At 27.0% G+C, this 72,089-nt stretch overlaps 2 protein-coding genes and 1 long non-coding RNA gene across 5 annotated transcripts; 1 reads left to right on the top strand and 2 right to left on the bottom strand.

Moving 5' to 3' along the window:
- Positions 1 to 7,400: 7,400 nt before the first annotated feature.
- LOC136088560 (uncharacterized) lies at positions 7,401 to 8,358 on the bottom strand. The gene is made up of 2 exons (XR_010642265.1): positions 8,046 to 8,358; positions 7,401 to 7,944 (listed from the first exon to the last, which is right to left on the bottom strand). It is a non-coding gene; the product is annotated as an uncharacterized LOC136088560 (long non-coding RNA).
- Positions 8,359 to 14,377: 6,019 nt separating this feature from the next.
- LOC100208519 (FRAS1-related extracellular matrix protein 2) lies at positions 14,378 to 51,392 on the top strand. 3 transcript variants are annotated; one of them, XR_010642264.1, is made up of 23 exons: positions 14,378 to 17,671; positions 20,491 to 20,676; positions 20,771 to 21,932; positions 23,525 to 25,026; positions 29,823 to 29,948; positions 30,027 to 30,124; positions 30,242 to 30,395; positions 30,570 to 30,719; positions 31,216 to 31,425; positions 31,536 to 31,756; positions 31,847 to 31,997; positions 32,572 to 32,753; positions 32,923 to 33,204; positions 37,807 to 37,976; positions 38,536 to 38,704; positions 38,791 to 39,080; positions 39,634 to 40,025; positions 40,132 to 40,313; positions 49,150 to 49,415; positions 50,044 to 50,239; positions 50,315 to 50,502; positions 50,660 to 50,794; positions 50,875 to 51,392. XR_010642264.1 is itself a non-coding variant. In XM_065812470.1 (22 exons), exons 1-22 carry the CDS (start codon positions 15,019 to 15,021, stop codon positions 51,256 to 51,258), a joined length of 9,183 nt encoding a protein of 3,060 aa, XP_065668542.1. In that variant the 5' UTR covers positions 14,378 to 15,018; the 3' UTR covers positions 51,259 to 51,392. The 3 variants fall into 3 exon arrangements, 2 of the variants coding, with proteins under 2 accessions (XP_065668542.1, XP_065668543.1); XM_065812470.1 differs by lacking the exon at positions 49,150 to 49,415; XM_065812471.1 differs by lacking the exon at positions 49,150 to 49,415 and having other exon boundaries at positions 14,394 to 16,861.
- LOC124807917 (uncharacterized) lies at positions 47,143 to 48,791 on the bottom strand. Its single transcript, XM_065812472.1, has one exon. The coding sequence runs from the start codon at positions 48,701 to 48,703 to the stop codon at positions 47,159 to 47,161; it is 1,545 nt and encodes a 514-aa protein (XP_065668544.1). The 5' UTR covers positions 48,704 to 48,791; the 3' UTR covers positions 47,143 to 47,158.
- Positions 51,393 to 72,089: the final 20,697 nt, after the last annotated feature.

The following is a 72,089-nucleotide window of genomic DNA, read 5'->3' as shown; positions in this document are numbered from 1 at the left end:
AAATGGAAGTTTTGCACATCTGCACCGATTCGAAAGCGGAGTTCCATTAATTACCGACACACTCGCGGAAAAATCTGGATTGAGGACAAACGCATCAAACGAAATGCTGTTAAGAAGAATACTCAAGAATATTGCAAATATAACGGAAGAAAAAAATGTGTGTCTTGATGTTTGATATTTTAAAAAAAAAACACAAAAAATTTGTGCAGAGAAAATTCGGCGTGAATTTGTGTATTTTCAGATCTAATCGTGGTTCAATCCCCATAGCCCATTTAACGTAAGAGATCTACTTGAGGATCTCGAATCAGGGCCTATAGATAAATTTAATCAGATAACTCGTGACTGTTCTGAAAACAATGGTACATCAATACAGACATGTGTACTGTTTATATTGTCATCCTTTTTTTTGTTGTGGTTTTTTGTGGTTGCTAATTATCTTTACTATTGTTGCACTTTGCATTTGTTGCTATTATTCAAGTGATTTCATTTTTTTTTTATCATAGCATTTAATTACATCTTTTTGTTTATATTTTATTTTCTATCACCCTTCTTAGAAGGAATAAATGAGATAGCACAACGTTTAATGATCAGAATCTGATCATTAAATGTTGTGTTATCTCAATTATTCATTACCTCTTATGTCAGCTCATTCACATTTTTTCTTTTTGTTATTAGTCAAGCTTTTTTTAATATTTAATATTCTCCTTTTTAATAAGATTATCTTTTGGTACATCAATAACAGTACACCAACTCAAAGTAGATATTAGGCTAGTCGCTTCGGAATTTAACCTGGCCAATGCCCTTACTAGAGTGTCTAATAGTTGGTTAAAATTGGTTGATAAACCTTCTGAAATGGCAGCAAGCGGTATTATTAGTACTTTACTATCCTCCAAAGAAATCGAGCACGTTCATAGATCTACAGGACATTATGGCATGAAGAAAACATTGTACTTCGTTCGTAAAATCGACCTGTCGGTGAGCAAGGAAGAAGTATTACTGAAAAGAATACATACTGAAAATTATAAAATTTTTATACCTACTTTATTATTCCTTAAAAAAAAAGTTTTGGCACTCCTATTGCGTAAATGTAAACCATATGCGCTGTCTTTTTGGCACCCCAAGTGGTAGAAACAACCTTTACAGCTTAACTTACTTGAAACTTACTACTGACCTCATTTCATTTTTTAATAATTTATATATTTGTCCCATTCAATAACTTTTTTGTCCATTTCAATGAGTAGTTCTAAATAAATGGGATAAATGACCAGGTCTACTAAATCGTTCTTTTTACCAAAAGTACATAATAGTGCAAGAGTTAATGGTCATCAAACTGTTTTCAATATATAAGTTAAGCAACTTTATGAAATTAAAAGAGCATTTCACGAGAACTGCCCTATTCATTAAGGTACTCCCCTTAATGAATAGGACAATTTTAATTAACTCCCCCTAAGGTCACACAAAAGCTTCATTTATTCAGTTTAAAAAAAGTGCAAACAACTTCGCCAATTACTGGCCACATTTTTATAAGAAATACCCATTGCATAAATTAACTGAAGTATATATCACATATATACTTTAGTTAATTTTAATATAAATTTTAGATCAATAAAAGCTCTTTCAATTTAAGTAAGGATTATTGTAACTATCGCAACATCAAATTACATATAATGCAAGTAATAAAGATTTCACCAAATACTGACTTGTATTTTATATCAAATACTAGCAAATGTCTTTATTGGCCAATGATCCGTAAATGGAAAACACATCGAACAGAATAATAGAGCACTGGAAATTTATTTATTTTAATGCAATTATTTAGATATAAAACAAAACTAAAAAATAAATCAATATAATTTATTCAGTTTAACTCATTGTATGCTAAGTGCAAGTAATGAACCCAGAAAAAAAAGTTTAAAAAACTTATTGCTAAATACCATCATTTTCTTCAATATCTTGATAATTTTCAATATCTTCAATATTTTAATTCTTCAATAGAGGTTGATTTTTGCAAATTTGATATCTCAGCTAACTTCTTTTTATAGTTCACAGTTTTCCTTTATTTTTCTTTTAATACTTTTTGTTATTCAACTTTTCTCTTTTCACTACTTTTGCAGCTATCTTCAAGCTTCATTATGTAAGACTGTCATGTGAAAAAAAACAACTGTAAAACAGAGTTTTTGAGTTAATCTTCTTTTGTTTAATTTGTAGTGAAGGATAAGTGAAAATATTGGAGTCTTTGTCTAATAGACTAGATGAACCATTAAATGGGAATGAAAACTTGAGTTCTATTGATGTGTTGTGAGAGGCTATTTTTTATTATTCAAAAGAATTCAAAAAAACACTTGCAATTTGAAACCATGAAGCACCAATGAACTATTAAAAGAAACTTTTTTAACTAATGTTGATTTATTAACCTTTACTTCTTCAAAACTTATATTTGTATTAATATCCACAGTATTGTCTCGAATAGAAAAATCAATTGAATCATCTTTTACTCCAGGTTGAGTTCTTGCATTATTGTGATGTCATATTGATACGCTTTAGAAAATAAACCAAATAACTTAGAATGTGAAACTGTATCCCCTGGGTAGTTTTATTCATCATTGTTTGATAGACATCAGAATACATATTTTTTAGTGGCTTAAAAACTGTGCTGACCAAAGGCTGCAACCAGTTGCAGATGTGAACTGGAAGTTTTACACCTCATGTCTTTCTAGAATTAAAATTAGTGGCCTTGCAGAACTAATATTTGAAAAAAAAAATTTTCAAACCGTACCTTAACAAAACCTTGTTTAGTCCAGCAAGAAACACTCAATGTTGCTCCTTCACTATTATGAGGTGGTATGACCAGCTGCATTTATAAAAGCTATATTAGTAATGGTTTCTTTGTTGCCACTTGTTTGACTCTAAATATATTTTGATCCTTTTACTTACAACAACACATTTTGGTGTATGATCTAGTTGTGACCCTGTTTCATCCATATTCCAAATACATTTTAGTTTATTAAATAAGTTCTCATTTTGTATCAGTCTCTCCAAAGATGTGAAGTATTTTGAAATTTTCCCCCTGTCTATACATATTTGTGGCAAAGAATATGTTGGTTCTGGGCAACGAAGACTTGCACAACCATGACTCTCTTTAAGTAGTTGCTACCAGTTTTCAAGGTTTTGAAAATTTAATCTTTTTTTTTTTTGCTAACTTAGCAGCATAATTAATAAATGTTATTTTCAAAAACCAATTCCTATTAGGGTACAATTGCCAGCATAATACTTTTTTCAAGATCACCTTTAATTGGCTTTTTTCCTGGTTATGCTCCTATTTTAGATTTTCTATAGATAGTGGCCTGCATAGTTAAACGTGGAACTTTTTTATATTCCTTTTTGCTGAGACATACCATTTATTACCAGTTTCATATTAGAATCTGAATTGTCTTCAGCATGCATTTTTTTAATTATACTTGAAGTTGGTTTAATGATAACATTTGACTTTGGATTTTTCAGTATGTTTTAACTTTTTTGTTTTTTCGTATTTAATACTATTTTCAACTAAAAAAAATAGTAATTATAGAAACAAGTCTACAAACATATGTAAATAAAATAAATCAAAAAATATGTATTGAGTACTTTTTTTTTACCTTTAATGCAACATTCAAATTTTCATTCAGTATGTATAATCAAGTTAATTTAAGTAAAATTTGGATGTTGCTTACCAGTTAACAACTTTAATTTAACTTTTTTCACACAAGTTATGTGTCAAATTTTATCACACTTAGTTATTTATTATGTCACATGAATTATAACTAAGTTGAGAAAATCTTGTTTTAGATCTTTTTAAAAAAATACTTTAGTTAAATACTTTTATGACAATTGTTGTCCAATCGATACTATTTATTAGCTATAGTCAGTAAGTGGATTATATAACCGTCCAGTAAATGGTATATCAGGAAAGGTTTAGTTTAGTTCAGTTAAAACATTCTGTGAGGCATAACTTTGGTTTCAAAACACGGCGAAGTTAAAATACACTTATTACGTTTACGACGGAAGAACTTTTGTAAACAGCTATTTTTTAAAAATCTAAAAATTTTTTAAAGTTTTTCGACATTCGCATAATTTAAAAATAAAACTTTCGCATGATTAGTATAAACTAAGTGCGGACTTAGATCGTATTCTGAGTGATACTTTCTCGCGCTGACCGGTTTTTATTAAGAATAAAAAGAGTTACGAAAGACGCGATATTTTGGCACCTAACTTTCACGGTAAGCAGAAGATAGTATGGCTCAAAATGAGGTTTTTTAGCTTTCAAAAAAGCAGATCAGATAATATATTGATATATTGAGAACATAAAAAGGAGAGCTGCTGTATCGACTGATTTAGGTAGAATATGCAAGGGGATGCAACTACAGCAACTGAGGGTTTGGCTTAAGGCAGGTATAAATCGGTAAATTTAGTAGCACTCTTACATTTCTCACGAAAACAATATGGTCTGCGTTTTTTTAAAAATTCAAAACCTTCTTTTGAGCCATACTATTTTCTGCTTACCAACTTTCACGTGAAATAGTAACCTGGACGAAGTCACCAAAAACACACGGATTGAAAAGTGAAAAAAACGTTGCGTGACTACTGGGAAAATTTAACGGTACGGGACTGATACGTAATGAGTAATATAAAAATCTAGAAAAAAATTGTTGCAAAATAAAAGTAGTTCACATGTTTGGAAAACCAAGTACTTGATTAACAAGATCAAAAATTCCCCAATTTCATAACGCTGTAATTAATTACTTCTTAGTGGTTAATTATAATAATAAAAATAAATTATTTTTATTATTATAATTGCATTGATGCTTTGACTATTTTTTTTTATTTAAATTAAACTTAAAATCAAAATTTGCTCCAATTAATATTAAACTAGTTTTAGAGTCGTTTTTATATAGTCCCACTTCTCCCCAAATGCCCCGCTTCTCCCGCTTACGTGTCCCTCTTCACCCACCTTTGTCCCACTTTACCCCAATAAAAGAGTTCCTCTAGAACCAAAAAAATTTATACTTAATTAAAACATGCTATCAATCTTAGAGAGCAAAATCAGTGCCTTAAATACTGCTTTATTTGTTAAGGCCTGTGTGGTTCAGTTCTTACATCAAATTAAAAAGATATTGCAACTACTCTAAAAAAAATTGTTTCGTGTCCTACTTCTCCCCATCTTCCCCTAGTGAAAGACTTTCTTTCTAAACAAAATAAAAAATAAACTTAATCATAGTTTTTCAAATAATTTTGTAAACAATTTTAGAAATAATTCTTCTAAGGGAAATTTAGACCTATTTTGTTAAAGGTTACAGTTGTAGCTTAGTGGCTAAGGATCTGGAAACCAAATCCAAATGGATTTGGTTTCCAGATCCTTATCCACTAAGTGGAATCGGAGTTCACATTGCGCTCTACATGAAATTACATTTTTTGTGAAGAAGAAAATAAGTTGTAGCCTTATTCGATGCTATTAAATAAGTGAACACAAAAAGTATTGATGTGGCTTGAATAATAATTATAACAAATGAAATGAATATCTTTTCTTTTTGATAATCTGAAATCGTTTGTTTGTTTTTTTTGTTTTTATGAAAAACTTAAGTACTTTATCCACTCATATAAAAAACACATATCGTAAATGCGTGTGTTTAGTAGTACGGTTTAGAGAAGCTAAACCCTTTTTTGATAAAGAGTTATCAGAAAAGGGCTTGGCTTTTTTGATACTTTCAATGGAAGACTGTTTTAATGTTGGGCTGCACATTTGTATATATTATTTGTATCATAAATATAACATAGGTATAGTAATAATATCTTTAAAACACCGCAAATAAGGCGACAAATAAAAAGTGACGCTGCAATAACAACATTAGTTTTTGTCACTATCGGCGCCCGAGAACTAACAAGTTTAAATAGATTAAAATACTTTTTAAAACAATGAGTAACAAATTAAACAATAAAAATACTTTAACTACTTGAGTTGCTCAACTCATTTTTTACGTTTTGTTATTTTTATAAATGTTTTAAATTTAAAGTATGTTTACATACTGATACAGATTTGATTTTCTTTTTTAAAGAATGAAACATATAAACAGTTATATATTTACTTTATCAAAGTCATTTACTCTAAAAAGGTCATTCCAACTTATATATTTGAAAAAATTCTTGAGAAATTATTCAAATAAAAGTCACTTATACTAAATTTAAAACACAAATATTTCTTTTAAAGGTTTTCATAACAAAATTCTCAATGCTTATTTAAATCTATTAGTAAACTGAGATATGAAAACAGTCTTTTTTTTAACGAGTTCAGTTTCTCACATCTGGGTCATATCTGTCATTTGGAACCGTAAAAATAAAATCAGTCCAAATAAGTACTTTATTATATACTTTATTATATATAGGTATTTATTTACTTTAAGCAAATATTTCTTTTAAATATGTGAATTTGTTAAGAATCTTTTTATTTAAGTTAAAGTTGTATGACTCGATTTTCGGAGTCTTTTTATATGCACGCGTAGTAAACCCTAATAAGTCCGTGGTAAACCCAATTAGAAACCGCAATTCCTATTTTTAAAAATAGACTTCATTCAAAAATAAAAATTTTTGTAATAATACTTTACTTTTTTTGATTTTTATTAAAACTTTTATTAAAAAAATAAAAATTTCATTCTATTAACATGAATTTTTATAATTTTAAATATAAATCAAATCAAAAGTATATAATGTATGAAATAAAGTATGAAATAGATTTTACATTTCATGGAATATTTACATATAATACAAGTACTAATTTTAGTAAACACCATCATGAAAAGCTAAAAAAATGTAAACAGTACAATGCTTTAACGAAAAACTTTATGTAGTTATAATAAAGTAAGAAGTAAAAATTTTAGTTGTTGAAATTTTATTATATATCGTATAATAAGAATAATAATAATAATAACAATAATAATAATAATAATAATAATAATAATATTAACAGTAACAATAAAAATTATATATACACTGCCGCTCATGAAAGTTAGGACACTTAAACAGTCTTCTCCGGTTAGCCAGTGCTAAAAAAGCGCTTGCCAAAAAACTAAAAGCGTTTTGTTTTAAATTGGAACAAAACTGTTCATTTGTGCGACTTTTATAAAAAATGGCTTTTTTTGACAGTTTTTTATCTAGTATTTATTCGAAAATTAATTATTTTATCTAGTATTTATTTGAAAACTTCTGTTCCCTATTTTTATTTTTATTTAAATAGCAGAAAATAACGAATTTTTTAAATCGCGCAGGCTAACTTAAAAAAGACCATCCTGCCAGCGCTTTATCGTGCGCTGGCATTAAATTTCAAACGGAGGACTGCTTAAAATACTTTTGTAAAATGAATAAAACTAACATCGTAGTTTATTTTTACATTTAAAATTCATTTATCACATATTTTAAGCATAACAAATACATTTCATAACATTAAATTAAAAAAAAAAAAATTAATAAATTAAATCTTCTTTTCGTCAAAAAAAAAAAAAAAAACACATTTTACTTTCATCACTGCCATTACTGCTCTTAGCATTTTTTTGTTTGTTTTTTTTTGTTTTGATTTTGAGCAGCCGTGGCGCTACCACTTTTCGGACAGCAACACAACCATACAAATTTGCTTCTTGTAGTCGTCATTTGACTGTACTAACAGACACTTTTTTTTTCAACCACGGAAGAAAATAGTTGATACTTCTGAAGCAGTCAACAAGCAATTGCTGGTCATCAGTATTTGTTGTTATGCGAGAAGAACCTGTTCGATTTCTATCTTCAAATCTTCCAGTTTCTTTGTGTCGACGAATTACGTAACTAAACGTCAGATTTAATTTTTCTGCAATTTTTCTAACAGCATTCCTTCTTGAAACAAAGTAAGTATTGCTGCTCGTTTTTCTATACTTATTGGCTTGCCTTAAGACATTTTTTGCTTTATAATTTCAAATTTACACTGAAAATATTTAAAAACTAACCTTTGAATTTAGAAATTAAACTAAAAATATTTAGTATATTACCTTTAAATCCTGCACTTAAAAATGTTCACCAACTCACACAAAAATATATAACTGGATATAACACAGTAAACTAAAGAGATACCTATTAAGTGTTAAAACAATTAGATTCTGGTTCGTACATGAATATCTATTTATTAGTTTAGACCGGTAAGATTCTAACATAAATGTATTAATCGCCTTAAAACAACATTATATAGGATTTTTCGACGTAAATTTTGTTTAATTTGATTTATTTTCATAAAAACATTAAGTCTTTTAATATGAATTTTACCATGTTATAACTTAATCTGTTGTCCTAACTTTTATAAATGATTAATATATACTTTTTCAAAACTTTATAAATGTGACTCGTTTTTTCCCGTGCACTCTTCGTATATATATATATATATGTATATATATATATATATATATATATATATATATATATATATATATATATATATATATATATATATATATATATATATATATATATATATTAGTGATAAATTGATGCCACTAGATATTAAGTAGTTAGATTTTTTTTTACAATTTTAGGTCTCTATCTTTTCCGCCTGAGGGCCGTAAATCACTATATTTATGCCTATCCTTAAGTATTCAAATACTTAATAATTTGATTAGTTTAACTTTGAATATTATTGGATATATCATGGATGATATAAAGTAGATGGAAAAAGAAGCTTTGAATTTTTTTTGTTTTTTATTTTTTATTTTGCTGCCAGAACATCTTACATTACCATAATTGTGCATTTAGACATTTTTACTTCGAATAGCCACAACTTGTTACCAGTGAATGATGAAGATTACTTTGATTTTAGGTGACCTTAAACTGTGTTGGCTTTTTTATTGTTATTTTACTATTAATTTGATCATTTTTTCTGAAAAATAATTTTAACCTTATTTAAAAACAACTTTTTAATTATCCATTCTGTAAACAAGTAATTTTTTACACCTACTGTGGCGCAGTGGTTAGAGTTCTGGTTCAGAACCCAGAGGTCCGAGGTTCAACGTCGGCTTTGCCCAATAAGCGCCATTGCTAAGGAAAGAGTCGTGAACTTTTTTTTTAAATGCTCTTTCGCGGTACCCTGTGATAAGACCGTAAGGACTTCTGGGAGCACAATAATAATTACAAAAAAAAAATTATTTTTTATAAATATTTTTTTGAAAACTAATATAAATAAATTTAGCACAAGAGCAACTGGAAACTATATAGTAATAGGGCCAACGACACCAGGAGGGTTGGGGCGCACTGACCACCATCGCCTCTTTTTTTCTGAAGGATCATTTTTTTAAAAGAAATTTCTACATATAGAGGTCTTTTTTAAGAAATTAACGATTGTACCCCTCCACTTCGAAACCTATGTCGGCCCCGAGTACTCTTGAAAAAAAGAAAATTATACTAATTCTTTATAGCACCTTGTGGTCCTTACTTAACAAATCTTCTAAAAATATGATCTCTTATGAAAAATATAAATTCCTTAAAATGTAATCTAAAAAAACTCATTATAGATAAAAAGAATAATATGGAAATTTTTAAATATCCAATAATTAATTAAAAAATCAAAAATATGTCAAACAAAAATATTTAAATTTTGATACTATTTTACTGTGTATATCACATATATCTTATTGTTATTTTAACTATATTAGAAGTATTTTGGAATATATTTATAATAAAAGCAGTATATATTGAAAAACTTGTAAAAACTAATTGATTTTGAGAAAATGACAAAAAACTGACTCATATCAACAAAAATTACAGTTTACTTTGTCTATTTTTAGGACAAAATTTTGGTCTAATATATATATATATATATATATATATATATATATATATATATATATATATATATGTATATATATATATATATATATATATATATATATATATATATATATATATATATATATATATATATATATACATATATATGACAGATAGGTCAAATTAGTCTAATATGTATATATATGATAGATTTCAGTATATAGAATTTAAAAATGGAATTATCTTAATACTTTTATTTTTGTGACGTTTTGCAGATGGGCTCTTCATAAAGATAGCAAAATTTAATGAAAAGTTCATCTCTTTATGGTTTATTGAATTTAAATTCATTTCTAGAACTTTGTTTAGCTGATTAAGTTTATAAAAACAACCTATATTGCAAAATATGGCAGTCAGAATGACGCAGCTAACTTGTCCCGTTCATGGCATAGAAAGTGAACTTCCAACTGTTAAAAAAATCATGCAGCACTATTTTTTTTTCCAATTACAACTTTCAACTAAAACTACCAAGTCGTGCACAATAGTTTCTTAAGTTTCTAAAAATGTTACATATGACTGAAATCTGGCATTTTAACTGTTACAATAAGAAGAAAAAATGAATGGTTTTGACAGTGTCATTTGCTAGGCTGGAAAGTATAATATTGTTTGATGTTGCAACATGTCATTGTATTAATTTAAGTAATTGCAGTTGCCCAAAAAAATCAAAGGTGCCAGTACTTGAGGATTAACTTTAATTGATTAAAGAAATGAAAGAAATATTGTTAACTATGGAAATGTGGGAGCTACTTTTATATTAACTAAACCATTTGAGAGACAAAATTATTATGATTTCTTTTGGAATTCTTTTTGCTTAGAAAAAGTAGACTTAAAAAATTTTAGTTTTTAAATAGACGCAGATACTAACTCTGGTGATGAGGAGTTAATTAACAACACTCAAAGAAAAAACTCAAGAAAAAGTGATAGTAAATGTCAGGGGCGGATCTAGCATTTTATGGTGTTTGAGATTACTAACTTCCAATCGTGGAGCAAACTCTAAACTTATATAAATAAGAATATCTATACTTATGGAGCCTGGGAACAAAAAAGCCACAAAATTTTTGCCCCCAGTTGTCTTATACGTGAGAGCAACAAGTTTATCAATATTTTTTTTTACTATTCTTAAGTAAATTTATATTCGTGGATAAGTTCAAATTTCACAGTATCTCTCAGTCTTCAAAAATTATGAGTATATAAAGTTTGAAACCCCCTCAATTTGAAGGGGCTGCAAAAATTATATGGTCGTAATTTTTAAATGACCTAAGATTATAGTATTAAAATTAAAATTTTATGGCATTTTTGTTCCCAGGCTCCAATCATCGCAATTATTTGCAAAGAAAACTTTTTTGACATAATTATAGACATTCTTATTTAACATAGGCTTTGAGTTTGCTTCACGTTCGAAAGTTAGTTATTTCAAACACCCAAAAAAGCTGGATCCGCCCCTGGATGTTGACAAAACAACTGTTTAGAGCTAAATTATAACAGGAAGCAAAGTTAGCAATGAATTCAGTAAATATATATATATATATATATATATATATATATATATATATATATATATATATATATATATATATATATATATATGTTTATATAGAACTTAAAGAACAGAGCAATAATAAATTAGTAAAAAACACTTAATCTATTTTTTTGGTTAACGGGAAGTTACAGAAAGTAATTATTAAATAAATTTCTTTGGAATGGGAATAGTTTAATTTGGTCATTTGTTTTTATAATTTTTTAAGAGGTACTTATTTTCGTGCCTACATTTAGAAATTAATTCAGATTAGAAATTATTTCAGATTTAGAAATTAATTCAAATTAATTTACAATGGTCTATTCTAAAATCTGCCCTTGCCTATAATAACATTTCCAAAAAATGTATGTTATGTTTGCAAGAAAAATTTGAAATAATTACTCATTTAAATCAGGAAAATTCATTAAATAAAAAATCTGAATCAATTTCTAAATGTAGGCACGAAAATAAATACCTCTTAAAAAATTATAAAAATTAAAAAAAATGTAGTAACTAAAATTTTTTTTATAATAATTTATAACTTCCTGTAAAATATTTTTTTCTATAATTGAATTTTTTTTGAGATTTAGTAACTCTTCCTGATGATCCAGCAATGGTGAAACTTCAAGTTGAAGAAAAAGTTAGATAAGTGTTTTGTACTAATTTATATATATATATATATATATATATATATATATATATATATATATATATATATATATATATATATATATATATATATATATATATATATATTTATATATATATATATGTACATATATACATTTATACTCCTAGTCGGCGCTTACAGGGACATGTTTTTTTGTTCCCGTTTTGTTGTTTTTTTCCCTTTTTCTATACTATTTTTATCATAAATTTAATTGATTTTTAACTTTTATCATTTTTTTATTTTTATTTATACATACTTAAATTTTTTTTTTTTTTTATAAAAATATTTCCTTTTTATTTTCATCTATTTACAAAAACGATTAATTACAGTAATATTCCAGAAATTAATCATTATTACAGTATTATTATCATTAATTATTTTAATTAATGATAATTAATTAATTGTAACAAATATTGTAATTAATTGTAATTAACTGTAATTAATCATTATTAGGGTAGATTAGGGTAATATGAGCACGTTGGTAATATGAGCGTACTAAAAGTTTTCTTTGATATAAGCAGTGAAGTTAAAGTTGCTATGTATTTTTTGAATCGACTTTATGTGGTGATTACAGGAATCAGTAAAATTAGTATAAATCTATATGCAGTAATTAGCAAATCGTCTAATTAAAACGCTGTTAAATTTTTTGCGTTTTTAAAATAATATCATCACGCATGAATAAATCCGTGGCGTGAAATTTTGGTGCTAAAATTATGAAATTAATTTTTTCATAAAGAAAAATATGTTAGCTAAAATTCCAATCCTTTTTGGCTTGAAAAACAATGCATAGAACCATTTAGTTTTGACTTTATTTAAAGATGCCATTTTTGTGTAATATAAGCATGCTCAAATTACCCAGTGATTTTTATTGAAATTACCTAGTTTAAAGTCCTAAAAAAGCAGTGGTTTAAATTGTTTTTTTGAATAAAAATAAAATATAGTAAAACTTTTTAAATATTTTAACAATACTAAATATTTTTCTGTAATTTAAATTCAAAAAAATGGAATTTTTATTGTTCAAAGGTTTGAGTTGATAAAATTGAAAAAATAACAAACTAATTTTTTTTTTTTTTTTCTTGCGGAAAACATAGTAGTATTGTTTCAACAAAAAGTGGCTTAAAGTTTGATCTTTTAATGATAAGTTTTGTTAATAACGAATCATTATTTTCCAAAAATTAGTTCTAATTCTCAGGTTGGTATTTTTTTTTACAAAATTAATGTTTTTTTGTGAGCTAATTCAAAGTGTTCATATTACCAAGTGGTCTGGGTAATATGAGCATTTTTGTGACTTTTTTAAAACCTCTGTGTTTTTAAGAAAAAAATTCGGGTGCCCAAATATCTAAGTGGATCATGAGAAGGGATCCCTAAATATTGTTTATTCGCAAAAATTTTGGATCTAGCTTAATTATTTTTGAAATTATTCCAATTTTTGCTTAAGGTGCTCATATTACCCTAATCTACCGTATAGTATTATTACAGATTAATTACAGTAATACTATATTTAAACCTTGCCGTATCCCTAAGCCTAAGCCTGACCTTAATGCTGACCCAAAACAAACCCTCAGTCGGTGTAGCAGCTCTCCGCTGCGAATCAGGCTATTTGATAGTCGATATATGTACTTTACGTTCTCTATAAAAGTTGTTTATGGGGATATTTTTTTTACAAAAAAAGCAATGTTTACGGAGACAAAAAATTAACGGACACACTAAAATGTCCCCGATAATGCTAATGTACCCGTAAGTGTTTTTTTGTAAAATCTGTCCCCGTAATTGATGCTATAGGTGTATACATACATACATACATACATACATACATACATACATACATACATACATACATACATACATACATACATACATACATACATACATACATATATATATATATATATATATATATATATATATATATATATATATATATATATATATATATATATATATATATATATATATATAAAAGTATCTACAAACAATACAAATAGCAATAAAGGCAATACATACACTTATAAGCATTACGTAGATACGTTTAGATGACTTTAGTTCAGTTGAGTTTATATAAACAAGTTGAATACTTTTTATCTTTTTCTTTTCATCAATCTCTATGTAAACTAATTAATTTTTTGAAAAATTGTTACGTAAATTGATAAACGAATCACTTCCGATACCAAATAAAAATTGATATGGTAAAATGAAGTGTTTTTTTTTTTTTGTAATATTTATTTGTATTAAAGATGTTTTTATTTATTTATCTAATCTATTAAGTTGTTATGATAACACAGATTAATTTAAGATCAAATACAAGTAAAAAAAACAAAAAAAGCATTCAACATAAGCTTCAACTTTAAAAAAATAGAAAGATAGCTGAAGTTTGAAACATTTGTTTTAAAATTTTAAGTTAAACAAAAATATTGACGAATGTTTAAATATTGACAAATCTCAAAATACGTGTTTAAATATTGACAAATCTCAAAATACTTACTTTAAATAGCCTTTAAGCAAACAAGTTTTTATTTTTGAGTTTTTCTCAACTTCAATAAGCTTAAAAATAATTACATGATTATACACAATGATTCTCCATTGTGTGCACAAAAGCTATTCAAGCTCTTATGTGGTTTTCATTATGCATTACACGATCATGCAATTTTGAGGAAGTACACAGCTTGTTTAACATTACCACAGATTGTTTAACACTGAAAAACACTTTTAACTTTTTTAATGATTATATTGAACATTTTGCGTTGGGTTAGCAGGAAAAAATGAGGAGTTTAATTAAAAATAAAGAAATCGTTTTTAAAATGTTAGCTTAAAGTTATTCTATATATATTTTTGTTTTTAGTTCAATGGTAAAACCTTTAGACAAATTGGCTAAACTAACTTTTTGGGTCTTCATGTCACAACTGCTTGATTTTAAAAATTAATGTTTATCAATAGATGCTAAATTGGAAAAGCTAACAATACAAAAATGATGAATTGCAAAATGTATTACATATTTTCATTGCTCGTAGTTTTAATTAAATTTTCTACAGCAGCCGATGAAAGCTCGTATGTAATTACAAACGTGGTTTCGCAAGTGTCAATAATATCACACAAAGATGTTAGTGTTAATTATGGAAGAGGGGTAGTATTAAAACGAGAGAATTTTTTTATTCTGTACAATAAAAGTCAAATTTGCGAAGTGTCAACGGTAAAAAATGACTATTCAGAAATTGGAACAATATTACCTTCTACATTTCCTTGCAATTTTAAAGAAGGAGATGTGTCATACCAACATTTGGGTAGTATGACTCGCACTACAGATGTAATAAAACTCCAAGTCCGTTTAGAAACCGATCAGAAGGTAATAATTAAGCCCTTTGTATTACGAATTCAAGTCGTTTTTAAAAATTCATTAGAAGTTGTTACAAAAATAGAAAATTTGAGGGTGAACGAGATAAGTAACTTTTCAGAGGCAATAACCAAAGATGTGGTAAGATTTGATTTTGACAAAGAAACATACACGTGTAATGTTCGGTTATGCCATAGTAGCAAAAGTCCTCCTTATTATGGATCAATAGTTAATGCAACTAACTTTCCTCTCCAATTCAGTTATTTAAATCGAAAATACATGTCGTGTGAAGAATTTTTAAGCGGTTCGTTGTACTACTACTATCGTCGCGAAACTTCTTCTACGAACCGAGACTATATTCCATTGATGGTTGAAACTAGAAATATAGCATCCTACGTAGTAAAAAAGCGGGAGTTTTTTCAATTACCCGTTCGAATATATGAAGCTCCTGAAAACGAACCCCCTATAATAAATTATAATGATGCGCAGTACAGTTTGAATGTTGATCGGCTTTCTTTGACGGTAATTACTTCAAATATAATAAAAGCAGAAGATAAACAAACGAACTTCGATTATATTCTTTTTAACGTTACAAGTAAATATGAACCCAATGCAGGCTTTTTAGTGCATATTGAAGATCCAGAAAGACCTTTATCAACTTTTTATCAAAGAGAGATCAAAGATTTTAAGATTGCTTATAGACCGCCAATAAATATTAGTAATTTGCAGCATTCACAACAAGTATGGTTTGAAGCAAGAGACAGATTTGATGCCGCTTCCGTGCCGTTTTATGTTATTTTTGTTTTAAAAGCAACTAACACAAGAGCTCCTCAAGTAATTAAAAATACGGGATTAACATTAACTGAAGGAAAGTCGAGATTGATCACGCGAGATGCTCTTGAGATTAGAGATATAGATAACGAAGAAGTTGTTACTGTATCAGTTATTGGTGGGCTATTGCACGGAAAACTATATAAAAAAGGTGTAATCATTTCGACTTTTACACTTCAAGATATTGATGATCAATGTATATTATATCAACACGATGACTCAGAAACTACTTATGACAATGTCATATTGCGAATTTCAGACGATGTAAACTTTATTGACGTCATGTTTCTTATAACAGTTTGGTCTGTAGATGATCAAGCGCCAGTACTTACGGTTAACACAGGTGCATTTTTAACGGAAGGCGGAGTTAAGAGAATTGACGAGTTTGAGCTTAGTGCAACGGATTTGGATTCTGATGTTGAACAAATTACTTTTTATATCCTTAAAGAGCCAGATGCTGGTTACCTATGCTTGCGTAAATCTGTATATAACTTCGTTCCTGAAGTTCTCACTAATGTTGTTAATAATACTGAGAAGCATAAGCACGCTAATAATAAATGGGAAATTGTGGACAATGCTTACGAGATAAAGATTTCAGAGTTTACTCAGGCTGATTTATTTTGGGGAAATGTTTATTACAAGCATTATGGTAATGAAATATTTAATGACATATTTATGTTTTGCGTATCAGATAATGCAAAAATACCTAATCAATCATGCAAAAATAAATTTGATTTTTACATAACTCCTATTGATGACGAGCCTCCTGTACCTCACCCTAACTCCACTTTTCTGATGAATGTGAATATATTTGATAATCTAGTATTAACGCAAAATGTTATGCGATATACAGACGTTGATTCAAATGATAACAATTTAGTTTATTCAATTACTAACCAAGTATGTTATCAACAAAACAAAATATTATCAGAATACAGTGTTGGTTATTTTTTTAATGAAGAAAATCCTAATGTTAAAGTTACAAATTTTTATCAAAGTGATATAAACTTTTTAAAAGTTGTGTATAAATTTAACATATCAAGTTCCAAGTGTAAGTCAGTATTTATATACTTTAATGTAACAGATAGTGCTGGAAATTCAATATCTAACCAAAAGATAACTTTTAATATTTTATCAGGCATTACAAAAGCACCAAAACTTATAATTAACACATTAACAGTAGCTAATAGTGCATCATTTACAATCTCTTCAAATAATATTGATGTCAATGATATAGATAACTCAGATGACCATGTTTGTTTTTCAATTCTTGAATTGCCAAAATATGGTGCTATTTTACTTAATAAAATTAGACTTTCAAAAGGTACTTGTGTCAGTTTAAAAGATATACATGAAAATAAAATTAAGTATGTACATGATGGGACCCAGTCCAAAAATGACAGCATCCAATTTATCTTTACTGATGGGATTTATAAAGCTCAGATAGAATTACCAATTGGTATTTTTCTTTTTCTAACGCTTGTTAACGCTGCACTACGCACACACACGCATGCATACACATGTGTATAAATGCATATTTTGATCAGCAGTTCGAGGCATACTGTAATAGGAAGCTGTTAGGGGCTTTAGTAAATACATCAACAGTTGATCTCCTGTAATTCACATCCTCAATGGGTGTTAAAATATGTTCAAATAACAATATTCTTTAAATTACAGGAGTTCAATCTTTTATATTAAACCCTGATAAAACTGAAGAACTTGCTTAACTCAAACTGTAATTCAAACTCCTATAATTTGAAAATTTTTTTAAATTGAACAAGTTCTTCATTCGTTCAACTCTAACTCTCATTTACTCCTGGCGAGGCCTATATATATATATATATATATATATATATATATATATATATATATATATATATATATATATATATATATATATATATATATATATATATATATATTATTTATATATATATATATATATTTATATATATATATATATATATATATATATATTTATATATATATATATATACATATATATATATATATATATATATATATATATATATATATATATATATATATATATATATATATATATATATATATATATATATATATATTTATATATATATATATAGATCTATAGTTTGTTGGCTTTGGGAAGAGCGGAAGGAAAAAAGTGATTCTTACGCCAACACATACGTCACTTTTAATTACTTTTGACTTTCGTCCAACATTTTCGTGTTGGACGAAAGTCAAAACCATTAATTTAATTACAAATTAATTGTTATATAAAAAAACCACAAAAACGCAAATTTAATTGACCAGAATGTTTTTAAAAACATTCTGAATGTTTGTAAAACATTCTGAATGTTTTTAACAATATAATCATTGTTTTTATTTTTATTTTTTTTAATAAAATGTTTTTATTTTTATTTTTTTTAATAAAATGTTTTTATTTTTATTTTTTTTACTGTAAATCATGCGCGGAGTGTTGCTACATCGACTATCTTATAGCCTGACTTGCAAGGGAGTGCTGCTACATCGACTGACAAATAGCCTGACCCGCAAGGGAGTGCTGCTACATCGACTGAGGGTTTGGTTGGGGCAGGCAGTCTATCATTATTAAAAAAAAAAAATTCCGGTCTTGCATTTTACTTTTTACTTTTTGTCAACAAAATATGGAAAAAACTTTCGGACAACATCTAAGGGTTCTATATATATACATATATATATATATATATATATATTTATATATATATATATATATATATATATATATTTATTTATATATATATATATATATATATGTATATATATATATTTATATATATATATACATATATATATACATATATATATATATATATACATATATATATATTTATATATATATATATACATATATATATACATATATATATATATATATATATATATATATATATATATATATATATATATATATATATATATACGTATTTTTTTTTTTTTTATAGTAAAAGTTTTACGGTTATGGTTTATGGTAAAAATGGCTCTTAACAGCTCAATGTTTTTAATGATGACAAAAAATCAAGTAAACTTTATATAAAAACCATTACATTTAATTGAGGAAACTAATTAAATTTTATAATTTTTTAAAAAACCACAAAAATGCAACTTAATAGACTGAAGTTTATTTAATTTTTTTAATAAAAATAAAAACATTCAGAATATTTTTATCATTATTACATTGGCTGACAAATTGATAAAATATACAGGGAGTGTGTACATACACCCACTGGCTAATAAGTAGAACAGGCGAAGTTTGCTGCTACATTAACTGATAAATAGACATTTGCATGTCAGCTTATGTCATTGCTAAAAGTAGAATACTGAAAATCATAGATTTATATTTTGCTTATAATTACATACATAGACATTTAGTCATTTTTCATTCATAATCCCTGGACTATTTCTTTAAAAATCAGTTTAAAGTTATGGTAACAGCAACTGATTGGCAAAAAAGTTTTTAGGCAAAAAATTATACTAATATCTAGTGATTTTTGTAGAACCCAACTATTAACAATCAGGTTAATAGTTGGGTTCTACAAAATTTTAATGTTCATAGCAGCACCTGAAAAAAAAGCTTCATTTTAAAGAAAAAATTAATACTTGTTTTCAATGTAATGAAATGATCAATTTTACATTATTACATAATATTCTATTTGTATATGTGCTTAAGCTTATGGAGCCATTGGAGTTTCTTATTGCAATAAGAAGAATTATTAATGGCTTATTAACATAGCAGTAACACTTTGAACAGCTTCACAACGATTATGAAATAGATCTTCCTTATTATATAATATCTAATCAGATTTTATGACCTCAGAAAAAATATTAAATTACTTTAACTTTAATAATCAGTTAAAAAATATTTGATTACTTTAACTTTAATTGTCTTATCCATCAAATGTAAGCAATTTTAAATTTTTTACATTTGATAGATAAGATGCACCATTTGAAGAATACGTCTAATGGAAGTAGTGAAATCTCATCAGATTTCACTACCACCCTTATGTGTCAGTGTAAGTTCTATTCTGATCCTTCAATATTTCCAAAACATGTTTAATGATGCTAAAATACTGATGGTTTGTTAGTAATTATACAAATAAATTTATATAAAAAAAAATCTCATTTTAGTTTTAGAGTATCATTTTTTGATACTTTAGAATTAAAATTATGTATATATATATATATATATATATATATATATATATATATATATATATATATATATATATATATATATATATATATATATATTCATAGTTATTAAACCATGGGATGTTGATGTGAAAGAAAAGGATTTTTATAAAGAATATTTTACAACTTCTGAAGGAGGGGTAGTAGAAATCAATAAAGCTTTTATTCAAATGTTTGACAATAATGATGATGAAGATTTGCTTGCCTTTAATATAATTGTACAGCCTAAATTTGGAGTAATCAAGAAAAATGGTACTTTTATATTTTATATTTATTTTTCTCTGTATATATGTTGGTATATATGTATATATGGTAATGTTGTATATTCATTTTATGTCTGTTCTAGGATTTTCTCTTGTTAATACTTTCCATCTGAATGATATTACTGATAGTAAAATTGTTTATCAGCATACAAGTGGGGAAATTGGCTATGAAAAACTATATGATCAATTTGTTATTGGAGTTTCTAACAACTTAACTGGCTTAATAATAGGTTTCAAGTTTTTCAATAAAGTACTTCTAAATGTTGAAATCAGTCCAGTTGATAACCAGCCTCCAATCATGCTAGGCAATTTTGTTATCAGAGTTGCTGAAGGAGGTACTTCCTTATTAGAGGAAACAATGATGAAAATTGTAGATAATGACACTGCTTTGAGACATATAAATTGCAGTGTAACACATCCTCCTGAATTTGGTTTTTTTCAAATTATTTTGCCAGAGGAAGGTTCAGAGATATCAAGAATGGGCATTCCAATATTACATTTTAGTGCTCTTGATGTGTTTAACAATGATATAAGTTATGTGCAAAGCATTCATAAAGGATTTGAACCTAGCAATGATGTATTTCAGCTTCAGTGCACTGATGGCACAAATATTTCGCCTCAAAGTATTTTTCACATTATAATTAGTCCAACTAATGACGAAGTTCCAGTTATTTTTGTCCAGCAGAAAATTTATTGTGTTGAAGATGATTTTATATTACTTGATCTTACAAAAATTAATCCATTTGACCTTGATCAACCAGAAGATTTCATAACTATATTTGTGTCTAGAAAGCCGCTTCATGGTGAGCTGTTAATACAATCTCAGTTTGAATCAAAAGTTGCTATAGAGTTCCATAAAACAGTGTTAATGTCAGACTTTGAAGAAGCACTTGTTTATCAACACAAAGGTACAGAGACACTAAGTGATTCATTTGAAATTATTGTTTGTGATGGACTTCATAATACAACTAAGGAGATTGAGGTAACAATAGTTTCAGTGGATGATGAAGCCCCAAGGTTGACTTCAAATAATGGTTTATGTTTAGAAAAAGGAGAAACTAAAGTAATCACAAAAGAAAGTTTAAATGCAGTAGACACAGATTCAGACGATGCCAGTCTTGTTTACATAATAAGAACAGAACCTAAATTTGGTAAGCTTCAAATGGCTATATCATCAGTTATAACACTTGATTTAAGAGAAGGAGATAACTTTACACAAAAACATATTAATGAAAGAAGGATTAGGTTTGTTTTATGCTAATAATAATTTTATTTATATAGCAGAAAATTAATGAAAAAAATAGTTAGTTTGAAAAAATGCTGTGAATTATTTTGATTTTTTCTGATGTTTTTTTGCCTTTGTGTTAAGTAAATAAACTAAAATATTTCATTTGTTTTGGTAAAAAAAGCTAATTTTTTAAAACTTTCAAAGAACAAGCAAACACAGGTATTTTTTACATAATTTAAAAATAAAATATTTTAGTAAATTAATAAAATAAAAACAATGCTTTAAATAATTGAGCAATAATAAAAGTAATTATTTATTACTGGTGATTAAAAAAAGTAATAGGCAAGTGGTTATTAAGAGTGGCGTCACTCAATGATTGTTAAGAATGGTGTCACTCAATGATTGTTTAGGATGGTATCACTAAATTATTGTTAATGATGGTGACACTCAAAAATTCTAATTACGGAGTGACATATTATAATAGGAATTTAAAAAATGATGACAGTAACTGCTAAAGCAACACTGTTAGAGAAAGAAGAAGACTATAGACAAACAAAGAAAAGGTTTAAATAAACACAAAAGCAAATCATATTTCACTTAAAATAGAATGTAAAAAAAAATAAATAAAAGTAACAATTTTTAAAAGCATTTTAAAGAAGACAGATTCAATAACAACAAATCTTAAGCAACAAAACATAACAGAACATAAAAAACAGAAGAGTGGGCAACAGAACTAATTAAGTAGAAGACATACAGAAAATGTTTATTACAAAAAATAGAATTTTCAATAACAAAAAACTTTTTATGAAAACTTCACAAAGGTTGATTAGTATCTTGAAATGCATTTATATTCAAGCTTTTTAATTAATTTATTTTTTCTTAATTTGTTCTTTTTGTCTACTTGTGAATCAAATGGCAATGAATATATTGAGGAAGGGCTTTTGTTAAAATGCCAAAATAGAAGAATAAGAGTAGGTCATTGCTATATAGAGCAACTCTATTTAAAACCATGGTTGTTGATAAAAATATATAACAGATTTGTCTTATGTCTACAGAAGAATAAGCAAATAATTTAAAGATTCTACTCGGAAAGTTCTTAGAGCAATCCACAATCACATTTGATGACTTTCACAAAGTTATTTAATGGTTACTTTTATATTAATAAAATAAAAAAAATAAAAAATTTACTATGGATTCTACTTTGCTTATATTTAATAATAATGATTTCATTTAATTTAATATTTGATTGTTTTGTCAACATAATCACTTTTATTGAAATTTAAGCAGAAGGCTAAATATTTATAATGAAATAAGTATTTAATTAAGTATGTAATTCAAAATTAGCATGAAAAATTGTACAATAAAAAGGTAGGCTAATCTGGAAAATTGGAATTTGCCCATATTAAAATTTTTTGTTTTGTTATAGTTATATTTATTATTGTTATATGTGTATACTATAATTAAATGTGTATTCATAGTAACAATATAGATACTTAATAATAATAATTACTGATCCAGTTAAATGTAACTATATCATTATATAGAAGCTTCTCTTGCAAGAGGAATTGTTCTAGTTTTTAATAGGTGTTGTAAAGTAAATATTTTTCAGGTATACACATGATGCACATAAGTTTGGTGAACACGATGCAATTGTATTTGATGTTACTGATGGGTTGAACAAATTGATAAATCAAAAGTTTAATATATTGCTCACTCCTGAAGATTTGATACACCCATCGGTTGTTTTTAAAGACTTAATACTTATAGAAAATAATCAAGCCATTCTGACAACGGACTTACTGAGTGCTTCTGATTCTAATAGCCCTGATGAAAATTTGTTATTTACAGTTACTAAAATACCTCTTAGGGGTCATCTTGCAAACATAAAATATCCTTTTATTCCAATAACGAGATTTACGCAATTGCAGTTAGCAGAAAATAAAATTATTTACAAGCACACAAGTGCAGATGAAGTGAAAATAGATAGCTTTGAATTTGAAGTCACTGATGGACGAAATAAATTATTTCGCACATTTCGTATAAAGCTATTGGAGGTTAATAACAAAATTCCTGTATTAAAAATAAAAACCATACAAGCAACTCAAAACCGTAAGTCAGTCATAACTCCTTTTGAATTATATGCTATTGACAATGATACATCTAGCACTAAGATTTTGTACAAAGTTGTTGAAGCACCAAAATATGGACGGTTGTTGTTAGATGGAATTAATATTATTTCGAATTTCACTCAAAACCAAATAGACAATAATCGCATCTTATACCATCAAGATGGATCAGAGATTACTAGTGATAGTTTTACTATAAAATTAATGAATGAACATAACAGCGAATATTATTTGCATCCAGATACAAGCTTGATATTAAACCGACCAATTCGTATTTCTATTTCAACAAAGCCTTTAGATATTCAACCTCCAACATTAAAAATTAATAATGGTGCTACAAGTTTAATTTTAAATGACAATAGAGCTATATATATATTTCTACCAGAAGCTTTGGAAGCCATCGATAATGTATTTGACCCTTCCAAACTTCAATTTATTATTAAAAGGCATCCAAAAAATGGAATTATTGCCAGTGTTTATGATAAAAGTAGCAAGCTTTTGAAGTTTACTCAGCAAGACATCAATGAAAGACGGGTTATTTATGTTCTTAAGCAAGAAAGTGAAGCCATTAGTGATTTTTTTATATTTGATGTAGCAGACACCATAGGAAATAGGCTGAAAGAACAAAAATTCACTTTAAATTGGTCTTGGGTAAAATTTATTAAAAATAAATACACTGTTAAAGAAACAGACGAGTATATTAAATTGCATTTGCAAAGAAATGGATATTTAGAAGATGTTTCCTTTGTATCAGTGCATGCAATTGACGGAACAGCAAAGTATAAAGAGAATTTTGATGTTATAGAAAATCAAGTCCACTTTAATAAAGGGCAAACAATAAGTGAGATCAAAATTAAAATCATTGATAACAATGAGTTTGAAAGGTTTAAATCTTTTACCATCATGCTAAACACAAATGCTGTACAAACATTGATTAACCATGGTCACATTAACACATCTGTAGAAATTTTTGATCCTGAAGATGGTAATATTTTATGCTTTAGTTATAATATAAGTAGTTTTCTTTTTTAATTTTTATTTTATTTCTTTAATTTTTTCTTTAATACAACAGTTAATATATATATATATATATATATATATATATATATATATATATATATATATATATATATATATATATATATATATATATATATATATATGTATATATATATATGTATATATATATATATATATATATATATATATATATATATATATATATATATATATATATATATATATATACTAGCTGGAGTTACCCGGCGTTGCCCGGGCCAATATTTAAACTGGCTTACCTGATATCTGTACACAAAAATGGGCCCAAAAAATGGTCCCTCCTGAACCCGGGGTCAGGGGGCCCATTTTTGGGCCCCCTTGACCTCGGGGTACAGGGGCAAAACCCAGCTAAGAACCTTCTCCCCCTCGAGGACTACCCCCATGCCAAATTTCATCGAGATCGGTCCGGCGGTTTGGATTTCTATAGAGAACAAACAAACACACACACAAACACACATTGCCCTTTATATATATTAAGATATATATATATTTAAATAAACCCCTCAACCAAGCTATTATAATACAATAATATGTTTTTGCAAATGTTTATGCTTAGCCATATTTGTGGGTAAGTCAATACTATCCTCATCTAAATATTCCCTGTCACATCTTCACCATCACAATCATCATCATCATCATCATCATCATCATCATCATCATCATCATCATCATCATCATCATCATCATCATCATCATCATCATCATCATCATCATCAAGTGATAAGCAGCTTTGAGTTATTTTTCTTCTTTATCAATTATTTTTGTTTTTAAACATGGAATTTTTTTTTAGAATTACATTTAACCAATCTATTCTGCATTTTCAAATTGTAAGCAATAAACAAAAGCTTTGATACTCTTGTATCAGTTATTTGTTTTTGTATTTTAGATTTTTTGCAATGAAAGTTCTTTGTTTGCATGCTCAGTTACAAGACAATAATATCAAAGCAACTTTCCACAATAATGTTGTTGGTGCATATGCTTTACACAATACAACTGGGTTAAAATCCACATTAAATTTCCAAATATAGCTGCGACTATTTTTGCTAAATATTGCACTTGGCTAGGTTTGATAAAATATAGCCAAGTGCGGGTTTGTGACTGGGGCTGCATAAACATTTATATATCCTAAAGTATTTTTTGATCAAAATTCATGCTATGTTTTGTGTATATGTGCATATATAAGCATCATTATGATCAACATGATCATTGTAATCACTATTACCATCATCATCATGATAATTATCATCATTATTGTCATTATTATTATTATCATCATCATCATCATCATCATCATCATCATCATCATCATCTGTTATGCTGTTTCTCTGATTATGGTCAATGCTCAAATGACCTATTATCTCTATTACGATAAACCAAAAGTCATTCTTGCTTGGCTTCTTATTCAGCAAGTTGCATCCTTTAACTGTATCTGTCCCTTCATGCTATATAAACTTTTATTAATCCAGTTTTTTTCCTTTTACATCAAAAAAACTGTATAACTCTTCCCATCTTCATGTTTTCCTTTTTTATACAACCTATAAATTTTTAAATCTTCAGTTAACCGTTTCCTAGCTTTTTAACCTATCCTCTATTTTAAAGTAATTCATAATTTAATAGTGGTTGCTTGCAACCTTGTTGGAAGTAAATAAGATTTTAAAATTAAATAAGATTTTAATAAATAGTAAATGTAAGTATTAAATTATAGTATATAAAGTATTATAAATTTTTTTCTAGCCCCAGCTATAAACTTTTGCTAAATCTTATAATTTTGCCAGGTCCTGGTTTGCAAAAAGTCTCATTTTTAGCTGGAGCCAGCTAGTATTTCATTTTCAGCTGTTCTAAATACTTGCTACTCAGCTAAAAGTATTTCTGAATGATTTAACTTTTGACCAATAAATCTTTTGATCAAGTAAATTTGCAGCAAACTTACAGCAAATTCTTCATGTTTTTAACACCAGTAATGATATTCTCTTTTTGTTGTCAAGTCAAAAGTGTTGAGTTTTGCAACATATCAGATATCTCAGCTCAGTGACATATAAAAGACATGTGGTGCAGTAGACATTGATACTGCATCACCCTCTGATTCTAAATTCTGTTATAGGCTTCAGATGTTTGAAATCTAAATCCGTCCAAATTCTAAAAGGTTTCATTCAATAGCGCAGTATCTATTCAAGATGTTGCGCTTTCTCTCAGTTCCAATGAGTCAGGGAGTTGAATTATAAATAAAATGTAAAAAAAACGCTGTAAAAAAAAACTGGGGTGATTATCTTGTTACCGCAAGTATCAAGATGGTCATCATGTTAGGCTATGCAATGCTCAACTTTTGAAAAACTTGACTAACTTTTTATTTTATTTTAGTGTTTCCAAAATTATGTTGTTCTTAAATCACAAGCTAATAAATTTAGGCCATGAAAAAAACAGCTATATGTTGAAATCCAATCATTCATTTGCTATTAATATCTAACCTGCCACCATGTTAGATGCTTTTTTTTCTCATTTTTGATGTAATATTTTCATCTTCAAGAATCTCAACAATTTGACTGAGTATGTATTGTCCAGTGTGGAAATTTTATTTTGGATGGATACTTTTGATGTATATTGGAGTTAGAATAGCTTACACAAGCTATTTATGAAACATTACTTACACAACACCAACCATCTGTCATCAGAACAAATGTTTCTGACTGGATGTTAAATCTTGTTTGAATTTGTTTACTTGGTTGTATACTGTGTCTAAAAGATAACTCAGGGCATAACACTTGGGAGGTGATCAACCAGGTTGAATCTTTTATAAAAAGTTAGTCCAGAATCCATTTTCTAACATGGTAAAAGAGCTGGCTGTTGCATAAATTGCTCTTGCATATTGTATGTTTGTTTCATCACACTCTTGTGCTGAAACTTTATCATAAAAATATCATTTTTTTGATTGCCAGTATAAATAGAAGTTGAACTGACAGCCTTTTTTTATGTTAAAGATTTAACTACACCTTTTTGTGTTTAAGTTGGTCAATTTTCAATTTATTTTGACATTTTTTCATTTCAATTTGGCACTTTTCACTATAATTTGACATTTTTTCATTTTAATTTTTAAATTGGCCAATTTTTATTTAAGTTTGGCACGCAAAAGTAACACCTTGCCAGTATTCTCCATTTGAAATTTAATGCCAACGCACAAAAAAACGCTGGCAGGATGGTCTTTTTTAAATAAGCCTGCGCGGTTTAAAAAAAATAATTATTTTCTAATATTTAAATAAAAATAGCGAACAGAATGTTTCGAATAAATACTAGATAAATAATTTTAAAAAAAATGTAAAAAAAAGTCATTTTTCATAAAAGTTGCACAAATAAACAGTTTTGTTCCAATTTAAAACAAAACCCTTTTAGTTTTTTGGTAAGCGGTTTTTTATGCGTCGCCAAAGTTTTTGCGGGTGTGTGGGCGAGCGTGAAAAGACTTGAGCACGAAAGCACTGGCTTAATGGAGAAGACAGCCTTGCAAAACTTACACCTCGCAAAACAAATAAAAATCAATTTATGAAGAAGTAATTATAAATAAAATAAAAATATGCAAAACAAATTTCAAATTATGAAAAACTACATGTAAAAACACTTTTTGGAAAACTTTTTCTTTTGAAAATTAATTATTTATTTCTTTAAGAAAATTAATTATTGTTTGTTGTAAAAAAATGCCATCCACACTCATTTTACCAATGACATAAATATTTTTTCCTTTTGGGGTGCATTTCGAGGTGCCACTGCACAGGTATTGCGCTTGAATTGACCATTGGAACATGCAGCGAAAAGATTATAGTTTGTTTATCTATCCAATTTGGAACTTTGCCATCATCAACAGTTCACCAACAGTTCACACATGAATGAAGCTCAAAAATAATACTTTGAATTTTTTTTGAGGTTCATTTGCAGCCTCTGTGTTTATTTGCTAAGGTTCAGAATGAACATCTTTATTCAGCTTAATAAATTTTTAAAATTTGTTTGGCTGATAAAATTTTCATGCCAAGTTAAAATGAAAATTGCCCTTATTAAAATGAACATTGCCAACTTAAAATGAAAAAATGCCAAATTAAAATGAAAATTGGTCACCTTTATTAATAAAATTCATGAATAATTATTGTATATATATTATAAGTTAATGTTAAATTGTTCGTCAATTTTATAATGTTAAATTATTTGTTGTTTCTCTTGTATCACCTGTTCTTAGGTTTAAGTTCATAAATTTAAATAAATTTGTGGTCTGTTACTAAATATATTAATAACTAATGTTTTATATTTCTTAAAAGAGTTTTTTTTTTTTTTATTCATTTTTTTTTACTTTTTTATTTTCTTTATTTTTATTTTTATGTGAAGTGTATATGCATAAACTAATATAGCCAAGGCACAACAGAGTGTACATACATCAACTAAGGGTTTTGGTTTGGGCAGACTTTTTATTAAAGAAAAGAAAAAAAAAGTTTATTCTGTTCCCGACTTGTTTTTCAGTATTAGATTTAGAACTATATAGTATCAAAAAACCATAATATAACTATGCAAGAATGCACATACTTACCTTGTTCAAAAATCCCCTTAAAATCAATTTTTCATAATTAGGTTGTTTTTTGAGCCTAACAGTTAAAATAGTATATTTTATTTATTGTAATATATATAGTCATTAAAATCATAAAAAAATCATATAAATTTAATTGTAGAAACAATATTAACTATATTTAGAGCCAAGGGTTGAAGTTGCAGAAAATTTTATCTCAGTTGAAGAATCTATTGGAGTTTTGCATATACCTTTAAAACGATTTGGTGATTTGAATGATTTGACAAGAATCATTTGTGAAACAGTTTCTGGTTTAAAATTAGTATATTTTTTGTAAATAAATACATTGAAATTTTCAAAAAAATAAAATAATGTTTCCATTTTTCTAGTTTCAGCACTTGGTACAAATGGCGTTTCTGTTTTATCAGGACAAGACTTTATTTCAAGAATGACTTCAGATCCACGAAACATCATTGACTTTAAAAAGGTTTTCTTTTTTAAAATTGAACTTTTGGTTTTGATTACAAAACCATATTTAATTTAACTTTATATATTAAAATTATATAATAAAGTAATAAATTAAAAATATATAAATGAATGTTAGAGTGAGTATCAGCAAGACTGCTTAGTTAAAATCATTGATGATAGTTTGTATGAAGATGAAGAGACTTTTATTGTTAAGCTTAATGCATATTATGGTGGAAAGATTGGTTTTGCTTCTGAAACTAAAGTTTTAATACTGAAAGATCCAATGGATGGTATAAATTTGCATTTTGACTTCAATATTAAAATTGTGTAATGTCAATATTATTATATTTAAATGTAAAATTTAGTTTACATTTAAAAACATTTTTTTTAATGTATTATTTGTTTTTATCTTTTATTTGCAACTATGAAATATTTTTATCTTTTTTCTTTATGTTTTTATCTAGAGCCTTATTTTTTTATGAGCTCACAATTTTATGTTGTTTCTGAAGAAGAAAACAATATCACATTTTCAATTCTAAGAAGTGGCACTGATTTATCTATGAAGTCTTATATTTCAATAGTCACTGTTGAAGATACGCCTCTTTCTGCTAAATGTAATTCCAACTTGATTAAATTAAAAATTTCTAACCTCATTTTTTTCTTAGTCATTATATTTGTTTATCATTATTATTTTTATTATTATTATTTTTATTATTGGTTATTATGTCAAATTATATATTAAAAATTGGCTTTATAAATAAATGAAAAAATTTGATAAAAGAATAGCACTAAAGAATTTTTTTTCATATATAAATACTGCTACATTAGCATGTGAATGTGTAGATGCTGGGATTACTTATTGGCTATTATTTTGGACTTATTGTTGCTTATGATGGTTGTTTAGGTGTAAGTAAGACAGTATAAGTTATTTTGACATTATAAGATTTAAACTTTTCTTAAGTTTTAATCCTAACTTTGGGAGGTATGGAACTTAAACTGTATTTAGATTTATTTTATAATTGTATTAAAGTATAATAATTGTGGAGCAGGTTTTTAAATATAAGTTTTAATAATATTTACTGCTATAGTAAATTGTTTTTTAATTTTTAGCCAATGTTGACTATTTACCTATTGCAACCACATATTTATTTGAGCCATATCAGAATCAAGTTTTTGTAACAGTTCAAATTTATGATGATGCTGATTACCCTTTATTAGAAGGAAAAGAAACATTTTTGGTGATCTTAAAAGAAGCTAAAGGTGGAAGAATTGCTCATCCTTCAAATGCTACTATTACCATAGATGATTCTGAATCTGATAGTAGGTTTCCATATTCTTTAAATTCAAATATAACTTGAAATATTTAATTATGTTAATCCATAAATGGCTATGATTATTTTTTTAAATTTATTACTGTTGTTTTAATATAGAGCCAATCATTTATTTTGAAAATTCTCAGCATAATGTTGATGAAAATTGCCGCAATGTTTCTCTCAGCATTTTAAAGTCTGGAGACTTGCAACATGAATCTCTTGTGCGTTGCTATACTAGAGAAGGTACTGCTAAAGCTGGCAAAGACTTCAAAGAACGTAGAAATGCTGACAGCTCATTAATATTGTTTAAGAAAGGAGATTTTATAAAAATATGTTTGGTATGCATGTTGCTGTAAATATTTTTTAAATAAATTGTGTGATTAAATATTATACTGTGTTAAATATTTTGTAACGTTTTTTTATTTTAGGTTGAAATTTTTGACGATACTGTTTATGAATCAAATAAAAATTTTGAAGTTTTTCTTAGTACGCATGGAGAAAATGTTGATGGCAACAAATCAGCTAGGTTTTTAATTGGGAGAAATCATAGAAGTATTGTTGAAATCAAAGACAATGATAGTCAGTTGAGAAACTTTGATGTTTCTTTTTATTTAATTTATTTCTTTATCATAGTTAACAAATATGCATAGTATATATGTATATACTAGTATGTTTGTACATATATTGTTTTAAAGAAAATTTCCTCCTTTCAATAAAAAAACAAATATTTACATGGCTGTAACAAAGAGAAGACAAAATCTTGTTACCAAACTAACTTTTCATTGTTGGTGGTGTGATTGTAATAACAAACAGTATTTTCATTATATCTTTATATTAAATTTATAACAATAGTAGTAATGCAATAATAATAATGGTAATGATAAAAATAATGATTATGATAATAAAAATATAATAACAATAATAATTGTAATAATAATAGCAACAACAATATCAATAAAAATCATGATAATATTTGAAAATTACAAAAAATATGATTATAAATAAATACTAGCAGTGTTTTGATAATATAAATAGATAAATACTAGCAGTGTTTTGATAAAATCTAAAGACATTGCAAACCCATATCATTTTTATTTAGAGTTTTTACTATTTTATTTATTTATTTTTTTTAATTTTTTTAATTTTAATTTAGAGTCTATTATTGAATTTAAACAAAATCGTTATCATGTTAAAGAACCATTTTCAAATGATGATAAAACTTCTGTAACCATCTCAATCCATCGCACAGGTGATGTTTCATTACCTGAGTTAGTGACTGTGTTTACAAAGGATGGTTCTGCAAAATCTGGTCAAAATTATGAGCCATTCACAAAAGTAAAATTATTTGTAAAAAAAATTTTTAATGATGGTTTTTTGTTATGAGAGTTGATTTTAAAATTAGTTTCACCTTTTGTCTTCAATACTATATTGAAGACAAAAGACTAACTTTTTTATTCAAATTTTTTTATTAGTGCTTTTTGATCATTAGCATTTACTCTTTAAGTTGTTAGAATTTTCACCAAACGTTACAAAAATGGAAGTGTCAGTTTTAATCCTCTATGATGACCAGTTCACCTTACGAACAGCATTTTCATTGCATCTGTATATTGAAAGTCAAAAACTATCTTCATTAGGTAATGCTAGAACTGTCATTTATATTGAAAAGCCAAGAGACCAAGTTGTTCTGTTTCCATCAAACCCTGTTGTAGTCTCGTTAAATGATTATGACAATGTTGCCAATGCAAAAATTCAGCCAATCAATGGTTATCCATTAATTTGTATAACGGTAACTATATTCTTTTGTTTGTGTAACCAGATATCAAACAACTTAACCATTATTAATTTGTCTGATATATATATATATATATATATATATATATATATATATATATATATATATACAGCGGTGGCCAAAAATTAAAGACCACTCATTTTTTAGTTGGTTTCTTAATCTTTAAATTAAAATTAAGAAGATTCTAGTTGACATATTAAATTTTTTTTTTAATATCTTGTTAATTAAAACATACGGATTAAAGTGGTATAATTTTTTTAATCTAATTCTAATTAAATAGCGTTTAACTTATTAAAAAACTAATGAGTACTTATAAATCTTCTTTAAATAAATTAGACAAAATTTAACGACCACTTTCAAATCTTTATTTTGCACTTATTAAAAATAATAATCCATTATTTATTTTAACTGTCTTAATTGCTTATTACGTTGGCTATAAAATAAAATGTCGAAACCTGAGTTTCGATATCAAATAAACATTTATTTTTTGAATTGCAATAAGGATATAAAAATATTGCAAAAATGCGTGCAAAGATCGAAGAAAAAGACAGATACGCGGCTCTTGTATTAAAAGAAAAAAGCTATAGCATCAGACAAATAGCAGAAAAGCTTGGAAGGTCTCACTCTTGCATTATTAACGTAATTTAACGATACAAAGAGACCCGGTCAATTAATGATTGTCATAGGACTGGACGCAATAAAATTTCAAATGACCGTGATGTTCGCTCGTTAGTGAGATTAATGAAAGAAAACAGACAAGCATCATCTACAGACTTGTCTACGAAATGGACACTGTCAAATGGTCTGAAAGCAAGCCCGAGAACTGTGTGAAGGGTCCTCCACAATTTAAATTATTTATGGCGTGCTGCTGCAAAAAAACCACGCTTAAATAAAAAACAAAAATTTGCCAGGAAAGAGTGGTGCAAACTACATAAAAATTGGTCAACAGATCAGTGGAGCCGTGTGGTCTTTAGTGGTGAAATGAACGTTGAGGTAGACAATAGAAAAGGTAGGGTAATGTTGCGTAGACTTCCAAGCGAATGGTTTGATGAATCATGCATTTTGAAACGAACAAAACAAGGCAGTGGTTCAATAGGCATTTGGGCCTGTATGAGTGCCTGTGGAGTTGGCGTTTTTCATTTATTCGATGGTAGACTCAACAAAGAAAGGTACAATGAAATTTTGGAAAACTCACTTATTCCTAGCATTGATTTATGGCAGTTGCAAGATGGATTTATTTTCCAGCAAGATAATGCGCCGTGTCATAAAGCGAATGTTGTTAGCGATTGGTTCAATTCTAATAAAATTCAAGTGCTTCCATGGCCTGCCAATAGTCCAGACTTGAATCCAATAGAGAATTTATGGTCGTGGCTTGATCACAAGCTTGGTAAAGAACAACTTTACAATTTGGAAGATTTGAAATCTTCTATCTCTCATCATTTGAAAAATGTGCCTGATGAAGTAATCAAAACTTTAATGAATTCAATGCCAGAACGAGTACAAGAGTGCTTGAAAACAAATGGAGGAACAACACGTTTCTAAATTATTTTTTTATTGCTTTTTGAAATATTTTTGAAACTGGTCTTGAAATTTTGTCCAATATTTTTTCCCATTTATATTTTTTACTAGTCAGTTTTTTAATTTTTTAACATTATTTTGTAAAAAAATTATAAATTCTTTTATGATAAATATAAAATACAATAAAAATTCTTTCTAAAAATGTTTTTCTTTTTTTGATACCTTTTTCCAAAATAAAATTATACTTAGGTTAAAAATAAATTTTGAAAAAAAAAAGAGTGGTCTTTAATTTTTGGCCACCGCTGTATATATATATATATATATATATATATATATATATATATATATATATATATATATATATATATATATATATATATATATATATATATATATATATATATATATATATATATATATATATACATATATATATATATATATATATATATATATATATATATATATATATATATATAAATATATATATATATATATATATATAGTTTGTTTTCTTTGGGAAGAGCGGAAGGAAAAAAGTGATTCTTACGCCAACACATGCGTCACTTTTAATTACTTTTGACTTTTGTCCAACATTTGCGTGTTGTCAGAAAGTAAAAACCATTAATTTAATTACAAATTATTCGTTTTTTAAAAAAGCCACAAAAACGCAAATTTAATTGACCAGACAATGTTTTTAACAATATAAACAATGTTTTTATTTTTATTGTTTTTATTAAAATGTTTTTATTTTTGTTTTTTGAAATAAAATGTTTTTATTTTTATTTTTTTACTGTAAATCATGCACGGAGTGCTGCTACATCGACTATCTTATAGCCTGATTTGCTAGGGAGTGCTGCTACATCGACTATCTTATAGCCTGACTCGCAAGGGAGTGCTGCTACATCTCTGAGGGTTTGGTTGGGGCAGGCAGTCTATCAATTAATAAAAAAAAAAAATCCGGTCTTGCATTTTAACTTTTACTTTTTGTCAACAAAATATGGAAGAAAACTTTCAGACAACATATAAGTGTATATATATATATATATATATATATATATATATATATATATATATATATATATATATATATATATATATATACAACCCGTAGATGTTGTCCTAAAGTTTTTTCCATATTTTGTTGACAAAAAGTAAAAATTAAAATGCAAGACCGGAATTATTTTTTTTTATTAATTTAGAGACTGCCTGCCCCAACCAAACCCTCAGTCGATGTAGCAACACTCCCTCGCGGGTCAGGCTAAAAGATAGTAGATGTAGCAGCACTCCCTTGCGGGTCAGGCTATTTGTCAGTCGATGTAGCAGCACTTCCTTGCGATTCAGACTATTTGTCAGTCGATGTAGCAGCACTCCCTTGCGAGTCAGGCTATAAGATAATCGATGTAGCAACACTCCGCGCATGATTTACAGTAAAAAAAAATAAAAATAAAAACACATTATTAAAAAATTAAAAATAAAAACATTTTATTAAAAAAAATAAAAATAAAAACATTGTTAATATTGTTAAAAACATTCAGAATGTTTTTAAAACATTCTGGTCAATTAAATTTGCGTTTTTGTGGTTTTTTTTAAAAACGATTTATTTGTAATTAAATTAATGGTTTTTACTTTCGTCCAACACGCAAATGTTAGACGAAAGTCAAAAGTAATTAAAAGTGACGTATGTGACGTAAAGTGCGTAAGAATCACTTTTTTCCTTCCGCTCTTCCCAAAGACAACAAACTATAGATCTATATATATATATATATATATATATATATATATATATATATATATATATATATATATATATATATATATATATATATATATATATATATATATATATATATATATATATATATATATATATATATATATATAGAACCCTTATATGTTGTCCAAAAGTTTTTCCATATTTTGTTGACAAAAAGTAAAAATTAAAATGCAAGACCGGAATTATTTTTTTTTATTAATTGATAGACTGCCAAACCCTCAGTCGATGTAGCAGCACTCCCTTGCGGGTCAGGCTAAAAGATAGTAGATGTAGCAGCACTCCCTTGCGGGTCAGGCTAAAAGATAGTAGATGTAGCAGCACTCCCTTGCGGATCAGGCTATTTGTCAGTCGATGTAGTAGCACTCCCTTGCGAGTCAGGCTATTTGTCAGTCAATGTAGCAGCACTCCCTTGCGAGTCAGGCTATAAGATAGTTGATGTAGCAACACTCCGCTCATGATTTACAGTAAAAAAAATAAAAATAAAAACATTTTATTAAAAAAACAAAAAATAAAAACCTTTTATTAAAAAAAATAAAAATATTGTTTATATTGTTAAAAACATTCATAATGTTTTTAAAAACATTCTGGTCAATTAAATTTGCGTTTTTGTGGTTTTTTTAAAAAACGATTTATTTGTAATTAAGTTAATGGTTTTTACTTTCGTCCAACACGCAAATGTTGGACGAAAGTCAAAAGTAATTAAAAGTGGCGTATGTGTTGGCGTAAGAATCACTTTTTTCCTTTCGCTCTTCCAAAAGACAACAAACTATAGATATATATATATATCTAGATATATATATATATATATATATATATATATATATATGTATGTATGTATATATATATATGTATATATATATGTATATACATATATATATATATATATATATATATATATATATATATATACATATATATATATATATATATATATAAATATATACACAGATGTATATATATACATATATATGTATATATATACATATACATGTGTGTGTATATATATATATATATATATATATATATATATATATATATATATATATATATATACATATATATATATTTATACACATATACATGTGTGTATATGTATATAAATATATATAATATATATATATATATATATATATATATATATATATATATATATATATATATATACATATATATATTTATATACATGTGTGTGTGTATATATATATATATATATATATATATATATATATATATATATATATATATATATATATATATATATATATATTAATTTAGCTAAAATAGTCATTCATATTATTTAGGCATGCAACCCAAAGTTTCCAATATACAAAGCTACAAAAAATCTTTGTGCTGCTATCAATAACAGTTTAACTAAATATAAATGGCAAATTTCTTCATCAAATAATTTACTGTTTAAAGATATCACAATGAGCTTGTTTTTTACTAATCCTTACAAAATTACTCTTGATAGGCAAGTATTATTAAATAAAAACTTTGAAATTTGTAGAAATTACACTGTAATCTCAAAAGATATTCTTTTTATAGCAGTTAAAAATTTCTTTTATCTTTTGTCAGTTTTGAAAGAGTTATTCGTTTTTTGCATTAACAGTTTCATAATTTAAACTATTCCAATTGTTACTTGGTTTATAAAAAGTTATGTTTCAAAAGTTTGTAGAATATTTTCTTTCGCAAAACTATAGTTAAGGGTTGTTATTTTTTATGTCTAAGTGTCTTTATTTCAATGTTTATCATTGATATAAGTTATTGGTTTTAGAAATTTGATCACAACCACACACTATTCTGTATGCTTGTATTAGGTCTCCACAAGAACTTTTTTTTTCTAATGAATCTAATATTAAAGTCTGTTCTCATAACTCATTTGATAGAATTATTTTGGTTGCTTTTAAACAAAGTGTTTTATAAGTTGCTTATTGTTATAAACTATTTAAGTATAGTTTACTTAATGATGTTTGATTATAGTTTCATATTTATATTTATATATTATTTATATATTTTTTAATGACATTTAGCATATATTTCTCTGGAGGATCGCAGGTTAGATGCATTGCACAAGCCTTTACTAATCAAAATTTACCAGGTGCCACTAGTGCAAGTATGCCAGTCACAATAGATGCAAAAAATGGATTATGCATGTCAACAAAAGAAAGTCAAATAGATTCAAAATCTTTTTCAGCCCAAGTAAAGTTTGTTGTAACTATTTTTGAAAATGAGTTTTAATATAAATTTGTTTATTCATTTAATTTTTTTTTTTTTTTTTGCATAAGGTTTCATACATAAGTTTGCCAAACACAACACATTCCAATTTAATCAAATTAAGTGTGCTGATACCCCATATTGATGGCTTGTTACCTTTAATATCAACAAAAGAGCTTAGTAACCCAAAATTGTCTTTGAGTCCAGATAGGATACGAACAGCTTTATACAAGTGCTCAAATCTACTTAATGCTGATGAGATACAAACTTTGTTTGGTTTTAATAAAAGGGATTCTGACTCATTTACTCAGATTTATCCTTATGAGTTTGATTCAGATGTAAGAGGAAGAGATACAGTTAGGTATGGTTTATTATACCAATTATGAGTATATTTAAGGTTTTTTCTGAGTAGAAGTAATCACTTAAGTCTAAATAGGTTATTACATATTAATCCAATAATTGTCAGACTTATTAATTGTCTGAAAGTTTTTTTGTAATATACTTTTGTAATTTTCTAAAGTGTTTTCGGCATTTAGAGTCATATTGGGAAATTCAGACTTAAGTTGGGCCCCCAAAACCCAATTACATTTTAGAAAAATTTAACAGAATTGCTTGTGAGAGCTTTTTTTTAACTTTTGTGTTTTTTGATTAAAATAAAAGTAAAATATAAGTATAAATATTACAAATAGTAATACTTATAATTTTGTTATATAAAATGATAAAAAGGATACTTGAGTTAAAAGTAATAATTATACAAGTAATAGTTAATTACATTTAAAGTTTTATTTTCAATAAAAAAATGATAATAATTACATATCAATAATTGTATTATTTATTAGTGGATGCTTAAAGCTTATTTCATTTTGATATTTAAGAAAATACATTTACAGTTTTTTTCCCTTTTTCTTACTCAGGTTTTATCAAAACCTGGATCTTGATTTATGTTTGTGGAAATTTGAAAGTCATTATGATATGAGTGAGCTTATTAACGAATGTGAAGGTAGCATTTCTACAAATGATCAAATTAAAAGTCAAGCTGTTCTATATATTATTTTGCCATTTTATGTTTCATACTTGCATCATTCTGGTGAAGATGGTTGGATTGAGTTTCAACACCAAACTTTTTTTCATATCAAAGCACAATATGAAACAGCAATAATGTCAGAAAATGGTGTTAAAAATTTTAAAAATTTTAAAGGAAATTTGTACTTGAAAAAGGTATCAATTAGAGAGTCTGATAAGCGGTTGCAAGTTACTTTTAAAACAAAAGCTTTATTTAATGGATTATTTATTCTTCAAACAAAAGGTATTTTTAAGTAAAGTTTTCATATAGTTTTTTTATTGACTAGGTTTACTCAAAATCCGAATTCTGAAAAATGAAATTTAGTTTTATGTCTTTATATTGGTTTAAGGACTTCTAAAATCCAACGTGAGATTATTGCATCATCCAAAGATGATATTTTCTTTACTATTAATCAATACAGAAGCAACTTACATGCAGCCAGAGCAGCTGTGGCAGTTTACTTCTAACTATGCAATTCATGATTATTCTGGCACATATCTTTTTAACCTTATTCCTTGTATTGCAACTGTTGTACGTTGTTGTTTTTTTTTTAACCTTTTTATACAAATTTAATACAAATAATATAAATGGATTAAAAAATGTTTGTATAATGATAAATAGTCGTAGAATAATTTTTATAAAATGGAGAAAGAAAAGAATATAAGAAAATTTTGAAATTTTTTTTTACCAAAACTCTATTGTATAAAGTTGAAGGATGACATTCAAAGCTGTGAAAAGTATCAACTTTATTCAAAACCATATTCAGCTATTCTATTCAACAATTTCTATTTTTTAAATCTTTATAAAATTTTGCTTCTTTTAAGTATCAGGTTGGCATACTTTTGAAGAATTTTTTTTCAGATTATATTAGGGACCTTTTTAAATATTCAGGGCCAATTAGGACCCTAAAATATCTTTTATTTAAATTTTTTAAAACCAGTGTTTTTTTTTACTAAATAGAACAAGCTTTTGTGACAAGAGAAATTTTCAAAAAAAAAGTAAGCACGTATATAAATATATATATATATATATATATATATATTATATATATATATATATATATATATATATATATATATATATATATATATATATATATATATATATATATATATATATATATATGCTTACTATCCATGACTTGTTTTAGATGTTTTTATAGTTAAAAAACAACAAATGTGTACACACAAAGTTTTTTGTTTTTGTTTTTGATCTGTTTTGTAAAATCATCATCAATAACAATATAATAACAATTACAGAAAACCATTACAAATGTTACATAAAATGTCAAAGAAGATATCAAAAACCATTACAAATGTTACATAAAATATCAAAGAAGATATCAAAAACCATTACAAATGTTACATAAAATGTCAAAGAAGATATCAAAAACGATTAATGATTACATAGCAATGTGAAAATGAAAATTAGTATTTTTCTTTTTTAACTCTTTTCTTAAATAGAGGTCTCCAACTGTTTGTGGATATTTCTATGCAATTATCATGTTTGAGAAATACCAGAACATGTTTTCTATCCTATTATGTTGAGGTGTAATAGATTTTGAGTGATTCTCTTACCTTTTTAGTCTGATATTATTGCAAAGTTTTTATGCATTTAGTTTGTAGATATCGGAATTATTATTGGCAGTTACTTTGGACTTGTTATTCCATATAACATTTAAAACAGTTAATTTGAACTTGTTATTCCATCAGATGTTTTCTAAAGTTGGTGATATGTAATGACTGTAATGACATGTCATATATGGGCATTTTGTTATTTTTATAAATAACAAATAATAAAATAAATTTTTTAGAATTTTAATTATTAAGAATTTTTAAATAATTTTATTTATGCTTATCTTAACTACTTTGCAATTTCCTAGATTCCTTTTCAAATCAGTCAGCCATTTTGCAACCATTATTTATATCTTTATAAATATTTGTAAACTTAACAAAAATTTATTTCCAGAATCATAATTCATTCCTAATGTGCTTTTCGTAACTTATTTTATTTCTTAACTAAATTCAGCTCTTAAACTGCCAATTTGTCTGAAACCACCAACACAAAAACTTTTATTAACTTCTTTGCCAAAAGTACAAACACTTTTTATCATTTTTGATCCAATAGCAGTTTAAACCTTTTTTTTGTTTCAAAACAATGCTTTAATAATTGTGGATATAAATCAATAAAATATCAAAGCATTAAAGCTTGGAAAAACCTTTATTTTCAAACAAAAATTTATTTTCAACCTTTAAAACTAGTTTATTCCCCTTCTTACTAAAAAGAAACAGGTAATATTTTTGACTTTTATCTTTTTTTTCTATCTCTTTTATTATTATTTATTACTATTGTTAATGATATTAATTTTACTACTTTTAAAATACTATTACTATCACTATTAACATTATTTCTGTTATTATTATTTTTATTCTATTATATTGTTATTATTAATGTCAGGGGCGGATGCAGGATTTTTTGTAGGTGTTGCCTGTTTTTTTTCGAGTTGCCAAAATATAGTCGGCGATATTTTTTTGTAAACCCCTCCCCCGGGCTAGCAAAGGAGGGGGGGGGGAAGGTTGCAAAAAAATATCGCCGACCATATTTTGTTAATTCGTCATCAAAGCGGCATATGTACTTTATTATTACTTACTTGGCATTGTTCTCAATTACCCATATAAAACAGAATTATAAAAATATTGCCTTGGCTATTCTGTTCATAAATTAGACATTTTTTACTTGTCTAACCTATTTAACGAAGTGCACCAACGAGAAGGTAAGCCATAGGACTTTGCACTCCATCTGTAAACTGTCATGTGGCCTAAGGTTAGCCCTCCATTTCTGGATTCTTTCCTTTTCTTGATAGGCAGTTAGTGTAAAGTATTAATATAGTTGCCTTAGGTTAGCCATCCATTTCTGGATTCTTTCCTTTTCTTGATAGGCAGTTTATGTAAAGTATTAATATTGTTGCCTTAGCTTAGTCCTCCATTTCTGGATTCTTTCCTTTTCTTGATAGGCAGTTAGGCCAATTTTTTTTTAATAGGGTTTTTTTTTAAATTTTTTATGTTGGTTTTTCTAATTTTCAATAAATATAAAATAAACTTAAATATAAAATAAAATACACGAATATAGTCATTAAACAAAAAAGAAATTAATAAACTAATGTTAGGTAAAAACCAACTCTAAGCGTCGTTTCCCTAAAACAGAAAATATATTTAAAAGTCTTTCTACATCAGGAATTATTTCTTGATGTATAGACATCAGAGCTAAAGCATTAAATCTTGACTCTGTCATGCGGCTTCGCATATAAATTTTTAATCTGCGTATAACAGAAATGCTCCTCTCGCATTCACCTACATGTGAATGCGAGAGGAGCATTTCTGTTATACGTTATAATTGGAATTGTTCCCATTATTAAAAAATCTTCCCTAATGTTTGGGAAACCCCTCATATCAATAGACTTTAAAGTCTCTGTAATAGTGGATGGGATCACAGATTGATTGTTCCAAAATGTTTCCCACAAATCTAATTCAGCATGAATTGATGTAGGATGAGGCATATCTGATATATAAAAATGCAAAAATTCCATAAAATCTGACTTCCAAAAACATTTTTCTTTATTTTTTTTTACAACAGTTGCAGGAATACCAGATAAACCTTTGTAAACAGTCATCTCACTTTCATCAAATCTATCTTCTAATTCATTAATTAAATGATCTAGAAGAGGAGATGTGATGGAATATTTGAAATAATCTGAAACTGTGTCAGAGGGATAATTATCTCTATAAACTTGTCTGCCACAGAGCCTTGGTTTAACTTCTGAAACACCAAGAGTCTTAGCTAGGTCAAGAGCAATTAAGTACCATTCGTTATGATAGACATCAATATTTTTTTTTAAATCTAAAATTTGAGTTTTCAAACAATTTATTTCATTACACTGTTGTGATATATCAAATGCTTTAGTTTGGAGAACAACAGTGATGGCGTAGAAATAGTCCATTATTTGTTTTGTTAAAACTAAGCTCACAATAAAAGAAAAATTTGTCATAAGATTTAGAAAACATGAAGCTTTTGAAGAAGTATCAATATTATAACTCTTACCTTCATTGTACGCCATTTCTTCCATTGAATGAAAAACGGATATGTAGTTATTAAAAAAAACATCCAGACCTTTAAGTTTCTGAACCCATCTAGTTCGACATGTATCAATTAATTTTGCTTGACCAGGAAAAATGAATTTATTGAGACAGCTAGCATGTTTAGGTGATAATTTAAAAAAATATGATATATCTTTGATTTGATCAAGAGCATTTCTAACACTCTGAACATTGCATGATTTACTAATAACTAAATTAAGTTCATGGCATGCACAGTGAACAAAAATAGCCCTTGAATTGATAAGTTTAATTCTAGATGAAATACTTTTTAATTTATCAGACATTGCCCCAGCACCATCATATCCTTGACCTCTACATTTTTGGATATCAAGACCAAGATCATCAATTGCAGAAATTATGTTTTGCGCAAGACTAAGACCAGTTGTACCAGATTTACATTCAATAAACCGTAGAAAGTCTTCACAAATAACATTATCACAGTCAATGTATCTTATAACTAGAGATAGCTGTTCAACATTAGAACAATCAGAGGCTCCATCACACAAGATAGAAAAATAACTTGACTTTTTAATTTTCTTAATTAGAACTTCTTCGATTGTTTTTCCACAACATTCAATAAGTTTGTTTTGTGCGGTTTTAGATATATAAGTTGCATTTTTAGGAGCAGAACGAATATGGTGCTCAAGAACTTTATCACCTGCTTCAATACGAAAATTTAAAAGCTCTACAAAGTTACCTATACCATTATTGTCTTTACATGTTTCTCCAATCTATGGATGATACTTACTGTCGTCACGATGACCTCGAAAAGCAATATCGTTGCAGCCAAGAAAAATAATTGTCTTTATAATTGGAATTTATTTTGATTACTTATAATAAGTTTTTTTCTTAGATTATCTATGTCAACTTCAATCAGATTTTTTTTTGAATTAGATCTAGATTGCAGCATGTTCAGACAATGCATTGACATTTGATAAAGTCGACAATTATCATTGTGATCCATATAAGCACGAGTTGCATTACCCCATATTTTAAAAGCTTTTTGAATAAAGTTGATTATTGTGGTATTGTTTGGAATTCTGCTACCCAACAGTGTACATGGAAGGCAGTATGCTCCATCTTCAATCTGTGAGTAAGCTAACCAGGAATATTCAAGTAGCTATTTATGTAAAAATGATCGTTTTTTTTTTACCAGAAACAGGAAAAACAAAAGACAAGTTAGGAATAAATATTTTATTAACTAGATCTAATAACATTGAATCATCTTTGCCAGCAGATAGATGTCTACCGCGCTCATAGTAAGTAGAAACATCATAAAAAGGAAGGCTTGAAGACTGATTTGATGCACAAGGATTACAATTAAGTAAGATTGGATTAGGAGTAATATCAATACTTACATCTACAATTTTAGTTTCATTTTCTATGCAAAACTTTATGTGAAATTGAACTAATGATTTTTTATTTGAAAATAGATTTTTAAGAGGTAGACAAGATAAATTAAGAACCTTAGTGGTAACAGAAGAATGCGATAGAACACTTGGAAAAACTGAACACGATCCTCTTTTCAAATCACTTTTGACAAATTTCTTTAAGCTTAAAACTTCTCTTTTCACAATAGGGATAAAATGATTTGGTGACCACATATCTTTATCCTTGGAAATAGAAAGACAATCAGTGTTACACCATAAAATACTCAGAATTTCTTTATTTGTTTTATGATCACCACGTGGGTATATACTCACATTAAATAACTTTTTGTATTTTTCAAGTCCAAATTCAGGATAAACAGAACGAATTTGCTTATTTAACACTGTAGATAATGCAATTAAACAAAGAAAAAAAGCAAATTTATTGTTTCTGCAATTGTTATAGGTTATTTGTTAAGAATTATTGTTTTATAAACAAAATAAAACATAAAAAAACGCGTTTAAACTCATACTTTAAAACAATATAGTCTTCATTTTCTTTTAGCATGGGAATAAAAGCTTCCATTTCAGAATTTCTTAAAGAAAGAAGATCTTTGTTTACAACAGGGAACTTTGAATTTAAATCTTTGAGATTATTACGAAGCTTTACTTTGTAAGTCGTAATATTAGGCAAATGCTTGGCTTTAATGGCATTGGATAGCAACAAATCTATAATTGCAAACAAAAATAAAATTTGTATTAAAAATTACTTTAAACTAATTTTTGATAAAACTTCAATTAAATACTTATTTTATTTTAAAGCTTTAATTATTCGTATGAAGTTTATACGAATAATTAAGGCGTTATTGGAATAATTAAGGATTCATTTTTATATATGAACGGAACCGAGAGAACCCTTTTGATCAAACGTTCCTGCAATTTTTTTTTGTTGTCTACCGGAAATTCGGGTCAAATGAATCCTAAAACAATAGGGATTTTTTTGGCCTTAATTACGGCAACCAAAATAAATACATTGCAATAACGATTGATTAAAAGGGTTCTTTCGGTTCCGTTTACTTTAAAAAAAGAATCCTGATTAATAGCGGCGTTTTGAAACATCACGGAGGAGAGCGTAGTCTTTGAAACATTGTTAAAGCCGTGTATGTTTTTCTATAAAGGCATTATTTATTTTTTTAAAGAACTCATATATGCATATAAGTATACTATAAATTTAAGTTTAGTATTTTTTATATTATGAAACGGAATTTTTTATAACTTCTTAGAATATTATGGGTGAATCCTGGGCAACACAGGATACCCCCTAGATCCGCCCCTGAATGTTATAATATTGTTACATTTATTAATATTATTATTATTGCTGTTGTTGTTGTTGTTTTTATTATTATTGGTATTATTATTTTCATCATATTTAGTATTTGCATGATGTATTACTTAGGCATTTACTTAAAGATGATACTTGTACTACTATTTTTGATATTTCACTGATGTTTCTTTATTGGCTCTACATTAGTTGTTAATAATTATTAATACATATGCTTGCATAGATATGGTAATGAAAAATTGCAGAATTTTGTCTGAAATTACTAAAATGAGTAAGAAGTGCTTGGTGAATGGAAATTTTTTATCCTTTTCAAAAGAAAATATTTTTATAAAGTAAAAATTTCCATTATAAATATGGTAAAACTTTATATTTGTAAATATTTCCAAATTTTATTCTCATGTTAATCTTCAATAAAATCTTTTAACGCTCAATAAATATTATGATAAAAAAAAGTTGAATTTTTAATAATATTTTTATTTTTCTATAAAACTTTCATTTTTTGATTAATTTAATTTAATGCAAAGCTATTGATAAATTTCTAAGTAAGCTTAAATTTCCATTTACATGTTTATAACCTAAGATATTCATCATATCAAAACAATACTTCTCAATAGTGTTAACAACATCTATATTTATATTTTTTCTCCAATTAATTAATTGTACTTTAAGGTTTCTTTCAGTATCGTAAGCATTAACACTACCGTTGTTTCTTTGCTGTATTTTTGCGACATACTCATTTAATTTAGTGCTTGGTTTAAGTTGAGTGAAGTTCAGTAATCGTTCAACATAATGTGTAAGATTTGTGCAAAGCTCTTCATATTTGATCATATGGTATATGTTTTTACTCATATACGTGCTGCCATATTTAAAATCTTTTAAAGTCGCTTGACAGAGATTTTCAGCAACTACAGCTAAGTCAGATTTTTGAAACCATTTTAAATAGAGCATAGAATTTAAAGCCGCTCTTGGATCTCGTATTAAATGTATAAATTTTATAGTATGTCTCGAATTAGCAGAAAATCGTACCAATCCCCCGGGTAACTTTGGATGTAACTCTTTTATAACAATATGATTGCATTTGTTAGTTTTAAGTGGTTGGTTAAAAATATCGTCAATTTTTGATATTGCAGTATATAAAATCTCTGTTCGGTTTTCTGTTCCGTACAATCTCTGATAAATCCATTTATGCTGCCTGTATAAATCGTGCAGAGGTTCATAATAGTATACTACATCTGGATGAATGTTAAACAAACTTCCCATAATCGTTGAACCTGATCGGCCAATAGACCAAATAAAGATTTTACTAATTTTGCATTTTTCTATGAGTTTTTCCGCTAATGTATTTGTGTCTTCATTATTTTCATACTTTTCTTGCTGATTATATTTTATTTGGATTGTATAACTCTCATTATTTGTTAATTTTATGTTTGATACTATTTGATTTTGTAGTAGTATTTTTTTTTGCTGCTCGGTAGCGTTTTCTTCATTTTTTTTTGGTAACTTTAAATTTTCTTCTTGTCCATCTATTAATTTAATGTTTGGTGTCACTGTCATTCTGTGTTGTTCATTTTGTTGAAATAACTTTTGTTTGCTGATTTCGTAGTCTCGTGAAACAAGTTCTTCTTTTACTTGTCGTTTTTCGTTGCGTATCTCTTGCAGTTCTTGTTCCAGGCGTTTCTCGATTGTGTAGTTCCTTTGTAATTCTTCTTTTTCTTGAAACTCTCTAATTTCATGTATCTCTTGAAATTCTTCTTTTTCTCGATGTCTATTTATTTCGTGTATCATCTGCAGTTCTTGTACTGGAAGTTGGTAATGATCATCATTATTTTGTGGTGGTTCCTGCTTTTGCGTTTTATTTTCTTCGTACCAATTTAGTTCATTTTGTTGTTGGGTGGTTCTGAACGTGATATTTGTTGATATTTTTTTATCTTTATTTTTACTAATATCTTTAGAAAAAAATGTATTATTCTCTGTCAAAAAATTTACAGAAATTATCCAATACATATAAGCTACTGTAAAAGCTACCCACAAAAAAATTGTACATTCAGATTTTCGCATGGCTTTAAAGTATGAAAAGTTGGCGTTATCTTAACGAAATTTAGCAATTTTCGAGCTGAAGAAAACATCTTTTATATTTAGCCGACATATTTGCTTTTCTTTCATTTCATTTGTTGCATCCGCGCATTTTATTTATTAACAAGTCCGAAATATTAACAAGATATTAGACTTTTCTATAATAAATAGCGAGATTTGTATTGATGAAAAAATATATATTAAACGAAAAAGTTTAATGTTTACTTTTTGTTTTTTTGTTACTCCGTGCTCAATTAAAGATGTTTTAATTGTTCTTATTCCTCGAATAAATTTTTCAAATAAAAATGTTTTATAAATGAAAAAAAGATAAAATGTTTTTACTAACCGTAAGTACAAATTTTTCATAGTTTTTCTAAAATCAATTTTCTTTTCTTAATGTTCACTTTCCAAAATTTTCTTATATTTTTTAGAAATTCAATTTTGTGAAACGCATGAAAGTTGTAACAAATAATACACAAAGAAATATAATAATTAAATTATTGAAGTTTAAAAGATTTGACTAAGATTTAAACAGATTGTAGCGTTTGATGTTTATTCGAATTTTTTTCGAGAGCAAACTTCGAACAAATACTTATACCAAACGACATTACTTCGCAATGATAGTATCCTGAGAACGATAAAAACATTGAAACTTGTTCCCCTCCTCCTCTAAATATGAGAGCAAAAGTTACTGAAGGTTATACTATTAATTTTTTAAATTAATATTTATCGATAGATTTCAAATTTCATCTTACAATATTTTAGTGTTCCAAATTTAATACTTTGCAAAGCTTATAATCTACTCATTTTATGGGGGTTCGGAGAATTTGTATTGTCGTTACTTATAATCTACTCTTTTTAGAGGGTTCGGAGACTTGACATTGCCGTTACTTTTGAGCGCAAAAATATTATATAAAACGTGAAGTCTGTTGACGAGTTTAGTTTAGAATGGTAGTTGTATAAAAAAATAATAAAACTTATTGTTCTCACATTTAGAGTTTGAGAGATTTTAAAGGTTTTTGTTGTTCCCAGTTATTGCAATTTTTTGCGAAACCTTCTCATTTAATGTGTGCAAAAACATTTCCAAGTTTGCTTAATGTCTAAGAGTTACCTATTTTCAAACACCAAAAAAAGAATAGCCGTAATCACTGTAAAATCACAATTATTAATTTATTTTATATGGACCTGGATCTGTTTTATAAAAATAGATAATAAATAGAGAAATATATCTTCATTATATAATGTTTACGCCTAAATCTTGTTTCGCCATTTATCCCAATTCAATAACCACAGCGTAATGCGGTAAATTTTTAATGATGTTTTAGGGTGTTAAATACACGTCACCACCAGATTGTACTCCGCACAAGCCGATATCTTTTCAGTTAAATCTTACTATTCAGCAGACAAAATTACCTGCAGAAGCCGCCTTCCGTGTCAAAACGAGGTTTTCCTTATTTCATAGTGAGGAGCTCCGCCAACCTCGTGTGGTTTTAAATGATTCTTATGTAATGTTCAAAAAAGGTTTGATCTTTAGCTTTAATTTGCATTCGCTGTTTAAATTCGTTGTTTAAAAAAGTAAAATTAAATATTTTTTAGGAGAAAGAATACACGGTCGCGTTATGATTGATCCCATACAAATATTTGGTAACGGCTACGAGATCATAATTGAAAAAGTTTTTTTATGCAATAGTTTAGATGGATATGCGCCTACATTTGATCCAAAACAAGGAAAATACGGATGCATCTCTGAGTCTCCTAACTTATCTTTTCGTTTAAAAATATTGGTATTGTATTATATAATAATTTTATGTTATTAAAAAGTTATTTAGTAGCGGCACAAATCACAAAAAATCTTTAGGATTAGGCGTTTTTCATGAAATATTTGTTGCAAAAGACTTAAATTTTTGCAGTTAAGTTTATTTTTATTTACTTTGCTTTAAGGATCGTTTAAATCCTGAATATATACAACCTCGTTTAAATGGTGTTAACTTTAATGCAGAGTTTGTTGCGACAAAATCTGAAGATAATTTTGCCAAACATGATAGTTTTAGTTTCGAGAGTTCGCCATTATTTACGGTAAGAAAAATATTCACATCCCACTACCTACAAGTAGTATTAAACTTATACTAATCATATAGACATTACCTCTGTTTTAGGTGTCTAATGGGGGAAATTGGTATCTTCATGTAATTTACTCGATTCAAGCAGCAAAAGTTAATGCAAAAACTCGAAGTAAAAGAAATACTTATGACGACTATAGTAACATTTATCCGCGGTCAGCTTTAAACAAAACTCGTAAAAAGTCATACAAATCTCAGTTTGAAGCAATAAATTTTAAAAAAGAAGTTAAAGCCATTGGTCTAAATTCTGGAACTGATATGCAAATGATATTACTAGTGCAATCCAACAGAATAGTAGAAGAGAATAAATTCTATAGTTCATCTGCTGTGTATATTAAAGGAAACGGATGTTTTGTTTGGTTCGGAATACTATTATTGGAGTTAATGAAAAATATTTTAAGAATGGTAGTGATGTCATAACAACTTAGATAAATGAAGGTCAATTGATTTTTAGTCATTTAGTTTTTCTATTTATTTATATTAAGTATATTTTAACTTGTATTTATTTAATTTTGTTTCACTTTTTTTCAAAGATGATACGAAGTTTTTTAAAATTAGTTTTCTCTTGAAATGTGTTTTCATTTTATTAGCAGAATGCGCGCGTTAACAGTGTATATGTGCGTGTTTGTTTTGGTTGTGACTTAATATTTTTATTTATTACATAAAGTTATTGTTATTTAGTTTCTCAACCCAATTGTTATATTGGGAAATGGAAAAACAATGTTCTTACCTTTTTTTCCCATTACCAATTATTGTTTTCCTATTTTTTTAAAGGTAATTGTCTGTTTTTTTAGTCTAACCTAATGTTTAAAAATATGTTTTATTTGAATTAGGAGGTTATTTAATAATTTAGGAGGGTATTGAAATATAAAGCTTAAAATAAATCTGAATTATAAGTTTTTATCTTAATGAAATTTACTAATTTTATACTCGGTTTAGTATTAGCTAATACATTATTTTTTCATTATTAATGTAAATGTTATAAATTAAATTCTTGTGTTCATTTTGTTATATTAAATATGAAAAGTAAAATTATAGTAAAAGGTATGAATTAAGAGACTAAATTATCTTTGAAAAGGTCTTTCAAAAAAAAAGTTTCAAATGAATTGAATAAAGATTTTTAGACTGATATCAACATTTCAGACAGCATTACAAGTTATTATTTGATTCTTTTAATTTTTAGTAATTTAAATAATCGAAGTAAATATTTCAGTATTGGAATGATCAAGTTTGAATCTTCCTGGTAAAAGAACTACCATGGATAAAAAATGATGATAAAAGAACTACCATGGATAAAAGATGATGGTAAAAGAACTACCATGGATAAAAGATGATGATAAAAGAACTACCATGAATAAAAGATGATGGTAAAAGAACTACCATGGATAAAAGATGATGATAAAAGAACTACCATGGATAAAAGATGATGATAAAAGAACTACTATGGATAAAAGATGATGATAAAAGAACTACCATGGATAAAAGATGATGATAAAAGAACTACCATGGATAAAAGATGATGATAAATGAACTACCATGGATAAAAGATGAAAGAGCTACGTATGTATGAAAGTTTCAAATATAAATCTATTAAAAATGACTTCTGAGATTATGTTCTGCAAAATATTAACATTTTGTGTAACACAGCTTAATTTTTATTTGAAAACAAACAAACAAAAAATAAAAAAATCCGTTATATCACAATTTAGTGACAAGTTCAATTGATTTTGGTTCGAGGCTATCTACAAAGAGCCTAATATTAGGCACCAAAAAGCAAGTAATTATGGCTGAAATTGTTTATGTAGGCATTGATTCAGGCTGTGCATTTGTTACAGCTGATTATGAAAGTTCTAAATTTAAGCGTATGTTTCCGGTTTTTAATGTAGCTAAAGAGTATCGACAAAAATCTGATAAATTTAAGATTTAGTTTGGAATAGACTTTTGTATTTGGAAAATTATTTTGAACGTTTACCTATTAGATTGCGGCGAAAACAACTTCATCACAGACAAAAACACAATATGATGCCTACAGCGCCGTGCTGTAACTTTTGGGGGCCCTGTGCAGAAACTAAAAAAAAAAAATTTTTCTTTTAATTCGTAGTAATTTATGGTATTGGAGAAGTTTTTCTAATTTATTTAATAGGGGGCCCAGTGCGATTGCACTTGTTGCACTTGCGATAGTACGGCGCTGGATGCCTACGATATTTACTATTCATTTTGGTAGAGAGGTTTACTGAAGAAGACCTTTGCCATTTTAAAGAGTTGTTAGAAAAGTTTTAGCTGCAACCAGAGTCAGTACTTTCCCTTGTATGGATGGTCCCAATGTCAATAAATTGTTTTTGAAAAAGTTGGAAAATGATTTTGAAAAAAGTAGACAAGTCTGTTATCAATATTCGCTCAATACTATTTCCAATGTTTTTTGGAAAATTTGAAACCTTTAATTTTTGAAAATATTGATTTAGTCTGATTAGCAATTGATTTGTTTTTTTAAGTTTTTTGCGTAAAGAATTAAAATATATTTTGCTGCGAACTCGCTCACTGAACTACAAAATCAACAAATGTTGAGACATGACTCTACTTATAGGAAAAGCATTCAAGATATATTAGTGAGTTTGACCAATTATTACATTCAAGATATATTAGTGAGTTTGACAACTTGCAAGAATGTTTTTTAAAAGTTCTACAAAGTCTAAAAGAGTTTAATGGTTAAGCAAGTTTTGTAACAAATGAAAGTTATATTCGTATCAAAAAATTATTAAATTAAAAAATGTTACCTGCTATAGCATTTTCGGTCATTTTTAATGCTCTTGATTTTAAAGGTTGTATTAGCAACGAAGCAGCCAATGATTCTAGTCTCTTTACAGAAGAAGTAGAAACTCCTAAAAATTTATCTAGTAGAAAGAAGATTTCCATTTAGAAAAGATTACTCGAGGTAATTTTCCAACAATTTTTTGTTTTGTATTGTCCAGATGGTAATAAAAGGAGTTAGGTAATAGGTTGGTTCAAATACTAGTTATGATTTTTTATATATTGTTTATTTTTGTTTGAAAACATGGTACCCACATTGGTGAAGACTTTAAGTCCCTTAAGTCAATTTGAATCATTAAAAATTTTCTTATTCAAAGGGACATTTAGAAACTAGTAAAGTAACTTCAGCAATTATTTCTAAAAGTTTTAATAAAAAGCTTCTTCATTAATTTAATTCTTTTTTTCTTGGGCAACTCAGGCAAAGTGCAAATATGGAAAGATTAAACTTGAAGATGCTGAGAATTCCATAAACTTAAAGTTCAAAAAGATTTGGCCAAAATTGTGAAGATGGACACAAGCTATTAAAGCTATGTGTGGAAAAAATATCATGGGCTGTGTTCATAGAAGGCCATCAAAAAGTGTGTTCATAAATGCCAACAGAAACTGAAAAAAAGTGTATTATTTTTAGTAGCATTCTTTTAGGCGTTTCAAGGCCGACGACACCGGGGGGTTTAAAACGTTCAATATAAAATACCATTAATTTTTCTGCTAAAATTTACTGTAATTAACAGCAAACTCATACAATTACTGACTGTCAAACTGCAACTGATAATCGATCATTTAACGTGACTTTTAACGACCATTTAACAAGACTTTTAACGTGCAATGCATATCATAAATTATAAATCGGTATCAAATCTTTAAAAATTTTTCAAAAGATCTAGAGAATGTGAAGAAAAATAAAAATAAATGTGTACTACATTTTTTATGCTAATAATATACTAATATGCAGAGTCTTTATATATACAATCTTTAGCTTTCTTATATCATTTTCTTATATCATTTTCTGAAAAATATAATCTGCGTTCAAATACCAGGAACGACTATCAACTAGGAAAAATTAAATCACAGCAGTCAAGTTTTCTATTTACAAACCGAGGTCCATCAATATGGAATCGTTTCCAAAATAAAAATATTAAAGACCTAAAAAGCATTTCATCGTTAAAACAACAAACTAAAATGCATCTCCTTAATTCCTGACATATATATTATAGTTTACAGTATTTGTTTTCAGATTTTTTTGTGTTTTTTCTTTTTATTTATTTTTTATTTTTTTCTTCTTATGTGTTTTAATTTTATTAAATTTTTTATTTTTTCTTTAAAAATTAAAGTGTTTTTTTTTATTTTTATTTCAATAGTGACTAAAGGGGCTCTATAAAAAGGTTGTGATGATAAACGCATCATCCTTACCTTCTTTGAGTCCCTGACTGATTATAACATTATATATATATATATTATAAATTAAAAAGATTAAAAACGTTTTTTATAAAGGTTTTTTATGTTTACGATGTTATTTACTTTATATGAAAAATTGTAATATTGTTTAATCAGCGAAATAAAAGTTAAATAAAAATAAAAAATAAAAATAAAATAGCTCCAGCTAACCCTCTGGCATTTCAAAAAAATTGGCCTCGAGCAGTTCTAAATTAGGATGGAAGAGACATTTATATATTAATGCATATTTATTTAACTCAATTTAATAGTTGGAATACCACTGGCACAATTGTAAAGTACGAAAAATCAAAAATAATGTTTAGCTTAAAAACACTTTTTGACGACATTTGATTTCACCGAAAACGAGAAATTAGATTTTCACAGTCCATGTTTTTTTAGCATTTCACTTTTGATTCACGATGTGAAGGATTGAAAGCCTTAATATTCTCCTGTCCAATTGTTAAACGTGGAAAGCTCTTGATCCGCTTTAGTGTGTTAAATGTCTGCTTTCCTGAACTGTTTGTAGCAGTGGTAACCAAAAACATTTGCAGTACAACATCAACGTTTAGAAATTTATACTTGTTGTTCTTGGAACGAATTATTTGAATCAGGTTCTAAGCATTTACTTTCTTATTATTATTACCAACCAAAATTTCTAATGGAACAAAATTTCTGAAATAGATGCACTCGTTTTCAAGGAATGAATAAAAACGGTCAATTTTTGCCTCGTTTTTAGGAAAACCTTACCCCGCTTGTGGGACCCTTAAATCCCAGCCAATTTAGAAAATCCAAAAACATGGTAATGAGTACTACAACTTAAGTTTATCTTTTGATAAATATTTCTTTAAGTAACTTTAAGAAAAATGATAAAACATTGAAAATCATCAAAACATAAAGTATTTGTTTAAAAACAATAAATATTTGTTTAAATACGATAAAAAAAACTTAACCAATACAAAATCCAAAAATTTACAAGTGTTTCAAAAATAAATTGGATCAAAAAGCAGATATTAAATAATACTATTGAGTGCAGCTTTAGCATGATTCAACTTTTTTTCTACCATTTCGCTTGTACACATGACTAAAGAAACGTATCTTGTCCTTTCTCTTCTGAATGTACTTTGTTAACAAGTTGTTGAACTAATTTCACTGTTCTTTCTGAATAATCATTCACAACATCAAGATTCATGATAGTTTTTTCAAATTCTTGATAGAAATCGTTTAAAATCCAATTCTTTGAAGGAAGCTTTATCCATTGAACCTCAGCATTTCCATGACCAAGCACATCAAATACAAGCCAGGACTTCTCTCTAACTAGTGGAACTAAACTGGGAGGCTCATCCTGTGAAAGGTTTAAGCTCATCAGAGTGTCTTTATCCAACACCTGTCTTTCTAAGGAATACTCCTCTAATAGGGGCTCGTTTTAGACCAAATAGTCTCTAAGCCATGTCGCCACGTTCTTTACATTTCTGATCTGCAATTGCTATAATGACTAATATGGATCAAGGTACCAAGTATGTTGCATTATGGATTAAGAAACAGCTTAAGCCCCAGCTTTATTCGATTCCTCAAACCCTTTCATCTGCCAGTATGCTTTTATAGTTAACGCTTAGATTTATTAATTTTTAATTTAAAAATAAATAATATATCTATTTTATGTATTTATTCAAAATTATATACTTATTTTAAAACAATAATTCAGGTCGTGTACCTGCATTGGAGCAGCTGAACTTAGCTACGCTCTAAGAAATCATTCAGTGTAAAAAATGAAAAGAAACTTTGTCATTTCAGTGATTTCATCCCTGCTCTCTTCATTGATTTCAGCAATTTTTTCAATAACTAGAAACAGATTTAGTTAAAATAAACCTTTACCCATGAATTTAGCATAATGAACAGCTCTAGGATTGTGAAGTTTAAATTTGTTGGTGTGTGACAGTTACGTCTTTGTAAGTTCAGCCAATTCCTGATAATCTTTACGAAACTTTCCTCCTTAACAAATTCGGTCGTTAACTTATAATAACTTAAATAACCTAATACAAAATTATAAAACTAGAAAATTATTAGTGAAGTACTACTTTACTATACTATTTTTTGGAAATGGTAAGAAATAATTAGATTTAATTGAATTAATTTATAAAGCTTTTATTACTTACCTTCTTAAAAACCTTAGTGCTAATTATATATCTGCAAAATTGAATAGCACTCAGCCTTTGTTCATTAATTCAGGAATCAGTAGGATTTGACAATCTTTTTAAATCTTCGTTTTCAGTATCTAGATCATTCCAATGGTTCTTAAGAACTTTAAATAATTTTTTCTCTGGTCCTGAAGTATGACTGTTCTCCAGAACCTGAGTCAATTGTTGGAATTCCAAGTAACTCGGTTTGTCCTTTAATCCTTTGGAAACTGTTTTCCTTCAGTAAGTTCTTTCACAATATTTCCATGAAAATGAGTTATCAGAGAATTTGAAAATTTATAAATGCTTTTTATATGGTCTCTGATTACATTTGCATCCATGAGCACAGCGTTTTCTGCTGCTCTGTATGAAAGAGAGCATACAAACTCAGACATACATTCTCCAGAATTGACAATAATACTGCTAAGAATTGCTGTATGTTGATGTGGAATTCAACCCTCTCAAAATGCTGTGTGAACAGTACGGTGCAAGATATCCTTTGGTAGGTTGACAGAATTTGTATGATCAATCTGTGGCTCAATTTCAAATATACTATCAGTTGAATTGCTTTTATTGGTATTAAAAGAACTTAATGAATTTTTAGAATCAGTTTCAGATCCATTGTTTAATTTATTATAATTACGTTTGAATTTATAATTTCTTTTTAATGAGAACTGAAATCTCTTATTCAATCCCCCTAACCTTCCTTTCCTTTTTAAGAAAAAGCTATGTCGTCCTTTTTGTCATTTAGGTTTCTCAACCTATCTTTCCTTATTTTTTCAATCATATTTAATGGATTTTCTCCAATCCAGAAAACCTTTTTCATATTTTCTTTAAAGTTTGTTCTTTTTTTCACTTCAGCATGATTGTTTCTTTTACTTAAGTTTTTCAGCTTTATCAAGTCCTTCACCATTTTTTCGACCTTGATCCTATAAATGAAATTATTTATATTAAATGCTTATAAAAACTTAAAAATATGTTTTAGTGTTTTGATAAGGTTATGCAGTTTGATCTATCATTACCTTAACTTCTGAGTTGTATTTAGATATTATGCAGCAATATAACTGACTGGTAGGTCAATTCGGTGAGAATGATCCACTTTTGTTTGGACATGCTACAATAAAACTCAGTTTAACTTCGGATTTAGATTTTCTCAGAAAGTTGTAATATTGAAGAACTTCTTGTGTAGTCACAAATTTGTTGTTGGGAATAGAACAATTTATTTTTCCCACAAGAAAAGTATCAATTCTTTCAATTTTCTTTTTGGGTGGCATCATATAAATTATTAATATTTTATGTTAATCTAAAATTAAATGTTTACATATAAGTATGTTAGATAAAATAATCATATAAGATTGTATTTTAATTTTGAAAATGAAAAATTTATTTTTTATTTTATTTAATTTTTTTTTTAGTTTTTATTCAAACAAAGTTCAAAATGAAATTATTTTGTCTCTGAATAATATATTTTTATATTTTTAAACGTTTAATAATTTCATGTATTATTTGATGTATTTATGCTGTCAGGTTTTATAGGGATATACAGCTATATTTGATTATGATTTATTGAGATAGTAAATTACGAGCGGTTCTCGATGACAAGACCTGATGGTCTTCTGCGAGTCTCCGCGTTCTTTTTATATAATTAAAAACCTGTGTATTTATTTTATCTTTTACTTAGTTTTTATTGTATGATTTTATTATTTAAATGTTAACGATTTTATTGTACAACGATTTATTAAATGTTAAGAAACGAACAAAAAAAAATAGGTTCAGTAAAAAAAATTATGTTTTCAAATATAAAATTGTACACAGAAATTGATATGTAAGATATTTTGAAAATACACACTAAAAACACGCTTTTTGTTAAAAAAAACGAATACCTTGAATGTTTATTAAAAAAAAGAGCCCCTTAAACTTAAGTAGTAGAACTCATTACTATGTTATTGGACAGTTTATTTTTTAAATTGGTTGAGATTTAAAGATCCCACAAGCGGGGTAAAGTTGTCCTAATAACGAGGTAAAAACTAACTCTTTTGCTCTCTGTGGGGACCTTTCCGATTTGAAATTTATGATTGGGGAACAGTTTTCCTCCTCTCCCTATGCTGAATCCGCCACTGATATGCTTGTATATTAATGTAGTAAATTATAATTATTTTAACTCTGCACTTTAATATAAAAAGCCAAATAAAAAACTTTAAAAATTTTTGTATAAATATAACAAGAATATTTTCGTTTTTTTAGTTTAATTTGCATGTTTGAAAACTGCTGTAGCTCTGATGACGTAAGTTCTAACATAAATAATTCTTTACCTAAATTTTATTGGAGCGACAAAATAAAAAGCAAGGCGGCAGTTTAGTAATTTATATTAAAGATTGTTTGAGATTTATTATGACGCCTGACATAAGTATTTCTGGTGACGACAAAGAGGTTCGATCACCTTCTGGTCAAATGAAAAACTTCAATGTATTTTTAATTGATATTTTTAGAAAAAACATCCAAGAAAATTTTAATACTTTTTTTCGATACTTCACTAACTCTGAAATAAAATTTTTTTGTAATGATGTATTTAAACATTGGGCATTTCCTATAATTATTACACCTACAAGGATGACTGCATCATTTACTTCTTTAATGCATAATATCATAACAACTAATATTTTTAATAAATCTCCCTAAAAAGGTATAGTGAAAAGTGACATCTTTGATTGCTTTCTTATCTTTTTATCAATTAACATCGACACATTAAATATACCCTAACAAAAATTATAGTTTACAAAATGCTTTTTTACTTTAGCAAATTTAAAATCATTTATCGAAGAACTTCATTGGAACCATATAAATACCTATACAATTTAACGAAGAACTTTATTAGAACCACATAAATACCTATACAATTTATCGAAGAGCTTGATTGGAACCATATAAATACCTATACAGACGCTAATCATGCTGATGACACATTCTTTAGAACTTTTTATGAAAAAAAAAAGCGTTAATTTTCTAAAATGTACTTTAAACTTTCACCTCGGATCAGAAACAGCTTTAAAATTTAGCATAAGTTATATATCAAATACTTAAAAACCAAAACCCTTAAAGATATGCTATTTAAAGTATTACAATTTATCGCCTAATCTATGTTTTCTTTTTTTTTCGTAAGTTTTAGAGACTTTAGAAACAAAAAATTAAAAAAGAATTTAATAGAATTTTATAAAATGTTGTTTATAATCACCTCACTTTAATTAGTGCACTATATATCAATCAATACGGATTCAAAAAAAACAACTCACTAGAACGCGCAATACTCCAAATTACTTGCAGTATTGCTAAATCTTTTGAAAATTTCCAATATACGTTGAGAGTTTTCAATGATTTATCAAAAGCTTTTGATACAATTGATCATAAAATTCTCCATCAAAAAATTAAGTACTATGGAATCAAAAGAAATGTTTTATTGTTACTTAAAAGTTATTTAAAAAATCAAAAACAGTTTTTTAATAATAATCAAAATAACCGTGCTAATTTATTAAATATAACCTCAGGGCTCAGCACCTGGAGTACCTCATGACTCTACACTTAGACCCCTTCTCTTTCTTATTTAATGATCTTTGTAAAGCCTAATTTTTCAGCAGCCATGTTTGCTGATGATATTACCTTTTTTTTAAATCTGATACCCGAGGGCAAAACAAATTTTTTCATCCCTTTTTTTAAGTTTAAAAAACAGCTTACATTACAGCCAAGGTACACCACCGGTAGTGTACCTTGGAGGTATGTATTTTGTACCTTGGAGGTATTATTTTTTAAACAGATTAAGTACTAAACATGGTAGAAATTTGATATAGTGTTTACTTATAGGATAATTGGACTTCACATCAGAGATAATACTAATCTATCTAGTTAGATTTATACAAACTATATTTTATTTGATACTTATGTCGAAATTATATATTATTATAAATTTAAACTAATTTATACTTAGAAGTATAAAAAACTTACAAAAAAACTGTTTATTAAGAAAAGAGTAATAACAAATATCTACATTAAGGTTTAGTAATAAGTATTTCACTTTAATTTAGCATTTTTCTACTCTACAATCAGGTAATCAAAGTTAATGTCAAATGAGTTTTTTCAGCTGTCGTGCTGAACCTCCTGTAATAGAGGGATGTGGTAACTAAAAGACCATGTCTAATTTGTCCAACTCATACATAGTTTTATAACCTCTTTGATAATTCGAGAAAATTATCAAAGAGAAAATAACAATTTGAAAAAAATAATTACAATTTAACAAAGAAATACACACATCATATTATACTAAAGAAATTCTTAATAAATAAAAAAAATATCATAATAAACTATAACAAAATATTACATTAAAAAAATACTTTCATAACAAATATTAGTTATAATAGTATTTACAAAATCATGCAAGTTTGTACCTTGATGGTACCACCAAGATACACAACATTAGCTACCTCCAAGGTACACCGCTACCACAGTTTTTACAAAACCGCTACCATATGTTTATAGGTTAGGAGTTAAGCAGTTTCAAGCATGCATAATTGCAGCTGAAAACATGTTTTACAATTTTTGATAATCAGTTTTAAACAAAGTTTATACCTACAGTTGTAGAAAAAAAAAGAATGCGCTCTAAAAAAATTACTTTTTTGTACCGGAAACATACTTTTATTTTTATTGCAACTACAAATGTGTTAATCCGTGGTAAAACAACTTATTATGAGCGTTTAGAGGCCAATACATGCAACTAAAATTTCAGTTTGAATTCATCACTCAAGATGGCCGCACAATTGACGAGCCTCCAAGGTTTACTCACCTCCAAAGTATACCACTCTCCCCTACCAATACTTTTTATTGATAAAATTTAAAAGAGTAACTAGTACAAATTTTTTGGCAACTTTTTTCCAATAAAAACCTTAGTTGGAAATACCACATAGAATACTTGTGTAATAAAGTTGCTAAAAGCAACATACATCATAGTTTAAATGAAAATGGATAAATGAGAAGTATAACTGAGTTAGAACTCAGTTTTAAATTTCTCATTTATTGATTTTCGTTAAAACTATGCAAATATTATTTGGTGTAATGCCGATTAATCTAAACTAAAGCCTCTTTATTGTCAACAGAAGTATGTTGCTTGCCTTATCAACTTAAAAAACAGATTTACTCATACCTAGCCTCTTTTATTTGAAATGAAAACTCTAAATATATATTTTAATATGTGCTTAAAGTTTTTTTAATATAAATTTTATGTACAAATATAAAACTAACTCCTCCTCAGTTTTATTCCACAATTTAAACAAATTTAAAGATAAAATTAAATACAGTTTAAGAAACGATAGTTTAATTCAACAAACATTTTTCAAAACTAATTTTCGAAAATCAAGCATTTTATTCTCTTTGGAAACCGAATAGTTTTGAAACATTGTGATTTTCCTTTTAAATGGAGTTACCTCACTTTAAGAAAAAACTTTAAAAAATCATTTTGTCCCTTGATGTCTATATAATTTTAAACGTTTAATAACTTGCTATATTCTATATATTTTTGTTTGCATTGGAATTTTATGAGGTTTAAACTTTACGTGCGGTTCTCAATCGCAACCCTGAATGGTCTTTTATGAGTATCAGCGTTCTTTCTTTTTATTTAAATACTTGTATATTTGTTTTATCTTTAAATTATTTCTTATAGATTTTGAATTTTTAGTTTTTGAACGGTTTTTAATTTTAACTATTTTATTATAAAACGATTTATTAAAATGTCTAAAAAAAAAAATCAAAATTGAAATAAAAAAATAAAATACATGCTTGTTTTTTCAGTTGATTGATTAGTTGAAGAACTCATACAGAAAAAATAAAAAAATCTGTAATCGACAGAGAAATGTTGCTATGTGCATTTATTATCAAATAGCAAAGTCAACTTTAACTTTAGTGTGAAACACAATCGAACCAACAATTTAAAAAATGTTTAAAACAATGGTTTATTGAGAATCACTTAACAAACTTTTAAAAAATGCTACTCAAATCAAAATTTTGAGGTGCATTTTGCATAAATTACCTGTTTACTGTATTCTAGTTACGTTTGACAGGGTAATTATAAGTTTTGGCTATATTTGATTTCAGAGTTATATTACCCTAAGATTAGTGCTTCAATCAGAGTGATTTTGCTGTTATTTTATTTTTGACAATCATTCATAAATTTTTATTTCAATAAAAATGAGGTAAGCTACCTAACCACCGACGAAAAGAAACGTTTTTATAAATTAAATTAAAGCGATTTATCACTGAAACACACCTTAAAATAAAAAGAATCCTCTCAATCTGAATTCAAAGATTATAATCATATACATTAGAAAAGATTGCTGATTTTTTATAAACATGGCGTTGAAAGAATGATTTCAATTCAAGATTAATTTTGGGGTTATATTTATGATCCAGGCTTTAAATAATGAGTTATTTTGCTTTGCATATGCAGTTATTTTTCTGGGAATATCAGATCATTTATCAAACTTTTTCTGGAGAGTATGAACTCCTTATTGGCAATTTACAACTTACTCAACAATGTTTCTTTGAGATATAGTATTTTGTTTTAGCATGGCTTCTATCTTTCCTCTCTTTCTTAGACTTAAGAAAGCGGCTTTGCCAATAATACTATTTGTTTTAAAAAAATGAAGTTAACTATTCATTAAAGTTAAATAAAAGATACACAAAACGTTGTAAAAATTTCAAAAGACGTGTAAATTTAACCATTTTAAAACTGCCTTTTTATAAAAATTAAAAAGCAAGATTAACCTTCAAACTGCATAGACATCAAGCGGTTAAAATTTTCATTTTTTCAAATGTTACTTTCTGAAGTAAATAATATATAAAAATGTAGCTAAATTAAAAACTAAATCATGAACTAAAAAACATAAAAAATTATTAAAATTTGAAGTTGACGAGAAAATATTTTACGCAACTGTATTTTCTAATTTAAACCAACAACTCGTGTTGAAAAAGTAATCTTAATGGTTTAATCGCATTATTAAAATTACATCATTGTTAAACGAATAATGTTGCTTGCACATTATTCGTTAAACAATGATGTAATTTTAATAATGCGAGTAACTTTTCACTTTGTCAAAATCATAGGCTACACATTCTTGAAAGATCTCTATTAGGATCATTTGAAACGCAATATAAAAATGTGTGTGCGCCTTTTATGGTATTTCATCAAACAACGACACAATTTACGGTTTTAGCGAGAACTTATCCACTTAATTCTAAAATGTGTTACAGCTTCTTATTTAGATCTTTTTTTGTCATAAATATTTTGTTAATTACCTTTTTTTTTTTTAAAGCTGATTTTTTCGAACATTTCGAAAAAAATAACAACAACAAAAAAAAATGGGATGAAATAAAAAAATTTATTGAGCTGAATTAAATTTATTCTCAACATCACAAGTAATGTTATAATTACTAATGTTATTATTATCAGTATTATTATGTTATTATCAGTATTGTTATAGGTGTTTACTTCAGATCACGGCCTTTTATAATACCAGGCCTTAACATCGCGCAAAACGCCGTAAAAACTGAAGGCCAATTCAACTTTTATTACTTTTATTGATAAATTTTCATATAAGGTAGGGTGTAATGGCAGCAAGGTAGGGTGTAATGGCAGCAAGGTAGGGTTTAATGGCAGCAAGGTAAGGTGTAATGCCATCAAGATAGGGTGTAATGGCAGTCAATGTTTTCTAATAATAATCTCTAATAAAGACGGAAATTAAAAAAATAAAAAATTTTTTTGAAGACAATCATATTTTTTATATTTCACATTTCATTGAGAATATTGATATAATATTAAATATCAGTAACAAAAAGAACCATAACAATGTATATATCAATATATTAGAAAGATAACTGTATTTTTTTTGCATACAGAAACATAACTAAAAAAAAAAAAGTAACAATGAAAATTGCCAACAGTGAAAAACACCAACAAAAATCAATTCATACAAAAAAAAAGTTTTTATTAATATATCTCAACAGGGTGAATATTTACAATTCCAAATATATTGAGAGACATAATGACTATAGAGGAAATAAAAAACATAACAAAAAAAATAGCACAATAAATTACAAAACTAATTCTCACATAAATTATGATAGCTTTAGCATTTTTGTTTTAGATTCTTTGCTACTGATGGGAGTGGTAATTAGAGCGTAATTCTTTAGCAAAATATTAGAATATATTCTGCATTGTTTTTTTTTTGTTTTTTTTTGTGTTTTTAAAATTATACTTAGCTGCTATGAACTGAAACTGAGTAACACAAAATATTCTGCCAGTAGCACCTTGAAAAAATAAAAAGCAAAATATTGACCATTGGACAAGAGTATCAGAAGGAATTTCAAGTCCACATCTGTTTAGGATATTCAGATAACTTCCATATTTATTATAATAATTGGTAGTGTCATCATAAACTTTTATTTCTCTTTTTTGCACATAGTCGGCTATGTAAACTATAGCCACTAATGTAGATTCATTAGCTGAGCTTTCAAGAGCATGTGTATTATGCAGCAGTTCTTTTTCATCAATAGAAATATCTCTACAACATATGCCGCAAGTATGACCATCGATACCATCTACAGGAATGTTAAGTTGTAACATCAATTTAGTATGTTGAATATGAATTTTTTCAATTGCAGATTTAACATTTATAAAGTACCTCCAGATCCCTGTCGAAGCTTAGAAAAAGCTTTTTCTAGTGGATCTGTTGAAAACCAACCTAATAAGACATACTTTGCTCCATTACTTAACAAAGCTTCTACTAGATCAATTAAACCATAACATTTATGCGCTATTGCATTGCTGGTATACCTATTAACCTAATAAGACATACTTTGCTCCATTACTTAACAAAGTTTCTACTAGATCAATTAAACCATAACATGAATGCGCTATTGCATTGCTGGTATCTAGCGTAAGCTGTTTTAATTGCTTACCTGTAGGTTTCATAAAATTTGACAGTTCAGCAATATCTCGTAGCAGTTGTAACTGTTGATAACCAACTGAGTGGATTTCTCCACATAATTAATTTTTAAACCAAATACCAGCACCTGGTGCTTTGAAATCAACAACATTCCAAAAGGAAATAATTTTTCAATAAATACAGCAGTACCTTCAAATCCTTTATTTTCAATATCTGGATGCGTTCTTAAGGCAGCTACAGTTTCTTCACAAAAAATAGACAAACAAAACTTTACAGGTTGTCTCTCTATTGGTTACGGATAAACTGATTTAGCTGTGAGTTTAGAGAGTTTAAAAAGTCTTTTGCATGAACTAATGGAGAACACTCCACTTAGCCAAAGCTAAGAGGAGTGTTCTCCATTGTGCAATAATTAAAGCTTGCCAGTCTTTTCTATCAACCAATTGTTTTGTATAAATTTTAAGAGATGCACATAATCATATAATAAATATATACCTGATGTTATTGACCATGATTTACTATCAACATTTTAAACATTTTTTAAACAGTTTAACTATCAACATTTTGAACGTTTTTTAAACAGTTTTTTTTTTAAGGTTTTAAACATTTAAAAATATTGTTGATTTACACGGTTACCATCAGTAATTATTGGCATTGTCTTACTATTATCAATATTATCTATTGCATCAACAGTTGTTGATATTGAGCAAACTGAAATTCTTAGGAAAGATTTGCAACAGGTTGAGCTCTGCATATAAATTTTGGACCTTTAAAACGACATTTAACCATAGATGATAAAATTGTTTTTTTATTTTTTTTAGGTTATTTAGGTGCTCCCAGAAGTCCTTACGGTCTTATTACGGAACACCGCGGGAGAGCATTTAACTAGAAGTTCACGCCTCCTTCCTTACCAATGTCGCTTATTTGGTTGGAGCCGGCGTCAAACCTCGGACCTCTGGGTTTTGAGCCAGAACTCTAACCGCTGCGCCACGGCTGCTCTAGCCTGTAAAGTTTTAGTTAACTTTTCAGGGTAGTTTATTTCATGACCAAACAAAGCACTTTTTTGGTAAAGTAATGAAGATTTGACATAAACCTCATCTATTAAAGGTATGCAAGTTCTTTTTAATGGATCTAAATTCATAAAAATACTATTCATGAAATTTAGGTCCTCCATTGAGCTCATTTTAAGTTAATTGTGTTAAAGTCCGTATACTTAAGGTATTTGTGTAAAAAACTTAAATTGTTCAAACATTACATTATTATATCTCATTAAAAAGTGCATAAACTTATTATTATAAAAGTGAAAATTTTATAGAAAATGGATCATTCTACAAACTTTTATGTGCATTTAAGTAACAAAAGTTGACAATAAGGAGTCTTTAAGAAAACTGTGACTAATTTCTGAAATATTCCGTTCGGTATTTTTCTGTTCAAAATATTCCAATGGCATTTTGGTAGTAATAGTTTCACATAAAACCAATAGCATCTGATAGTTAAGGGCATGTGACTTGATTTGACATTTTAAACAATAACAAAAATAAAGCCGATAATTATATACCAATTTTGTAAGTAAAAGTGGAGTGTCTACACAAAAGTTGAATATCGTCAAATAAAGTCCATCCTCTTTTAGAAAATCATTTTACTCATCTGGTAAAATGTTTAGAAAACCTCTTGAAGTTACAGTTAACTTTACTTGCTGGTGTGGATAAACAACTAGTGGAATATTTTTAAAAACAGATGATGAGTTTAATGGCCGTTGCTTCCCATACTTGCTTCCAAAAGGTGCATCATCTGGTCAATGCAGTCGGCATACTGCTGAATAGTCTGAAACAATACAATCTGCTCTTGGGATGACATCGCTCCATCATTTTCTCTCCTCTGGATTCTTTGGGAATTTATAAATGATATTTTTGTTGTAGTTGAGTGATAGTTTGACTTGCAAAGAGTTACACAATATTTTTAAGGCATCTTAACTATTAAAATATCATATCATTAGTTCGACAATATTATTATCTTACAACCTTAACTTTTACGACTTGAAGTTGCGCTATCTAATTTATAAACCAATCGAATTCAAAAATTTTTATTAAAAGAGCGCGAACGCAAATTTTTGTCTAAAGTTAAAAATGAAAATGTAAACACAGTATTATAAATCGGTCTCCATTTAAAAAATTTTGTTGCGCGATGTCAAGGTTTTTATAGAAGGTCGTGCTTCAGATTCACTATTGTGCAATCGAATAAGCTAGTAATTTAATTTTGACCCAAACCTACTTTTGTACATAAAACAATTTCTTTTTTTTCCATTTCATTTTCTTTTTATAACAACTGTTGGTTCTTTGTAATTCAGAAAAATTGATTTTCATTTTGTTTGTAATAAAACATAAAAAAAACTTTTACAACATCTAATTTAAATAAGAATAAATAAAAGAAATAAATTCAAAGTTAAAAAGAAAAAGTCAAAATACAAAAAAAAGATAAAAATAGAATAATAATCTTATTTTTATTAATAATCTTATTTCCAGTATTATTTATCAAAAAATATTATGTACGTTCATACATGATTTGAACCAGTTGAAAACTTCCCTTCAATTCAATATTCATATCATGAAATAGTTTGTTGTTATTATGGGATATAAAAAGATCAGTATTGTCAGCAAACGTTATAGTTACTAAGTTGAAGTCTCTATAGAGATCATTAATATATATATATATGAAATATATATAAGAAATTATAGTTGTTCGAATATAGAACTCAGTAGAACTCCACATGGTATTTATAAAACAGAAAAAGATGCATCAATTTCAACAAATTGTTTACAATTTTTTAAGTAACTTTTTAATAATGTTAAGACGTTACCATTAATACCATTATACTTTAGTTATTTTTATTAGATTAATGTGATCGATCGTATCAAAAGCTTTAGATAAGTCTATAAAAATACCTAACGTAATATGTAACTTTTCAAAGGAACCTATAACGCATTAAGCGAGATGAACTAATGCACGAGTTATTTTTCTAAAACCGTACTGATTGTTATAGATATTTACAGAGAGATGATTAAATTCGGTTGAATAAAGTTCTCTCTGTTTTTTCCAAAATTTTAAAATTTTGGAAAAAACAGAGGTGTCCTGATTTAGGCATTGTCAGGGTGTTCTGTAGCACAGGGGTCCCTGTCAAATTAAGGACCCCCACCAATGAATGATGATTTCGTTTTACTTGAGAAAATGAATTACGTGCAGTTAGGTCTGTTGAAAAAGAATTTTACACTATTTAACTTTCACCTATTGATCCTCATTCAAGAGAATTATTCAGGAGGAGTAAAACTTAACCGTTCGGCAGAAATAAAACTCTACGCCTATGTTTTTAATATAGTTTTTTAGATAAATTTTAAAATATATTTTGTTTAAAAGATTTTAAAACTTAAAAGTAATATATTTCTAAAATGGTTTTATTGATAATATCAAAGTTAATTGCTGTGTTAATAGAATTTTGATAATGCATGAATAACAGATTACAAGATTGTAACGTAATGCATAAAACATGTTATATAGATTAGAATATGTGTTTTTTCTATAATATATAATTGTTTAAACATTAGATTTTAAAAATGTATGAAAAAAAAAGTATCGAAATCTTAAACCTCTCAACAATTATTTATTTGTTGATAAGCTTTTATTTATTTATACGCATGTGAACGACTATATTTTTAATCTAGCAAATCTTATCTACTACATAAATACAAAAATACAATGTCTTTAAAAATTATATTTTCCACGCATCCTTTTATTTTTCTTGGATACTTTTAACTCTATTTTGCTATTTATGCTATTTAAACTGAGAATAAACTTAGGGCATCATATTGCTTATAAATGTAAAGTAAGGAAAATGTAATGGAGTTACAATATAGCATAAGACATTAAACACATTAAGCTCAATATATATGAGCTTAATGTGTTTAATGTCTTATGCTTTATGTTTTTGTGGAAAAATGACTTATCCTTATCTGTCTTTAAAGATCTCTTTTGTGAAAAACCAATAAATAAAAATACACTTAAAAATAATTTTCTCATATATGAACCTTTTTGTCGAACCAAGTTTAATAAGTTTTGTATTGCTTATCGTGCACCGTATCTTTGGAATAAGATTGTTTTGTCAAATTTTGATATATTTCACACTTATCCCTCTTTCAAATATAAACTGAAATTTTTTTTTTATCTATTGATGACGTAGCCAAGTACTTCTAATTGATACTTTGTAATCTTTGTTTAGAACTTTTATTTTATTGTAAAAATACGCTTTATGAAACGTTTTAATTTTTGTTTTTATCTTATATATAAATGATATAGATTCTATATATAGTAACGTCAGATTTATTTACACGAAATTTTATTTTATTTATATAGCATCGTCAGATTTATTTACACTGTTTACTGAAATTTTTTTTTATTCATTTTTTGTTTTGCTGTAAAAATTTTTTGTCTAAAGCTGTAAAAGGTTCTGATGATAAGATCATTATGATCTTCTTTCAGATACCTTGTTTGTTTGTTTGTAAAATACGACAAATGTAAACGAGCAAAAAAAAAAAAAATCCGTAAAGACTAAAGAACACTAATAGAAAAAAGTTTATTAAAGTTTAAGTATAACTGTATCCATTAAACCAGATAAGCATAATCAAAAAAAAAACAAGTTCAAAGAGTTTTTATAAAGTAGACATATATAAAGTATTTATGATTTAATTACATTTTACAAATATTTCTTGTTAAAGTAATAAGATGAAAATAACTTGATCTAAAAAACAGTAACTTAACAGCAGGCACATCAGGTATCAAGTACATGATTATGCATTCTAATCAAAAAAATTTTGCTAATGTAAATTATGCGTGTTTGTTATTAGATTTTCCCACATGAAAATTTCTAAATAGCTGACATTTTATTTTTATTTAAGGTCGTTCCTTATTTTATGAAAGATCGTAAATTTGTAAAATTGAGGTTGGATTTTTTTTAACTTTTTAATTTTTTTATTAATTTTTCTCATTTTTAAATTTATTTATTTTTAACTTTATATTCTATTTTAAATTAGTATCAATAAATTTTCAATCACATTTATAATAATAATTTCTATTTTAAAACTTTCTTTAACAGGGTCGTATATGTTTCAATTCATTCGAAACTTGTAATAATTACTATTGGTTTTAATAAACTTAAATCAAACTGTGATTTTATAAAAATATTTATTAAACATATGCCGTACAATCACATTAAACAGGTGTCCTTATATAATTTTTTTTTTTCATTATTGTTCATAAAAGGTTAAAAGGTATCGGCATTTTGTATCATTAAATTAAGGTACCGTTAAAGTAAGAAAATAAAACCGTCACATAAAAAGAATATATTTAAAGCAATAATTTTAGGAACGCTGAGAACATAATTGTAAGGACACCCGTTTAAAGTGGTTAAACAGTATATTTTAAATAAATATGTTTGTTTTGTTTTTTGTTTTTTAATTACATAAGACTGAAATTTTAATCAAAAAAGATAAATAATTAACATTTGTCTCGTCAGGAAATATAAAATATTAAATTTTTTGTTTAACGTTTTTTTATAATTTATGCATATTAACCACCTATATGTTAGTAAAAGAATTGAAAAAATGTAAAAATAAGCTCATTGTAGTTATTATCATTCACAAGTGGTTGGGAAAAAATGGTTGCCAAGTAACAAAACTAAAAATTTTAAACTTCAAATCAAGACATTCATAATATTTTAAAAGTATAAAGTTTCCTTTTTATCTTTTTAAATAGATGGTTAACTTAAAGTGGGTCTTGTAAAATTTAAATTTAAAGGACCCACTTA

This window comes from Hydra vulgaris, chromosome 12, assembly GCF_038396675.1.
Source record: "Hydra vulgaris chromosome 12, alternate assembly HydraT2T_AEP".
Classification (NCBI taxonomy): Eukaryota; Metazoa; Cnidaria; class Hydrozoa; order Anthoathecata; family Hydridae; genus Hydra; species Hydra vulgaris.
This window is presented reverse-complemented; position numbering and strand designations above follow the sequence as displayed.

Bases quoted from the DNA above. Each gene is read 5' to 3' on its own strand.
- LOC100208519 (XM_065812470.1), top strand. From the start codon at position 15,019: ATGATGAATTGCAAAATGTATTACATATTTTCATTGCTCGTAGTTTTA. The intron at 40,314-50,043 runs GTACGTTGTTGT...ATGATGTTTTAG, and splicing joins TTCCTTGTATTGCAACTGTT to GGTGTTAAATACACGTCACC. The intron at 50,795-50,874 runs GTAAGAAAAATA...CCTCTGTTTTAG, and splicing joins AGAGTTCGCCATTATTTACG to GTGTCTAATGGGGGAAATTG.
- LOC124807917 (XM_065812472.1), bottom strand. From the start codon at position 48,703: ATGCGAAAATCTGAATGTACAATTTTTTTGTGGGTAGCTTTTACAGTA.